Source organism: Pinus tabuliformis, chromosome J (assembly GCF_031772625.1).
Source record: "Pinus tabuliformis cultivar Carrire ecotype Pingquan chromosome J, CPIR1, whole genome shotgun sequence".
NCBI classification, from domain to species: Eukaryota; Viridiplantae; Streptophyta; class Pinopsida; order Pinales; family Pinaceae; genus Pinus; species Pinus tabuliformis.
The window spans coordinates 1,629,963,979-1,630,036,067 of record NC_142295.1 but is presented as its reverse complement, the minus strand read 5'-3'; the positions used below and the strand labels follow the sequence as shown (position 1 = coordinate 1,630,036,067).

The 72,089-nt window shown below is 40.3% G+C and overlaps 2 pseudogenes; both read right to left on the bottom strand.

Annotated features, from left to right (window-relative positions):
• Positions 1-32,765: 32,765 nt before the first annotated feature.
• Positions 32,766-33,509, bottom strand: LOC149233740 (G-type lectin S-receptor-like serine/threonine-protein kinase At2g19130 pseudogene; annotated as a pseudogene).
• A 31,904-nt stretch (positions 33,510-65,413) lies between these two features.
• Positions 65,414-65,956, bottom strand: LOC149233739 (G-type lectin S-receptor-like serine/threonine-protein kinase SD2-2 pseudogene; annotated as a pseudogene).
• Positions 65,957-72,089: the final 6,133 nt, after the last annotated feature.

The window sequence follows — 72,089 nt, the reverse complement described above, 5'->3', positions numbered from 1 at the left end:
ATTATCCTTAATATTGTCTATTTAATTTTGAATTCTTATTATCCTAGCAGTATTATGGAAAAAAGTTGTATTCTTGTCTCCTGCTTTAAGCCATAGACTTCGAGATTTTAGTCGCCACTCCTCTTCTTCCATTCTGTTTTTCTTGTACAATTCCCAATACGCTTCTTTTCCCTACCATAAGCTCTCATGTGTTTCCTCTTGCTGCTCTTTTTCCACTTGGGTTCTCTTAATTTTTTCTGATATTGCTAGCTTCATTTTTTCTGTTTCTAATTGTTTGTTCCTTGGCCAATGTTTCAGCTCTTTCCTCAAGGCTATAAGTTTAGATTCCCAAATATAGCTTTGGGAGCCAAAAATTTGATTTTCCCATACCTCTGCAGTAATCTTTTTGACTTCTTCGTTGTCGTTCCAGGTGGAACTGAATCTGAAAGGGACTGGACCAAGGTTCCCAAACATCCCTAGTGAAAGCATCAACGATTTGTGATCTGATGCAATGTTGTGGATGCTTTTTTATTTTATCTCACTGAAGGAGGTGGCAATTTTGTCTTGAATTAGAAATCTGTCTAGCCTTTCCTTTATATTATTTTTACCAATTCTTTTGTTGCTCCATCTGTACTTCCCATTGCTAGGAGGCATGCCCATTAAATTGCATGTTTCCATGATTGATTCTACCATTTCCCTTGATGGATCAGCATGATATTTCCCCTCGAACTTCTCCTCTACATTCAATACCAAGTTGAAATCTCCTCCTAAAATTATGCCATTGTTTTGAGCCTGCAAAAGATGATTTTTTAACATGACCCAATAGGATTCCTTGTCTCTATAGTGGTTATGTGCATAAATATTTATAATGATCTCTTTTGACTTTTTGTTTTTCAATTCTGTTTTTATCCAATGCAGCTCTTTTTTTTGCTGAATCAACTCCCAATTCTCTGTTTTCCATAATGTAAATATTCCTCCTGAACCTCCAATCACTGGGATTGATGTTCCCTGATAGCTTTTTATTTTTTTGGGCCATTGCTTCCATTTCCTTTTCATTTATCTTTGTCTCGTGGATCATAAAAATATCAAGCTTCTCTGATGCTATTAAGTCTTTCATTACCTTAAATTTTGGCATACTTCCCATCCCTCTGCAGTTCCAAGAGACTATATTCATTATCACTTTGGGTTGAGGTTAGAGGGACCTTTCCCTCTGATAGGGTGAGCATTTTTCTCCTTACTTTTTTCTAAGAAAGTGTCCAATGGTTATTGGGTGCCCAATGCCATTTCCTTTGCCGCAGCTTCATCTCTGATTTCTCTGTTGGATTTTCTACCATCCCTTTTTGGGTGGTTGAGGGAGGAGAGGAGATCTTTAGAGAGGGTTCGAGTGATTATTTGGTCGAAATAGGGGGGAGGAGGGCTATGGGAGAGGATGGGAGAGGAAGGGGAGGGAATAAAGGGGAAGGGAAGGAGAGGAGGGGAGGAAGGAGGATCATGTTCCATAAGAGATCCAAAGGGGTTATATGCCAATAGACCCAAAGAGGGGGGAGGGGATAGAAGAAGGTAATAAAGATGAGGAGGGAGAGGGAATATATTTTTTATAAATAGGCAAAGAAGGAGAAGAGGAGGGGAAGAGGAAAGGAAGAATCGAAGAAGGGAGAAGGGAGATAGAAGAAGGTTGGGAAGAGGATAAATGTTAGCTAACTTTTTCTTCTTGACTTGCACCCATTTTGGTTCTTGGTTTTTTGTTTCTTCTATTTCCTATTTTTTAGCACATCTATTGGAAAAATGACAATACTCGTGACATACCTTGCATTTCAAAGGGATTTATTCATAATCCAGCTGTTGAATGTGAATCCAGCTATCAACTTTGATCTTGACTACTTCCGGTAGTCCTTTCCCCAGGTCAACTTCCACACATATTCTTGTGCATGCGTGCATGTTTTCCTTTGGCTCACTTCTGTCGATATATTTCCCAACTACGTTTCCTATTGCTTTAACAGAGTCATCTCCCCAGTAGTGCAGATGAAGATGGGGAAGCCTTACCCACACTTGCACTACATTCGGCACATCCAACTCTAGATCAAAGTCCGGAGTCCATCTATTGAGATAAAGCCCTCTTGAATCCATGAAATACGGTCCATTTCTGAAGATTAAATCTCTGTCCTCTTTTGTTTCGAAGTGAAATGTGAAATAACCTCTTCCACAAAACCTGATCGAGATTTTCCCATTATAGAGGATGCCCAGTTTCTTTCCACCCATTTGAGAACCGATTGGGGGGAAGGCAAGAGGCCAGTAAACTGTCCAACCAATCCTCTCTCAGAGAGAGATAGAGAAGTGCGATGAGGAAGGGTAGGAGGGAGGATTATTTCTGGTATTTCATCGATCTTCTTTACAAACTTGGATATTGAGGGCCTGGGTCGAGACAAACCAAGGGAGGGGATCAGAGAGGCAAAGACTTCTGCATTTTCACCCAACTGAGCTAAAGATTCAGAAATAGAGGCAGAGATCGAATCACCCACAGGAGGAGGCTCCACATGGGCCATCACGGGCTAGTAACAGTGTAGCTAGCCTCGGGAGTAGGAGGCCCCAGGAGCCGAGGGAGGAGGGCACGCTCATAATTTGAAATCGCCAAGGCAGGAGAAGCGCAGCGCTTCGACTCGCTCATTTCTCTTTGATTGTTATACATGAAGAACTTCTTTGTTTATTCTAGTTAAAAAACCAATTGCACACCAATAATATCACTTACATTAGATTAATCACAAATATAAATATATCAAACATTGGTTGAAAATAGTAATTCTATCTTAACCATCAAACATTGGTTGAAAATAGTAATTCTATCTTAACCATACAATCAACTAGTTGAGGAAATATCTCAACCAAACACTTATCTAAGAACATCTAGATCTTAACAACTCCTAAAAAATAGGAACAAACTCCTTTACTTAGAAACCATCACAACTTAGACAAGTAGGAATTATATTTTCCAAGTCCTTCTCTTAATGACTACTTGTCTCAATCTCAATCATCAAATTCTAGATGTGGTCTTGGTGTTTATAAACAGACAGAAGAATATGTCAACATCCATATAAAGGAACAACCACCCACCATAATGTATGGGTACCCAACCGCTACAACCGCTAGTCTACTAGGATGTACTTTTCATACATGGTTATGTCAACCATTATAATTGCATACCTCTCCATCATTGTTAATTCAAAATATTCTAGGCTACTAACTCTATCAAGTTGTCTCATAACCCTCGTAAAGGTGTAATTGATGAATTGGATTCCATAGTTCCACTCTCAAACTCATTCAATCACTGAACAACATTCCAAGTTGTCGCATAACCTCAACAAAAGATCACTCTCATGTAAATGAGGGATCTTTCCTTAGATCCAAAACTGTCAAACTAACTGGACAACCATCCATACTAAATTTTTACCTGGTCTTTGATCCGGATTTAAACAGGAACGCAATAAAATACAGAGATAACCATAAAGACAGATATGCAGCGGAAATAATACCTCAATTCTGTAGGAATTTACAGGGTAAGTTCCACAGAAAGAATACCAAAAGGACACCGCTCACAACCAGATCTCAAATCAATACACCAGTATTTTTGACGTGGTTAAAACCCTCAGAGTGCAAGGAGGGAAACAGTCCACGACCTGTCCCAACGTGGGTACTACAGGCAATTTATTAATCAAAGAATGAAAATTTACATAAGCTTCTCTCATGCACGGATTACCCGAACAATGACCCTCCATGCGCTTTAAATAGAACTCATGGACCAATCGGGTGTCAAGCCACGGATCAAGTGTCGGTAATACCGAGGTGAGAGTGAACCGTCGGATCACTACATATCGTGACCGTCGGATTGTAAGTTACAAAATGTACAACGGTAAAGAAACACACTTTACCTAACTCTAACCTAACTCTATACTAGACCAAGTTGAACTTAACTATATCCTATGTGTCGGAATATCCTAACATCCCCCCTTAAGAACAACTTGGGATAGGATTGAAGGATTTACAAATATGACACAATAGGAGAAGGAAGGAGGCACTAGAGCCTATCCCCCCTTAGTGACAACTTCCTGAACTCCAAGCATATATCGAAGTTTAGTGAACTTCGCCTCTGTGAGAGCCTTTGTGAAGATGTCTGCAACCTGATCATCTGTTGGACAATATTGCACTTCAAGAACATGGTCATGAATGAGCTTTCTGATGAAGTGCATGTGTAGTTCAATGTGTTTGCTGCGCTGATGCTGGACTGGATCTTTGCATAGCTGAATGGCACTTTGATTATCACACCAAAGTGTGGTTGGATGCTGCTGCTCAAAGCCAAACTCTGATAGGATCTGACGAAGCCACAAGGCTTCCTTACTAGCTTCCACGGCACCACGATACTCTGCTTCTGCTGACGAAAGAGAAATGGCAGCCTGTTTCTTACAAGCCCATGTAATAGGTCCTGAACCAAGAGTGAAGACATAACCGGCAGTAGACTTCCGATCATCAGGGTCACCAGCCCAATCAGAATCAGTGAAACCAACTAACAGAGGAGCTGCTTTGGCACTGTAATGAATCCCAAACTGTACTGTACCTCGAACATAACGAAGTATTCTTTTAGCTGCTTTCCAATGACTTTCACGGGGGTTTTGCATAAAACGAGCAACAAGGCCAACAGCAAAGGAAAGATCAGGACGAGTATGGGTTAAATACAAGAGTTTTCCGACAAGTTGACGGTATAAGGTAGCATCAACTTCAGGAGAAGTACAAGAGACTGAAAGTTTGACTCCAGACTGAAAGGGAGAAGGGGCTGGCTTACAGTCTTCCATGTGAAAATGACGAAGAATATCACAAGCATACTTGGACTGGGAAAGGAAAATACCCTCTTGGGATTGCAAGACTTGAAGACCGAGAAAATAGTGTAAGTGTCCTAAGTCTGTCATTTCAAATTTCTTTTTAAGGCTGGACTTCACATGGTTTATAAGGTTGGGATCACTACCAGTAAGAATAAGATCATCAACATAAAGAACAAGGATGATAAGAGAGTTGCCCACTTTCTTGGTGTAGACAGTATTGTCAGAATGACACCTAGAAAAGCCAGATTCTAAAAGAAAGCTATCCATTTTGGCATACCAAGCCCGAGGAGCTTGCTTGAGGCCATAAAGGGATTTCTTAAGTCGACAAACAAGGCTGGAGTCTGTTTGTATGAAGCCAATGGGTTGTTCCATATAGATTTCTTCCTGCAAGTCCCCATGCAAGAAGGCAGATTTAACATCCATCTGATGGACTTCCCATTTTAAAGAGGCAGCAAGGGAAAGAACAAGGCGGATAGAGTTCATTTTGGCAACAGGGGAGAAGGTTTCAGTGTAGTCAATGCCTTCAACCTGTGAAAAGCCCTTAGCAACGAGACGAGCTTTATGTTTATCAACTTTCCCATCTGGTCCATACTTGGTTCTGTAAACCCATTTACATCTAACAAGTTTGCGTCCCTTTGGTAGAGGAACAAGATCCCATGTATCATTTGTCATCAATGAATGATATTCTTCATTCATAGCTGCTTCCCAATGTGGATGGCCTGAAGCTTCTGCAAAAGTGTCAGGATCATGATTTACTGGAGCTTGAGCCAGTAAAGAAGAGGCTCTTTCAAACTGAGAACGTGTACGTCGCTGATCTGTAGGATCACCGGCAAGATCACCTGCTGCATCCCGAGTAGCACGGACCCATCTTGGAAGTTGAGGATCCTGAGAAGGTGGGGGAGGATTATCATCCTCGCTTTCATCATCTGAAGAAGAAATGTTTTCAAAAGTAGAAGAGATAGGAAGAGGTGGCACATCCGCCGGACTAGGCTCGCAGGCCGATTTATTTTCATCAAATTTTACATCTCTTCTAATGATAACATTTTTGGACTTAAATGGAATAAGTCTATAACCTTTTACATCTTCAGAATATCCAACAAAAGTACATTTCTCACTCTTAGGTTCTAAAGCTTTATGCTTTTCATCTGGAATATGGGCCCATGCTTCACTTCCAAACACACGAAAGTGACTTACATCTGGTTTAATGGAACTCCAAGCTTCTTCTGGAGTGATATTCTCTAGAACCTTAGTAGGAGTGCGATTGATTATATAATTTGCACAATTAATTGCTTCGGCCCAAAAACTAAGACTGAGTCCTTTAGATTGCAGCATACAATTAGCCATTTCCTTTAAGGTGCGATTTTTCCTTTCAGCTACACCATTTTGTTGTGGAGTGTATGGAACAGTATGTTGCATTTGAATTCCATTTTCGGTGCAAAAGTTGATGAATGTGTTTTTAACATATTCTCCACCATTATCAGTTCTTAGCTTAAGAATTTGATGTCCAGATTGTTTTTCAACAAAGGCTTTGAAGGCCAAAAAAGTGTTAAATACTTCGCTCTTGAGTTTTAAGAAGTATACCCAAGTGCGTCTGGAGAAATCATCAATGAAAGTTAAGAAGTACTTGCAGCCAGAGAATGAAGCAACAGGAAGAGGACCACATAAATCACTGTGCACAAGCTGTAAAGGGGCTGAGGCGTGCCAAGAGGCACGTTTGTCAAAACTGTCCCGATGATGTTTTCCGAGTACACATCCGGAACAAACACCATCTCTGCAAGATACCATAGGAAGACCTGTCACCATATTTTCTTTACATAGATGCTGAAGGGAGCGATAGTTTAAGTGACCAAATCGCTCATGCCAAAGTTTGCTCACTTCATCATTATGAGCAACAAATACTGAGGGAAGATTGGATGACCCAAAGTTGTGAAACTTATACAACCTTTTGGAATCATCAGCAAGACCAGTAGCTAGAATCTGTTTAGGATCTTTTAGATCCTTGATTACAACATCATGAGGTGAAAATTCAACAATTTTACCTTCACCTGAATGAGTTATCTGATAGACAGATAGAAGGTTGCAGGATAAGGTTGGAACACATAATACATCATTAAACTGACCATTGTCTAGATGAACAGTTCCAGTCCCTACAACATTAAGAGATCTATCATCACCAATATATATATTTTTGGTGTTACAATCATTTAAAGAAGAAAACATGGCTTGGTTTTTGGCCATGTGACAAGAGGCTCCAGAATCAATGAGCCACTCATGAGAATGAGAAGAAGAAGAAGATACATTTAATGCATAACCAGACTGAGATGATTGACAATGACATGCAGAAAGTGCCATTCCGGAAGTTGAAGTTGAAGTAGGCTCCACATGGATGTTATGTTTCTTCATTGCGGCTTCCAAGGCTTCCATCTTCTTAAAGCATTTAGATTCTAAGTGGCCATCTCGATTACAAAAGTTACAATGTCTATCAGTCTTCTTCCATTTGTTTTTATTGGTCTTATCATTTTGCTGAAATGATCTTTCATTTTGAGGCTGAGATGGTTTAGGACCATTCTTTTGAGGATATGACTTCTTAGGATTCTTTGAATTTGGTTGCTGCTGGGCGGCTAACGCTTTCGTGGAAGAGTTTCCAAGATTAAGAAGACCAAGGTGTAAGAGTTTTTCTTGTTCTCTTATTAAGGAATCACAAAAGGAGTCAAAGGAAGGGGCCTTGTAGTCTTGTCCTTGACAAATGAAAGCTTCCCTTGTAGAATGGAAAGTGGAAACAAATACAGAGTAGGCTGGTCCCAACTTAGTAAGGATGGAATAAATAAGGTTACCATCTTCTTTCTTAACTTTAACACCTTCCAAGAGATATCTAAGGGTCTTGAATTTGGACAAGAAATCTTCAATGCAAGAAAAATTATTAGGATCCAAAGTAAGCAGCTCATTTTCAAGTTGATGGGCTCTAATTTCATTTTTAATTCCAAAAACTTTAGCAAGTTTTTCTAATGCTTCATGAGGAGTCTCAAGTTCTGCAATGTGGAATCTAAGATCAGGAGAAACAGACATCCCTATCAAACCACGTGCTTGATCTTGTCTATTTTCCCATTTTGCCGCCTTGTCTTCATCTTTTGGTTTCTTCTCTTGGTCTGTGGCTATTCTGTAGAGACCTTTACTTCTAAGTAAATCTCCCATGTAGGCTACCCATTGGAAGTAGTTAGTGCTGTCAAGAATGACTTGGCATGGACTTTCCATTTTAAAAAAAACTGAAGCTGAAGATGCTGAAAGTAAGTGTTCCAATGGATAGATCTCGAAAAAATAGGCGGTTTTAAAAAAAACGGCTCTGAAAAAGGCTTCCGGATGAAGAAGTTATGGCTTTTTGAAAAAAAAAATGTTGACGTTGCCGGCAAAGTGCGCGAATGTGCGGGAATGAAAAAATCCGCCCCCACAAAATGGAGACTTGAACCCAAGACCTCTACTCTCTTAAAATAGCTTTGAACCAATTGATCTATACAAAAAATTTGAGAGAGAGAGAGAGAGGGGGGGGGGGGGGGCCTTGGTTTGCGTGCTTGCCTTGAGAAAGCTCTTTTTCCCTACAAAACACAAAACCCAACACGAATATGCAAAGAAAAACGAACCTTACGGCTCGAAGTTAGCTTTAGCCAAAAAACTAGAAATTTTAAAAAAAATCTCAAAGTTAGCTTTAGCCGAAAAACTAAATATTTTTCTCAATGTTTCTGATTTTCCGAGATCACACTAAGGTGCAGGGAAAAGAGCATACGCATGAGAAAAATCCTTCCTTTCTGTTTCTGATTTGCCCAGATCGCACAGAGTCGCAGGGCAAAGAGCATACGCAGAAATGAAAGGTATAGATCCGGTTAAAAAAAGGCTAAATAAACTGAGACCGAAATAAGCAGAGAGAAAATAACAGTAAACTGCAAAAAAAACATTGTATACCTCCCGATCTGAAAAATGACGCAGCTAGGGCTACCGGAAACCTTTTCGCGTGAAACGAAAGGGGTTCCTCACTGGAACAGATGCTCCGAACGCAACAGAGCAGTCCTCTCGGCCCGAAAGCAGTCAGAAACAGCAGATCTAGGAAACGACAGCCGCATGCAGTTCTACCGGCTTCAGATTTGGATCACCAACGGACGCGGCCCTCAAATAGCTCTGATACCATGTAGGAATTTACAGGGTAAGTTCCACAGAAAGAATACCAAAAGGACACCGCTCACAACCAGATCTCAAATCAATACACCAGTATTTTTGACGTGGTTAAAACCCTCAGAGTGCAAGGAGGGAAACAGTCCACGGCCTGTCCCAACGTGGGTACTACAGGCAATTTATTAATCAAAGAATGAAAATTTACATAAGCTTCTCTCATGCACGGATTACCCGAACAATGACCCTCCATGCGCTTTAAATAGAACTCATGGACCAATCGGGTGTCAAGCCACGGATCAAGTGTCGGTAATACCGAGGTGAGAGTGAACCGTCGGATCACTACATATCGTGACCGTCGGATTGTAAGTTACAAAATGTACAACGGTAAAGAAACACACTTTACCTAACTCTAACCTAACTCTATACTAGACCAAGTTGAACTTAACTATATCCTATGTGTCGGAATATCCTAACAAATTCATTACTGTAAAATACTGAAATATGCTTACAAATAGAAATGGAAATAAACCAGCTAGGGCGATGGTAGTTTATCTCTGAGAAGAGATGTGGTGGCTACATGCCTCTGAACTGTCTTACAATGAGGCTCGAAGGCCTATTTATTGTTGAGAAACAATGGAAAACCCTTCACATTCCAAAACCTAACCCTAGAAGATGAAACGCCAAATTGTGGGCCCCGTTTTTGGGTAAGTTGGTACATCAACTTCCCGGGGTCGCGAATTGGTCGTACTATCTCCATTTGACGTGCATGATAGCCCGTTGGAAAGATCTCTCCGAGGACTACGATGGAAAAGACGATTTTTATCAGAAGGCGGTGGATTTCCCAAAAAACGTCGTTTAGGGCCTCAAAACGGCTCCGGAAGTTTAGGACCTGAAAAACTGCTAAAAATAATAAACTGTGCTATAATTAAAGAAACTGAAAAAAAAACTGTAAGAAGCACTAGAGAGGATCCAAGTGGAATTAGTGGGTGGCCACCAATATCCACTTGGATCAATCTTACTTCCTCTTTTATAAATCACTTCGACCATAAACCAATTTTTTTGACTTGCTTCACATTGTAAAGTACAAACCATAATTAAAAACTTATTTGACACCTAAATAAAATACTAAAATACTGAGAATATTTTAATTGTTACACAAACAAAATCTTGCCATTAACCAATTTTTTACGCAAACAAAATCTTACCATTAACCAATTTTTTTGACTTGCTTCACATTGTAAAGTACACACCATAATTAAAAACTTATTTGACACGTAAATAAAATACTAAAATACTGAGAATATTTTAATTTTTACACAAACAAAACCTTAATAGTTATTGAAAAAAACTACTTTTGGTGCATCCCTACCATTCTCATAAATTCTCCAACACAACGTTCGTAGTTCTGTACATATGACCTGTAAAGAGGATCCACATTTCCAGCATGGAATGTAACCGTAACTCATGGTGGAGGCTTTGTGCACCATGGCAAGCAAGAATCTCTCTAAAGTCAAATTTTCTTGTCTCCGCAAGTCAACACACTCTAAGCATCAATGCCACGCATAACTCTTCTATAAATTCTCCAGGCAACATCACCAGGGTAGAATTCTCCCTATAATATTTCCACAGTTGTACTTCGTTTTATGTATTAGGTATACCACCAAACAACTTTGATCCTGTATAATACTCAACACGTTATAAAACACGGAACCGACAGTGACCACTGGATCTTAAACTCCAGAAACCTGAGGTCCCAATTTTTGCCGCAAACTCTGATCTTCACAACACCCGATCTCATGAGCCTTAGTGCCCACATATGGCACTAATGATAGCCAATACAAAAATAATGATAGAAAGCTTCGTTGCTTTCAGGGATCACGACAACGTTGTTGGCTCATTCAAAACTATTGTCAACAAAACATTCCTCTCGGATCCCAACAGCCACACTACATTCGATAATTTAAGCTCCTCAAACGACTGCAAATCCAAATAGTTGACATCGACATTAATGGTGTTTCCACCAAGTGGTTGAACATATCTATTTTTGTTGACTTGAGCTGGCTCTAACAGTGGCTATCATCGTAAAATTTTAACTGTTGTACTTGCTGGATTTTCCAAACGTTCTTCCAATGCGCAGGTGCAATGAGGCATGCCCAACTTTCTGCACCTTCTACGCACTTCGCAGTGGATAGATCTGTATGACACATCACGCAGCAAAGCCTTCTCGTCTTTTGACTTTAAATTGATCCACAACATGCGGTTCTCCACACTAACCGCTTCGATCTAGTGGCATAACACCTGCTATGTAGCCCCTGTCCAAAGTCTATATCAGATCTATATTAGATCTCACACCCTCTCTCAAACATTGATCTATCACAAAACATGAAATCTATTCTATGGATAGACAAATACAACTGCAAAAACTATTATGCCTTCATATCCCTAGCCCTCCCATGCGGGAGTGAAGCCCAAAACGGCTCTGATACCAAGTTAAAAAACCAATTGCACACCAATAACCTCACTTATATTAGATTATCACAACTATAAATACATCAAATATTGGTTGAAGATAGTAATTCTATCTTAACTATACAATCAACTAGTTGAAAAAATATCTCAACCAAACACTTATCTAAGAACATTTACATCTTAACAACTCCTAAACAATAAGAACAAACTCCTTTACTTAGAAACCATCCCAATTAGGCAACTCCTTTACTTAGAAACCATCCCAATTAGGCAAGTAGGAAATATATTTTCCAAATATTCTTACGCAATGAATTATATAATACTCTGACAGTGAATTATATAAAACTCTTATAGTGGTTGGCCTAGGCTTTCATCTTAGCACAAATGCAAGTTATTACATTACCATAATAACCTATTTGAAGTGACTTCTGAAACAAATACCAGGCATTTAAAGCACACAATAATTTGACATCTTTCTAAGCTCAAAAATCAAGAGCCCTTGTTCTTGATTGGCACAAGTAAATAGATAATACTTCAATTATGGTGTATCTCTCACCTTTATCCATGCTTTTAGAGCATCAATTTACTCTATTCATTTAGTGTGGCTCTCATTATTTAATGGCATTGAATCTATTATAGGGTTGTTACTATGATTTTTTTGGAATTTTAGATGTCATGAATGGGATTTTTGGACTGTCCTAAATGTGAAAACGAATGTTAGGTGCATGGAAAATGTTATTACACAGCATGCTCATTACTACTATCTATTTTGTGGAAACAATGACCTAAAAGTCAAATTATCAAAGTTCAATCATAGTTAGTGAATCCTTGGATAGAGTGTTTTGTTTCTTGATAATCTATATCAATATGCGATTTCCATACAATTATGGATTCTGCTATTGTCTTCTTTAACCATAATGTAATTGTTACTATCGTATTGTAGTCTCGCAATTATTCTACTAAAGATAGCCATGGTTGAAAGAACTATCCATAAAGAGTATTTTATTGAAGCTACTATTTTGGGATGATTGGTGGTTGTGTCATTTCCCTTGCAATGATGATTTTGCTGTACAAGCCATTTTGCTATCAAGATTCTTTCTTGTTGAACTGAGAGCTACTTATAATTTGAAAACCCCACAAGCACAAGTTGTGGAGAAGAATCTTCGAGGATACACTGCAAGAAGTGAAAAGTATAAGAAATTGAAATATACACAATTAAGTTGCAAAAATAAGGTGTTGCAAACAAAAAGTTTGTAAAATCAACCAAATATTTAGAAAGGTCAAGTGGTAGATATAGAAGTTAAGGTCACTCACAGTAGCATTTGGTAAATAATTTTTGGGTCCTATGAAACAAGGCCCTACAAATTGAAGTTCCTTCTTCTTAGTGTTGGTTTTTGGAAATGTCATTGGTGACATGTGTTGCCACAATGTTGTGAAACATAGGTATTTATAATAATGATTGAAGGAGATCTTGTGGTGTAAAGATCAATAACATCTTGATTAACATCTCTCTGGTTTTTTTGTTCTTGGGTTTCTTGTGGAAAGAATGAGATCTGTGCTCATGATGTGATCGACTAGTGGTTACTATTCTTTGAGTTCATTTTTCAAAACGGGTAAAGATTGCAAGAAATCCCTTGGAGGAAGGTAGTTGATAAACTTCGTTATGAGGTTCTTAAATGATGGGGTTATAGAGCACACAATAGAGATCTTAAACACACTAAATTGAGAGACAACACCAAAGATCTTAAAAAAAAGAAGACATTACTCAATGGAGAACAAAAATCACACTTTTATTACAAGCAGGATTGGCCTTGGCCTTGCTTGGATTGCACAAGCAGAAGCAAGATTACAAATTTATAGATGGGAGAAGAGTTCGATATTTCTCCTCATGTGAAATTCATGGTTGCGCAATGAAGCCAGAAAGTTAGTCACGGTGGGTGGAAGTCGGTGTGTTAGGTTCGGCATCGACACTATTATCAAAGAGTCAACATCGACGTCTTCATTACGACTTCACGTTTAACATTCTCCTACTTGAAGCCGAATGGATAATCCTGAATCAAGTCACATCGAGTCCTACCATGCCTCTACATAACTCATGTTTATTTCTTGGTAGAATCTTAGTGAGCATATTAGCGGGGTTCTTATCTGTATGGATCTTTTGCAACGATAATTGTCCTTCCTCCAACACATGATGGATCTAATGGTACCTTAAGTCAATTGATTTTTTTTTGAGTGAAATGATAGGTTTTTCACCAAGTGAATGTCACTCTGACTATCACAATATAGAACATACTTTTATTGCTTTATTCCTATCTCTCCTAGGAATCGTTGCATCCACAACATTTCTTTACAAGATTTTGTTGCATCTATGTACTCTGCCTCTATTGTAGAGAGAGCTATTATTCTTTGTAGCCTTGAAACCCAAGATACTACTGCTCCTGCAAATGTATACAAATAATCTGCAGTGGACTTTATGGTTTCCATATCTCCAACCATATTTTCATCTGTAAATCCTTCAAGCACACTCTCATTATGAACAAAACATAAAAAATAATGACTAGTACCCTTGAGATACCACAAAATCAATTTTAGTGCTTGCTAATGTTGTTTTCCTAGATTGGCAAGCAACCTGCTCACTACTCCGATTGAATATGAAATGTTTGGTAGTGTGCATACCATGGCATACATCAAGCTACCAATTGTTGAAGCATAAGGAATATTGCTCATTTCTTCCTTCTCCTTGTCATCACTAGGACATAAATCAATACTTAGCTTGAAGTGGGTTGCAAGGGGTGTACCAAATGGCTTGGCATCCTTCATATTAAACCTGTCAAACACCTTATTGATATATTTTTCTTGTGACAACCACAACGTTTTGTTTTTCCTGTCACGCATAATCCTCATGCCCAATATTTGTTGTGCTGGTCCCAAATCATTCATTGCAAATTTGTTGCCCAAATATTTCTTCAACCTATTGATCATATTCTTATCATGCCCAAAAATCAACATGTCATCCACATATAACAATAATATGATATACTTTCCTTTATCATACCTCTTGATTTAGACACAATGGTCAATTTCCAACCTGTGAAAACCATGTTCCAACATGAATGAATCAAATTTATTATACCATTGTCGAGGTGCCTGTTTAAACCCATAGAGGCTCTTTCTTCAACCTGCAAACTACGTCTTCCTTTCCTCTTTCTATGAAGCCTTTTGGCTACTCCATATAAATTCCTTCCTATAATTCACCTTGAAGTAAAGAAGTTTGTACATCTAACTATTCACGTTCTAAGTCTAAAGAAGCAACAAGACCAAGAATGACTTTGATGGATGTCATTTTGATAACAAGTGAGAAAATCTCAGTGAAGTCAAAACCTTATTTTTGGGGAAATCCTTTCACCACCAGCCTTGATTTATACCTCTCCTTCTTTTCATCAACTGCATGCTTAATCCTATATAGCCATTTGTTTTGTAGAGCCTTTCTACCTTTTGGGAGCTTTACCAACCCCCAAGTTTTATTTTCCAGTAAAGAGTTCATTTCTTCCTCGAAGGCAGGGGGGGTTTCGATAGGCAAGGGAGGTTGGTGTCTTCGTGCACTACGGGGTTTCAATAGGCAAGGGAGGAAGCTTGATGGTTTTAGAAGAAAAGTACACATTTTAGGGAAGCTAGATGAGGCTAGGTTTCTCGAGAAAATGGCTAAGTGTGAGATGAGTGAAACATATGTGAACATTGATAGGACTTGACTGTGATCACACACAGACACTTAATGACACAATGTAGATCATCCAGAATGCATAAGACATACTTTGCTTGATGCAGCAAGCTTCGTGACAAGTGTGCATGAAGTGAGAGTGAAACATGTCAATGTGATGAAAACCACTCATGCACACGTGCTTTCCCCTGAAGCAAAACAACATTCCCTTTGTATGACAAACAACAACCCCTATGCCCAAAGATGACATGTACCTCATAAAGATGAGAACACATAAAACTCTTAATATCAAGGAGGGGAGATTGAAATCATCATCCTACCAACAAGTGACCAAGGATGATCAATTGCAGGATCCAAGGTAGGCTTCAAAATTCGCATGCGAGCCAAAATTTTGGAGGGTGTTGTAGCCACTACAACACTTGGCAACACACAAGTAGAACTCTAGCTCTTTGTATGGACCTTTTTTCATGAAAATCAAGTCTAACCCTTCAGGAAGTATTGTTCAATTCTTTGATCATCGTGGTTTCCACACTAACTTGGTTGAAAGATGTAGTCCCTGCCATTCTCTTGATCGGTCAGCACATGTTCCAAGCCAAGTTAACTTAGTTGTTTTGATTGGGGATGAGGGGTATATGTATGCACAAGAAATATAATTGTCAAAGTTTAAGTTTCATCTCTTGTGTTGCTTCGCTGCCAGCATGCCTGGATAGTACCCCGACAGAGTCACACAGGAATACAAGCATCGCTCTATTGCCTTTCTCTTCTTTCACCTTATTCATTTTTCATTATTAGTATTATTATTATTATTATTGTTTTTTTTATTATTATTGTTATTATTATTTTCAAAAAACTATGTGTAGGAACTTATTTATTTCAGAGGTGGAAGAGGGATCCCGACTTATTGAGAGAAAAAGAGGTTTTTCCTTCAAAGAAGTATGTTATATATACCTCTGACATACTTGTTAAGGTTTTCCCCCTCACCTTACTCTACTTGACTGAGCATACAAGGGTTAACCCAAAAGAACCGATTAGAGTAGGTGGTACTAGTTAACAGTGCAAGCGTTGTGTTTTCACCAAGACTCACTCTGAACATAACGTATTTTCCATCAAGGCATCATCGACTGAAGACAATGAGCTCTTCATAAAGAGAGAGGACAACATATAACCAAGTGTTGATATTTTTCCAAGTCCTCTTAGATTTGACCAGCTTGTCTCGAGAGCCAAACACAGTTTCACGAGAGGCTAAGCTATGGGTACAAGTAAGAAAAGAAAGCAAAAAGCAGAACTAAAGCGGAAGAAAAACAAGTAAGCAAAGAAATAAATCAAGAAAACCAAACCAAGTAAGCAAACAAACAAACATGCAAACCAGAAAGCAAAGCAAAACAAGAAGCAACGACTACTCCTACTCCTACGCTAAACAGTGCATGGGCCTACTCATGTGAAGTGACATTTCCAATGCAGCCACCGGCACATTGGTTGGCCCATGTTAGTGAAGGCATGGTTAACAAGAAATATATGCATGTAAACCAACGAACAAGAAAGATAGATCAGCAAATACCAACACGCTCTGAGTTCTAAACATCCACATAATAGAAAAGAGTGAATGCACAAAACAAACATTCTGTAGACATACCATGGTATTTTGACGCACTGCGTGCAAATGGTAAACATACACACTCTTTGGACTGTGACATACGAGCGAACATGAGAAAGACCAACAAATTATGCTTTGCTAAAGCACTCGTTGTGTAAGATTCCTCCAAAGCTTGAGCGATGGGATCATGTGATTCGAGTGGAGGAAGCAAAATTTGGGTGTTTGGTTGATCTTCAATGTGAAGAAGAAAGTGATGAGGAGCCTTGGGTGTTTCGAAAATTTTTTGATCATAAGAAGAACAAAGCTCAGGACAATGAGGGCCTGACATAACCATCAGCCCAAGCTGAAGTGCCTCGACACCTTGTGGGGTTTCCACTCCGTCAATAAGTAGATCATCGGAGACCAGTGGCATAGACAAATTAACGACGAGTGAATCAACATCGTGATCAAATGAAGAAGTAAAAATATCACGACATCCATGATCATAAAATTCGGGATGTTCGTTGGCATCCTCATGATTTGATGAATCGTGCAAAGGGGTAGATGAGAAGAAAGGATGTTCACCCTCTATGTTTTAAGAAATGATAGATGACATATAGGACGGATCTTCAAAGGAATATGTGTCATCTTCGCAATGTAATGACAAACTAAGACCCGATGTTTCCTGTGAATGATCAGAAGTAGAAACATCGGAAACAAGTTTTCACAGGGGAAATCAACAGTGGTAGAATTACAAGGGATGTCAGGATAGAGTGGATGAGGCGCAGATGGAAGGGAGTCATCCTTCACCACAGGTTCTTCTTTAGATCCCCACACATACTTATCATGAATGATAGCACAAGTTGGTTGCACAACACCAACTCTGTCGACAAATTGATTCGTGTTCACAGCTTTGAGTCACCCCGCCACCTCGCGGGTGGGCGAGTTGCCGGGGTGGTGCAGGGGGGGGGGTTTGTACAACTCCCCCCCGCATCACCCTGGCGGCCTGCCCGCTCGCGAGGTGGCGGGGCAATTCCGAGAGTTGCCCTACCACCTCGGTGGCCAGCCCACCCCACGGGCGGGCGGTCCACTGGGGTGGTGCGGGGGCTTCTGCAGCCCCCCCCCTTGGCAGCCCGTCTACCAGGCGGGCTAGCCATTGAGGTGGCGCGGGGGGGGGGGGGGCTTCTGTAGCACCCCCTCGTGCTAACCCAACAGCCCGTCCGCTCGCGGGGTGGCAGGGCGACTCTTGAATCGCCGCGCCACCCCGTGGGCGGGCAGGCCACTGGGGTGGCGCAGGGGGTTCTATGTAGCCCCCCCCGCCACCCCGACAGCTCGCCTGCCCGCGGGGTGACTCAAGCATCCCCGCCACCTCACAGGCGGGCGGGCCACCGGGGTGGCGCGGGGGAGGCTGCCACAACACTCCCCCCCTCCACCACACGGGCGGCCTGCCACCCCGCGGGCAGGCGGCCTTTCCATCCCCATCGCCCCTAACCTACAGGCCCGTTTGGCCACCATGAGATTTACCGGGCCCACCATGCCCACAATGGACATAGTGGGTAAATTTGGGCCGCAAAAAATTTTAATTAAAAAAAAAATTAAACTTCATTAAACTTATCTAATATTAAAATTTGCTAGGAAAAAAAATTAACTAACCTTTCAATTACGAGAATTCTCCGTTGAATATGTTGTTGATAGCAATATAGCTGCTCCATAAATTCACTCCAAGTTTTTCACTGAACCTCGGAAAACCTTGATGTGATGTGAGTAATAGTGATAATGAAATTTATTATATAGGTAAAATTATGGAGATGTTTTACCGTACAGTTAATGTGGGATTAATTTGTTTTAAAAAAAATTTAACATGTTAATTTTTTTATGGCGATATGGGAAACTATGATAAAGTGAATATTATGGAATTGTTTTACAGCGCGGTGAATGTGGGATTAATTTGTTTTAGAAAGTAGTATAAAAATTTAAAAAAACATTCAATTGTTTAGTAAATATTATATAGTTTAACTATTAAAATAATTTAGGTAAAAGTTTTAGTTTACAATTTTAAATTTAAAGATTTATTTCATAAAAAAATTTAGTTAACATTTTTCAATAAATTGTAGAATAAAATAATGAAGGGAAATACATGAAACAAAATTTTTGGAGGGAAATATTTTGGCGAAACTTTTTGAAGGGAAATTTTCTTGAGGGAAAATTTCATTCTCTAAGCTATATGATATCTTTAGGAGAGTCTGCATTTGTATCATTCAACCTCTTCTATTTGAAAGGGATGGATTCTCTTGATAGTGAAGTTTCACTTTGTAAAGCATCAACATCTTCATCGTGTAACAACTCTAGTCATATTGATGAATATAACGGAAATTCTTCCACTATGAATAGAAAGTCAATTCTTCCACTTAATCCTAATCCTAAGGACTATGAGAGCAGCATTGATGAAAGAGGGGATGAAGAATTTCAAATAAATAAAGAGTCACGGATTCCACTTAGTCCTAATCCCAAGGATTATGAGAGCAACACTGATGAGGAGCATGATGAAGAATTTCAAAAGAATGGAGTGTCACGATGTCCAATTAGTCCTACTCCTATGGACTATGAGAGCAGTAGTGATGAAGAGCATGATGACGAATTTCATTGAGTATGGAGTGTCACGGTGTCCAATTATTCCAAATCATATGGAGTATGAGAGCAGCAGTGATGAAGAGCATGATCACGAATTTCAAAAGAATGGAGTGTCACGGTGTCCAATTATTCCTAATCCTATGGACTATAAGAGCAGCAGTGATGAAGAGCATGATGACGAATTTCAAAAGAATGGAGTGTCACAGTATCCACTTAGCCCTAATCCTATGGACTATGAGAGAAACAGTGATGAAGAGCATGATGACGAATTTCAAAAGAATGCAGTGTCACGGTGTCCTCTTAGCCCTAATCCTATGGACTATGAGAGCAGCGGTGATGAAGAGCATGATGACAAATTTCAAAAGAATGGAGTGTCACGGTGTACTTTTAGCCCTAATCTTATGGACTATGAGAGCAGCGGTGATGAAGAGCATGATGACGAATTTCAAAAGAATGGAGTGTCACAATGTCCTCTTAGCCCTAATCCTATGGACTATGAGAGCAGCAGTGATGAAGAGCATGATGACGAATTTCAAAAGAATGGAGTGTCACGGTGTCCTCCTAATCCTAATCCTGTGGACTATGAGAGCAGCAGCGATGAAGAGCATGATGACAAATTTCAAAATAATGGAGTGTCACGGTGTCCACTTAGTCCTAATCCTATGGACTATGAGAGCAGCAGTGATGAAGAGCATGATGATGAATTTCAAAAGAATGGAGTGTCACGGTGTCCACTTAGTCCTAATTCTAAGGACTATGAGAGCAGCAATGATGAAGAGCATGATGATGAATTTCAAAAGAATGGAGTGTCACGGTGTCCTCTTAGTCCTAATCCTATGGACTATGAGAGCAACAATGATGAAGAGCATGATGACGAATTTAAAAAGAGTGGAGTGTCATGGTGTCCTCTTAGTCATAATCCTATGCATTATGAGACCAGCAATGATGAAGAATTTCAACTTAATAGAGTGTCACAATATCCACTTAGTCCTAATCCTGTGGACTATGAAAACAACAGTGATGAACAACATGCTGAAGAATTTCAAAAGAATGAAGTGTCATGGTTTCCACTTAGTTCTAATCCTATGGACTATGAGAGCAGCAATGATGAAGAGCGTGATGAAAAATTTCAAAAGAATGGAGTGTCACGGTGTCCTCTTAGTCCTAATCCAATGGACTATGAGAGTAGCAGTGATGAAGAGCATGATGACAAATTTCAAAAGAATGGAGTGTCACGGTGTCCACTTAATCCTAATCCTATGGACTATGAGAGCAGTAGTGATGAAGAGCATGATGAAAAATTTCAAAAGAATGGAGTGTCACAGTGTCCTCTTAGTCCCAATCCTATGGACTATGAGAGTAGTAGTGATGAAGGACAGGATGAAGCACTTAGTCCTAATCCTAATGGCTATAAAGGTAGCAGTGACAAAGGACAGGATGTAGCATTTTCAGTAAGTAAACAGTCACATTTTCGACGTAGTCCTAATTCTATGGACTATGAGAGCAGCACTGACAATGCACATGAGGAAGAATATCCAATAAACATCGAGTCAAATTTTCCATTTAGTCCCAATTCTAAGGACTATGACAATAGCACTGAAGAAGGGGAAGATGAAGAATATCCTCCAAGTCAGTATTTGAAAAGCACAGCTGATCATAGTGTAGACAACATTCCTCTTAATGATGATGAAATTGCTTATATAATTGATGATACAATGATGGAGATGTTGCCAAGAAATATTGTATCGAGGAGTACGAGCAGACATTTTCATATCGACGCAAGATGTTCTAGTTATACAAGGAGTAGAGAAGAATATCTGATGAGAAGAAGTTCTATCAATGCTCTCATTTCAAGTGAATGTTGTCAAAAAGATTGCTTGAAACATATGGATTTCAAATTTGCATTAGAGAGAAGGAAGAGATATTTGTCAATGAATAAAAGCATGCAAAATTCATATTTAGTTGGGTGCATGCAATCTACATTGTGAGGTTATGATTATCATATTGGGTCTTTATTTATCTGTAGAAAGGCTTTCAAAATGTTTCATTCGATGGGGAATTTTCGTCTCTCGAGAATTCAAGAAAATTTGGAAAAGGATCCCACATTTTATTCAGAAGTATGTCATAAACGATAGTTTGGGCCATTATCAAATATTGCAATGTCATGGATGAAATATTTCTTTCAAAGCATGGAGAGTGTATGCCAAACAGAGAGACTACATATTCCAAATAATTTTTCAAGACGAGAAATCTACAACTTGTACAAAGAATATGTAGAAGGTGCTGAGGGACATGGCCGGTTTATTACATATCAATATTTTGTGAAGGTATGGAAGAAAGAATTCAACAATGTTTGTATTCCTAAGAAGACAAGGATGGGGATTTGCAGTACATGTGCTTCTCTTAAATAAAAAAGGGACAAATGTGAAGGGTCAGAAAGAGGTAAGCATTCCTAACTTTAACTTTTAAAACTGTATAGTCATCAACTATGAAAACATATTTCTTAATGGCTTTCTTTTATGTTGTGTAGATTCAATTGTCAAAGAACTTCAGGAGCATCGTGAACAACAAACAAGTGAAAGGAAAAAGTTGTACAAGCATCAAAAGAAGTGTTATGATAATCCAAATAAATATTTGGGTTTGATAATTGATGGTATGGACCAGAAGAAAACACTTTTACCACATTTTGGTTGCACACCAAAAAATTTACAGGAGGAAAATTTTATTCAGTATCACTTGGTCGGTTGTATGGTCTTCAATGGGAAAATGTTGCCAAGGGTGTACTTCACAGCTCCAAATATTCATAATGATGCAAATATGACAATAACCATAATTCACGATGCGCTTTCTCATTGGTCTGGTAATCTTCCTGAAGTTTTGTATCTACAATTGGACAACACTTGCCGTGAAAACAAAAAACAGGTTGTTTTTGGATATCTAAACATGCTTGTTGAATTGAGAATTTTTTAGAAGGTAAAGGTTGGTTTCCTTCTTGTTGGGCACACTCATGACCATATTGATCAAATGTTCAGTTGTTTTTCAGTCACATTGAGGAGGAAGGAAGTTGGGAGCTTGCCATCATTAATTGAATGCATTAAGAAATCATACATTCCAGAGCCTACTTTTGATGTGTTGGAAGAAACAGTTGACATGTGAAGGTTTATTCTAGGATCGCATGGTGAGGAGAAATGCATTGAACAACTTAATGACATTAGCTTCCAACATCAATTTCATATCAAAAAAATTGATGGGAAAACACTAATATGGGGCAAGAAGCATTCAACTACTATAGAATGGGCATTGTCATCAGGTTTGGAATTTTTGAAGTTCATTCCAGATCATCCAATATTTGCATCAAAAATATCGTTATTACAATCAATTGGTGAAGTTCATAATGCACGAAGACAGAATAGAGATATAAATTATTTTGATTGCCTAGAAGAAATTAAAAAATGTAATAGATATACATATGAGTACTTTGACATCGCTGATTCAGTTTGGTGGGAGTCATTTTTCAATAATCAAAGTGATATCATTTCAACAACAACAAATGAAGATATATCTTTGAAAAATCCATTTATTTGGCCACAAAATGTGTCGAATGAACATGAGGAAATAAACATTTTTGAACAGCAACAATCTCAAGGTATTATTAATTCTTCACAGGCAGAGGAAAGAGAGATGTATATTGGTTCCATAAGATCTCGTGCACAACATGAGGCCATGGAAGACCTTTACAGGGGTTCAGTACAGGATATTAAGGAGGGTTGCATGATCGCAGTGCTAGCAGATGGAGATCCCAATGGCTGTCCATTCTGGGTTGCTAAAGTTATAAAGGTCTTTACAAAAAATGAGGATGTTATAAGTGTTGAAGTAAATTGGTATGCCACAAATACACACCCATTCAATGGTGTGTATAAGCCAGAGATTGTAGTTGACAAAAAAAATGGCGGAAAGAGAAAAAGAAAGGGTACAAATATAAATCACCTCCGCACAAACATCTTAAAATTGGAAGATGTTGACATACTTGTTTATGACTTCAATTTAACAAAGAGAGGAACTCTTTGGTTCAAGACAATAGAGATTCTGAAAAGGTTGTTACCAGAAGGAACAGTGTTGAGATGGGAGTCTGCTGAAACTAGTCGAAGATCTAGAAGAATTTTGAAACCTGAAATGGTGGACATGCATGTGGACTCAGATGGGGCACTAGTTGATGAGAGAGAAGAATATGGAACATTTTCGTCAGCATCCAATCATTCATCTGAGGATGTGAATTTTGATGGTGTGCAAGAAAATATTAGTGATTTTGAATAATTGTCTAAGACAATTTATATAACTGATGTTTGCATCGTATCTTGAAATAAAATTTTTGATTTCCATATGGTGTTAAATCAGAAGTTATGATTCATTTTTATGTTGTTGGATTATATGTCTTAATTATAATAATTTTTATTGTTTAGAATATCTACAATGAAACATTAAATTAGAGATATAATGTATGTTTCATTCAATATACAAATAATGAAATTTGAATTCATTTAGTCATGTAATTTGTTCATAATGTCATGGTTTTTTAATTTTATGGTTGAAAAAATTCCAATTTCTTTTTTATCTAGCATGTTATGGTTGAAAACATGTTGAGTTTATACATAGGAAATAAAAATGTTATTCTACCAAAAACATTAGTGTGTTTTTTTTCCTCATAAACAACTTTTTTTGGCACATAAAAATTCGGTTTTACTAGCATTTTTTAAAAATGTTGAAAATTGACCCTAAAAAAAAATCATCGTTCCAGTATCAACACTTTTTCGTTTTCAAGGTGTTTTTTGCATGAAAATTTCGTTTTCACTGTCATTTTTAAAACATGTTCAAAATTGACCCTTAAAAATAACCATCATTCCAGTATACACACTTTTCATTTTTAGCACTGTTTTTGACGTTTTTTCGGAGTTTTTTTGCCAGAGTTCCCATTTTGAGTTTATAGTTCCCGTTTCAAATTTTACATTGTTGGAAACTGAAAAACTGAAAGCAACAATGGTGGGGGTCTAAGTGGAATAGGCGGGTGACCACCAATATCCACCTGGATCATTCCCCCCCCAGGAAGAAATGGTCCCCATTGCATTAAGTTCCTCCATGAGATGAGGAAACTTCTGCTGAATTTGGTCCCTGGTGAGCCACTTTCCTTGGTGAAGGAGTTGGCCAGCTTTGACAACTCGATATAGTTGGATCCTTTGCTGTTGGGTGTTCTTGATCTGTGTGTCCATGATTCGATCAGTTGTGGCTTGCTCCATGCAATCTAGATTTAACTCTGAAGGTGTGAGTTGTTCTGCAATGTCTGATGTGTACAACAATGGTGGGAGGTATGGTTGAAGGCGGTCCACATTGAACACTGGGTGCAGGCCAAGGAATGGGAGAATTCTAAGCTCAAATGAATTGTCACCTATAGCCTTGGTAATGGTGTAAGGACCATATCGGAGTGGTTTGAGTTTCCGATAGGCTCCAGTAAGGCATTCCTTCTGCAAATGCAACCAGATTTTGTTGCCCACCTGAAACTTGTGTGGCACCCGATGTTGATCATGTCACTGCTTGTACTTGGAATTTGATTTCTCCAGAATGTCATGGACCTGCTGGTGGATATGTTGGATGTGCTCAATGAAGCCGTTTGCCTTATCGGCTTCTGACTAGACATGACTCAAATCTACCTAAGTAGCTGCAAATGGTATGGCCACATCAATGGGACATAGTGGCTGGAATCCCAAGCCCACCTGAAAAGGGTTGTGGCCAGTCGAGCTGTGGAGAGCCCGCTTATAGCTGTGTTGGATATAGGGAAGGCTCTCATCCCATGTGCGTGGATGCTTTGAGTTGTACATGCGTAGAATATGTACGATCATCCTGTTTACGACCTCTGTCTAGCCATCGATTTGGGGATGGAAAGTTGTGGACTTAGTGAGCTTGGTGTTCAGCATCGGCCAAAGACTGGACCAAAATGTATTGAGGAACCTGCTATCCCGATCTGAGATGATAGACTGTGGGATCCCAAAATGTACCCACACCCGTTCAAAGAAGAGTTTAGCAGTGACATCTTCTGTGATATTATTCTTGTAGGTCGCTAGAATGGCCATCTTTAAGAATCTGTTGACGACCACAAAAACACAGTCATTGCCATGCTTAGTAGAAGGAAGGCCCGACATGTAATCCATGGAGATGGATTCCCAAGGTGGACTAGGGGTAGGAAGCAGAGTATAGAGGCCTTGCTTCTTGATGATCATTTTGGAAATGGTGTAGGTAGTGCAGGATCTGATGTACTTCCCGACATCCTGTCAAAGATTCGGCTAGTAGAAATACTTATGTAGTACTACCATTGTTTTCTCGACCTCGAAATTCCCAGCAGCCCAGCTGTAGTGCGCTTCCCAAATCATCTTGGCTCGCTCACTTGAAGGAACACAAAGGTGTCCCAAATGGCATAGCAGGACATCATGGAGGTGAAAATCTGGAACTTGCTGACCCTCCAAGAGCATCTAGTATGTGTGGCCGAACTCTGGGTCGCTTTTGTAGAGAAGTGGCCAATCAAAAGTCTCGTGCCCACAAGAGTTGAGCACGATGGTTAATGCCATGATCGGTGGTTGGCTGAGGTAGTCTGCAACATTATTGGTGCTACCCTTCTTATATTTGATATTCAAATGGAACTTCCCTTGCATCTGTATGAACTGCAGGGGTCAGTGGTCTGTGTGGATGACTATTTCCTTCCCCAAAATGTAACGCTTCTATTGTCAGTAGGCCTGCACAATGGAATACATCTCTTTGTCATAAGTGGGATACTTCTAGACTATGTCTGAAAGTGTCTCACTATGATATGCCATTGGATGCCCCTGTTGAGTAAGGACTGCCCCAATAGCATAGTCAGAGGCATCTGTCTCGATCTCAAATGGTTGTTGCAAGTCTGGTAAAGTGAGCACTGGTGCAGAGCAGAGGCAATGTTTCAACTCTGCGAATGCCTTCTGTTGAGATTCATACCAAAAGAATTTTTCTTTCACTCCTCCCTTGGTGACTTGACTCAAGGGCCAAGTGATATGAGAGAATCCCAACACGAAACTGCGGTGGAAATTGGCAAGACCCAGAAAGCTATGGAACTCTGTCAGAGTGGTTGGGGCTGGCCAATCTCGAATGACTTGGATCTTGGATGGATCCACATGCACCCCTCGTTAATCAATAATGTATCATAGATACTGAACTTGGGTCATGCCAAAAGCACATTTCTCCAAATTGGCACACAACTTTTGTTGCCACAGTGTTTGAAGAACCTGTCGGATGTAGTGGAGGTGCTCTTCCCAACTCTGGCTAAAGATCAGGATGTCATCCAAGTATACCACTACACATGAGTTGGTGAATGACAACAAGATGTCATCCATTAGCATCATGAAGGTTGTAGGACGATTCGTCAACCTAAAAGGCATAACCAACCATTCGAAGGCCCTCCTTCACTTTGAAGGCAACCTTCCACACATCGGAGGGTTCGATTGGCACCTCATGACAATTGGACTTCAAGTCGATCTTATTGAAATATTTCCCCCCCTTCAGTTGGTCCAGAAGGTCATCAATCCATGGGTTTGGGTACCTATTCTGGACAATGATCTCATTCAGTGCGCGGTAGTCAATATAGAGTCTCCAAGTCCCATCCTTCTTCTGTACCAACATGATTGGGCTCCCACAAGGCAATGAACTCGGACAGATGTGACCTTTTTGCAGCAGCTCTTGAATCTACCTCTTGATTTCGTCATTCTCTAGAATGGAGTGTCGATAGATTGGTCCATTAGGCAACGACGCAACTGGGGTCAGATCGATGGAGTACTTGACCTGATAGTGCAGAGGCACCCATGTGGGGGAGGTGAAGATGTCCTCATACTCCTCCACGACCTTGTTATAGAGGAGCCCTGTCTAGAGGTCGTGACCACCGTCTTCTTCTTTCCCTGAGGGCGTTTCACGAGGGAAACAAATTTCCTGGTTTTGGAAATGAGCTTACTGCATTGTTTTGTAGTAACCAAAGAGATGGCAGTAGGCAGTGGCACCTCTGGTATCCTGTACAACTTATTTCCCAAAGTAATAATAATAACACGAGGCCTTGACTCATACACAGCATGTCACTTCCATAAGTATGGTTGGCCTAATAATACATTACAAACATCAAGGGGAGCAACGTCACATAATACCTCATCCGTGAAGGGCTTGATGTTGTATGGAAGGCGGAACTGTTGGCTCACGCGAAGATCCTGTCCTTGGTGAAGCCACCCGATGGTGTATGGTTGTGGATGTGCTGTGGTTGGTAAGCCCAATCACTTCACGACCTCTGTCGAAATGAGGTTCTTTTGGCTCTCACTATCGACAATGAACTGTAGTAGGGAACCCTTTACCCACATCTGGGAGTGGAAGAGGCGCTCCTCCTCCTCTGGATCTTCAGGTTCCTCCTTCTAGATCTTCATGGTGGTAACGGTGGCGTTGGGCTCCACATTGATAATCTACTTCCCTTTTTCATTCCCCTTGTCAGGTTGTGACTCAAGTCGGAACATGCATTTGATTTTGAAGCCTTTAGCTTGGCCACTAGTGATTGCTTGGCCTGACACTCACTTGTGTTGTGAGTGGAGCTCTTATGGAACTCACACCACTTTCTCGTGTCCTTCTTTGGCTTCACGACATTTTTCTTTGCTTGCGGATTTGGTGGGTTGTCCTGGGCTGCCCTGCCTTGGCTTTTTCCTTTGTTCTGTAGTTTGGGGGCAACTTTCCCTTGCTTCAGATTCGTAGATCCAAAGTCTCGCATCTTCTGTTTAAAATTTTTCTTGATCTTGACTGGATATGGTATGCCGTGCCGAGCGAGGAGATGTCCAGGAATTCCATCTCATCTTGGATGTACCTGTGTAGGCATTTGAGGTACTTGAGAACCAAATGCTTCTCAGAATCCTTGATACCCAACTTCATGCGAAGGGTATGAAAAACATTGGTAAGCTTCGACACATATTGGTCCCTTGCCTATTGTAGCGTTGTCCATTTTATGTATTTATCCTCATAGCTCCTGACAGGGTAGTACTTCTCCTTGATGGCATCTCGGAATGAGTTCCAAGTGGGTGTAGCTGAAAACAGTGAGTTCGTACTTTCATCCTTCTACTCATAGTAGGTTTCCCACCAGTCCTTGACATGGGGAGCTGCTTTGAGAAGTGCAAAAGTAATATTTTCCCGGCTGGAAAAATCATGAACGGAAAATATCCTTTAGTATTTTTAACCATTTATCAACAGTGTCTGCATCTATCTAACCCTCAAATATGGGAATGTCAAAGTTAACTTGTACCTTAAAGGGTGTGGCGCTTCTAGAGTAGATGTCGGAAGTAGATGCATCGCCCCTGGGTAGTTGTTGAAGGATCTAGGCAAAGTTGTCCATCATCATGTTCCTTTCTTGCTTGAGGGCTTCCTCGAGCAAGATTTTGATAGGATATTTTGCCCCTTCATCTTTATTTTCATCTACCATGGGAGGTCGTCGGGATTTGTGAGGCTGGTCTTGCAAAGGTTCGACCAGTTTAAGCCCTAACTCCATATATCCTGACCTCGTTGGGGACATGCAAAGAAAAATAGAGAAAGAGCAGACCACTCTGATACCACTAATCCAAATTTAAACAGGAACACAACAAATTATAGATATAACCATAAATACAAATATGCAGTAGAAATAGCACTTCATTTCATTAATATCAAATACTGAAATATGATTACAAACAGAATGGAAATAAGACTAGCTCGGGCGATGGTAGCTTATCTCTGAGGAGAGATGTGGTAGCTACATGCCTTTGAACTGTGTTACAATGAGGCTTGAAGGCCTATTTATTATTGAGAAATAATGGAAAACCCTAAACATCCAAAAACCTAACCCTAAGAGATGAAGCGCCAAACTATGGGCCTTGTTTGGGTAAACCGATACATCAATTTCCCGGGGTCGTAACTTTGGCATACGATCTTCGTTTGACGCACACAATACCTCGTTAGAAAGATCTATCCGAGGACTACAACTTTTGAGTGAGAAAAATTATTGAGTGTTGCATGTTTATCCCAGTTTTCCCAAAAAACGTCGTTTAGGGCCTCAAAATGGCTCCAGAAGATCAGGACCCGAAAAACTGCCAAAAATAGTAAATTGTGCTACAAATAAGGAAACTGAAAAACAGAAAGAAATAATGGTGGGGGTCCAAGTGGAATAGGAAGGTGGCCACCAGTATCCACCTGGATCAAGCGGGCATGCTTAGCATCTTTTGTGCAATTTTTTGGAGGAGTGAGGCTGAGGGTCACTGCCTAGTCAAACTCTTTGGTTGACCAACTTGATGCTTGGTTGACGCTTGGAGGCAATGAAAATTGAGATGGCTTGCTGAGAAAATTTTGTGTTATTCTAGGTGATATTCAATCGGTCGACTTCAGAATTGCGCAATGCAGACTGGCTGGGAGGCAGCCTCAAGCTCGGCGCAATTCTGGGCAATAGTACATGATCACTCAGAGCTAAAACTATGCAGTGCAGCTCAGTGAGGGTCCGACTGTTGGAGGGTGGTCCAATAGAAAAAGTTTCAAAAAAATGACTAAGTGTGTGAATGAGTGACTTCCTACATGCGTGACATTGCGAACACACACTTAACATAACTTGACGACAAGACACCTCGAACCATCAAGACAACATACATTCAGTGTCACTGACCGACAAGTGTGAGCGACCAGCGCGACACTTGTGATAGATCGTTGAACGACCATGACGACACTTGCACGACAATTCTTACAACATCGTGTGTGTTTGTGACAAATGTTTACATAATGAACACAACTCAAACACAACCTTCAACATCAGAAGAACGAGGTCGCAAGCATGACATAACAATCAACATGTTGAAGACGATAGTTGGTCAAACAAGTGAAAAGGCAGCAAGACATGTAGAAGAAACATATAAAATGACCTTTTGTGTTTGCGCACATGCATGTTACTCAAGAAAAGATGATATGACAATGACAAGTAGTCCTACAAACTCAACTAAGAGGTGTACTTCGAAAGGTTTTCTTTACTTACCATACTTACCCTCAAGATGATCATGCATCTGACGGAGTTTTCATGCAGTCTTGATATTTTCCATTACTTGGTTCGTTGGTCTTTCTCCTCAACTCCTTGGAAGCGATTTCAGCATGTCACCTTTTCCTATGGTCACTGAGAGGTAGATCTGCGCAATTTCAGCAGACAATGACTATTGTCGGAGTGAGGCCCTGGGAGGCCTGTCTGCGCAGTTTCTACATGCAAGACAGACAGGGAAACTTAGACAACATTAAGCAGTTTTGAGGCACATGACACTGCTGTGGGATGGGGGTCCTGGGAGGACACCCTTGCACAATTTATGAGTGCAGTGCAGCTGAATTGCTCTGCACATTTCTGGAGAGCAGTGCTGGCTGCCTGATTTCTCTACGCATTTTTGGAGAGGAGTGTTGGCTAGGGTCTCTGCAGGCTGCAAAGTTTCAACAGGAAAGGGTGGTTGGTGTCTTTATGGGTTGTGGGGTTTCAGCAAGCAAGGGAGGTTGGTGTCTCTGTGCATTGTAGGGTTTCAGTAGGAAAGGGAGGAAGATTTATGGTTGCATAAGCAAAGCGCAAAGTTCAGGGAAGCTGGATGAGGCTAGGTTGCTCGAAAAAATGGCTAAGTGTGAGATCAATGAAACATATGTGAACATTTATAGAACTTGACTATGATTGCACACAGACACTTAATGACACAACGTAAACCATCCAGAATTCATAAGACATACTTTGCTTGATGCAACAACCTTCATGACAAGAGTGCGTGAAGTGAGAGTGAAACATGTCTATGTAATGACAACCACCCATGCCCACGTGCTTTCTCTTGAAGCAAAACAACAATCCATTTGCATGACAAACAACAATCCCTATGCCCAAAGATGACACATGCTACACAAAGATGAGAACACGAACAACTCTTAAGATCAGTGAGGGGAGCTTGAAATTATCATCTTACTAACAAGTGCCCAAGGATGATCAATTGCAAGATCGAAGGTAGGCTCCGAAATTCGCATGCGAGCCAAAATTTTGGAGGGTGCTGTAGCCGTTACAACACCATCTTAATGGCCCACACATCATAATCCTTCCATGTAAACAGTGGAAAATCAGGTTAGAAATTCGAGAAAACCATCTTTATTCAAAAAAATACACTTCAAATAATAAAATCCTCTTTTACTAAAATTTTTTATAAACTATTTCAAAAAAACCTTTATAATAAAAATCTTTCTTAGAAAAAAACTTTAAAACTTTAGACTTTCAAAAAAGCATTTTTAAAAAATCTTACAAAGCCTTTTAACAAAATAAACCTTTATATAATTTTTTTTTATAAAAAAACTTTCATAAACTTATAAATGCCTTTTATAAAGATTATTTTCAAATCTTTTATAAAGTCACTAGAAATTCTTATTCTGTAAAAAAAATAACTTTGAAAAAGACATCACGTGCCTGTTTTTTTAAAAGGTTTTAATATAAAGTAATGTGGCTCACATGAACTTGACTTCGGTCAACCACAATTAATGCACATGGTTCCACGGTTATTAATGGCTTGAGCATTGCCGACCACATAAGTTTTTCGCACTTCCTACCACATAAATTTTGCACGGTTTTTACTGAACTTTGCGCTTTCTTTAACAATTTGACAAATTTACAACTCAAATTTATAAAAAAATTGTTAGCCTTTTTCTTTGGCCTTCTTCTTAGTGGCTCTGCCGGCACTACGGATCTTATAATCCTTCCTTAGCTCTGATACCAATTTGTTGGAAAGGCAGAGGAGGCAAAACAACAATTTCACACTAAACATGCCAGAGCGCTACTATTGATCACACAAAAACTTGATTCTTACAATGGACTCGGTGAATGGTAACCTTTTTGACATGCAACCACACTTTTAATTCGAGTGACTTAACTCACTTGACTCAAAGCTTCAACACTCAACACTCTTAATTGACTCTTTAATTTTAGCCAACTCTTCATATTTTAACATCTCCGTGGCTCTTTGTAATACCAATTCGCTGGAAAAACAGAGGAGCCAAAACACAAATTCCACACACAAAACACTGGCTCTTTTATTGATCACAGAAAACTTGATAATTACAATGAACCTAGTGAGATATATTTATATTTTTCCAACTAGCGACGCACCTAAAATTAACTTATTCATCTATCACTTAACTCCACAGGTTCGACACTAAATTAACTTATTCACTAATTTTAGCCAAGTCTCACACTCAAGTAATTAACTTATTTTAACAGGGAGACCCAGTTCGTGTAAAAAATATTATCGAGTAGACGCTATATTGGAGTGGACGGATCACCAATGTCATTGCGTGCACATGGTGAAATAGTTTTATCCCAGAAGAAAATGACTAGATTGTCATCACATGTATCGAGAGAGTGGGGAATTGGGGGAAGAGGGGGTATGTTTACAATGCCTTCCAAAATCTGCAATACTTTAGTCATGGACAGCCTGGTGTCTTCGTCGTCCTGAATGCACCATCCTGCCACTATGGCAGCCCTCTCCACTTGTTCCACGTGATCATTGTTCAACAATTCCTTGTCCAGCACCTCCATGGCATTTCCTCTGCTGATGTGAGTTGTAGCCCAAGCTAGAATGAACAATTCAGAGGATTCAGAGACCTTGTCCATGTTTCTTTGCCCTGCAATTATTTCAAGCAATGTTATGCCGAAGTTGTAGATGTTGGCCTTCACAGTGATCGACAGACGTGAGAGCCACTCAAGGGTCAAGTACCCTCTCGTTCGTCTCATGGTCGTCAAAACCTTACTACACTCTCTGCCCAGGAGCTTCGTCGTTCCAAAATCGGCCACCTTCGGGCAGAAATTGGAGTCCAGAAGGATGTTTTCGGGCTTGATGTCGCAGTGAATAATGCGGTCCTTGCACTTCTCGTGCAGGTAAATAATTCCCCGGGCAATTCCCACCGCGATGCTGAAGCGCGTTTTCCAGTTCAACAACTTGTGTTGTTCATCATTTCTCGGGGATTTCTTGAAAAGGAAGGAGCTAAGGCAGCCATTAGGCATGTATTCGTACACCAACAGTCTTTGGGAGCCCTCTTTGCAAAACTCGACCAGCCTAACCAAATTCACATCTTGGGCAACTCTGATGGTACTCACCTCCATGTAAAATTGCTTCTCTCCTTGGCTTACACTCTCCAACTTCTTAGTTGCCACTGTTGAAATTGTAATTTCAACTGCAGTAATAATTGAACAGTAGCGGCATATTTTACTTCTGCAAAACAGTTAGCTCTTTCCCTGCGATGCGATCAGATCGCAGATCGCAAATCGCAGTACCCTTGTGCTAAGCCCTCCGCCTTTCTGGGATGCGATCTTGCGATGCGATCGCAAATCGCAGATCGCAAGTTTCACCTTACGCGCGTTATGCTCCTGTCTCTTGCAATGCGATATGTTTTAGCGATGCGATATTATCGCACATCGCTGATCGCTCATCTCTCAACTTGTCTCAGCCTCCCGATAGCCTTCTGCGATGCGATCCAATTGAAGTCAACGGTTGAGTACAGGCCTGCAGCATGAATTTTACGTGAAGTGAAAGTTACATTTTTGACCGCCAGTAAATGTCAGTAAAACAGTAAATGCAATTTACTGTGGGTTGGTAAGTTTTTGGTAAAGATTTTAAATTTCATTATCTTCTATCAGCGGGAGTATGGGCACAAGAAAAGGTTGGTAAAACCATTTAATTTTATTGTTTTTTATTTTACAGCAGCATGGCAAGTGAAAACGGATGTAAGTTTTTTTTGTTGTCATATATATGTAACGTTTTTTTTTACTAAGAGTATTGTAATGCACAGCAGTGCGAAGTAAAAAAAATAGAACGCAGCAGCGTGAGAAAAATTGATGTGTAATTTCCACACAGCAGTGTGTTGATCTCTTTAGCAGAGACAGAAGTTTTTTTTTGTAATGCAGTGTAAATCCTTTTAAAAGGAGGGACAGAGTAATTTTTGTGTTGAACTCAAATGTTCCTGTGTAATCCCTCTGAGAGAGGAAGAAGTCTGTAACAACAGTTATTTTATTGATGAATGCAAAGTTTGTTTTCATGTGTGAAACTCTGTCTGCTCAGAATTTTTTTAAGCTTCCCTGTGCTAAGATCCTGTGTGTGAAAAACAGAGCATTGTTCTCTGTTCTGTGATTTTGTTTTTGGAATTTTACCAGAAAAATTCCCAACAGTGGTATCAGAGCTTGTCCAGGCTCTTTGAAGGTGTCAAAGAAGCTGAAGGAAGGTTTCTTGTTGCAGCAGCTTCTCCAGCAAACTGAAGACTCAGACAAAAGAATCCAAGGTATTTCTCAAGTTTTTTTTTGTGTTGCTGTTGAAGACAGTCTGTTATTTTAAATACACAGTGAAGTATTTGAAGCATAGCTGAGAGTGCTAGGAATGGCCAGCACCAACACCAGCATGGGTATGTTTAATACCCAACTCCCACCGTTTAATGGGAAAAACTATGACTACTAGGCAATAACCATGAGAGCCCTATTTGCCTCACAAGATTTATGGGAACTTGTTGAATATGGCTTTGAAGAACCAGCAAATGAAGATGAGTTTAATGGTTTGACTCAGGCAGAGAAAGAGTTGTTGAAGAGCAATAGGAAGAAGGATTCAAAAACCCTTATGTTTTTGTATCAAGCAGTGGACCAGAGTGTGTTTCCAAGGATAGCAGCAACCAAGACATCCAAGGAAGCATGGCAAACTCTCAAGACAACCTATCAAGGCATGGAGAGAGTGAAGACAGCAAAACTACAATTGCTGAGGAAAGATTTTGAGAATCTGAACATGAAGGAGTCAGACAATATTGACTCATTCTTCACACATGTAATTGGTCTGGTCACACAGATAAGGACTCATGGAGAGACTCTTGAAGAAAGGAGGATTGTGGAGAAAATATTGAGAGTCTTACCCTCAAGATTCCATGTGATTGTCGTCACCATAGAAGAGACAAAGGATCTCTCAAACTTTTCAGTTGAAGAACTTCATGCATCACTGATCACACATGAGCAGAGGTTAAGTAGAAATGAAAAATCATCTCTAGAGCAAGCCTTCAAGACCCAGATGTCCTTTGGAAAAGGAAGAGGTCAAGGCAGAGGAAACAAGAGAGGAAGAGGCAGAAGCCAGAACAAAGGAGGAAGGAACAGTCCAGCAAATGCTCAAGGAAGAGGCAGCAATCCAAATCAGAACCAAGTTCAAGGTAGCACCCAACAAAGTGGACAACATCATGCTCAAGGACAAAGGTATGAAAAATCCAATGTCCAATGTTATTATTGTAAAAAATATTGGCATTATGCCAGTGAATGTAAGAAGAAACAACATGATGTGAGTAATAGATCTAATGCAAATATTACTAGAGAAAATATCAGCCAAGATAATGCATTGTTAGCTTGTAATATGGTTGAAACAAATAGTGAAGATATATGGTTTCTAGATTCCGGTTATAGTAACCATATGACAGGAAATTTAGCCTTGTTTTCGGCTTTAGATCAAAGTGTGAAGTCACAAGTCACACTTGGGACTGATAGTAAAATTTCTGTTATGGGAAAAGGGGAAGTTAAAATATTTACAAAGAAAGGAGAAAGGAAAACCATAGCAGATGTCTACTATGTCCCTGGAATGAAGTGTAACCTCTTAAGTATAGGATAGCTTGTTCAAAAAGGTTACAATGTTTTCTTTGAAAATGATGTATGCACCATCATGGACAGAGCACCCAGCAAAAGATGCATTGCTGAAGTAAAGATGACGAGGAACAGAATGTTCCCTCTTAGAATAAGAGCAGATTTGAAAAACAAAGAAGAAATTGCAGCAGTTACCCAAGAGGCTTTCCAAAGCCAACCAAAGGATGAAAATTGGTTGTGGCACTTGAGATTTGGACATCTCAATTTTGGAGGTCTTAACTTGCTGAGCAAAAAAGGAATGGTAAGAGGATTACCATTGATAGAGAAACCAGACAACCTTTGTGAAGGCTGCATATTGGGGAAACAACATAGAGAAAGTTTTCCATCAGGGAAAAGCATCAGGGCAAAAGCACCCTTAGAAATTGTCCACTCAGATTTATGTGGACCAATGCAAACCCCATCTTTAGCAGGCAGCCAATATTTTCTAACATTTATTGATGATTTTACAAGAAAAACTTGGGTTTATTTCTTGAAGAATAAAAGTGAAGTGTTTGAAAAATTCCGAAATTTCAAAGCACTTGTGGAAAATCAAAGTGGGATGCGCATCAAAGTTCTGAGAACAGAAAGAGGAGGTGAGTATATCTCCAAAGAATTTTTATGTTTTTGTAGATAAAATGGAATACATAAGCAGTTTACAGCGAGGTACACCCCACAACAAAATGGAGTTGCTGAAAGGAAGAACAGGACCATTATGGATATGGCGAGGAGCATGTTGAAGGCAAAGCATTTGCCAAATGATTATTGGGCTGAAGCCATAAATTGTGTAGTATATATCTTGAATAGGTGTCCTACAAAAGTTGTGATGAACAAAGTGCCAGAAGAAGCATGGAGTGGGAGAAAGCAGGGAGTCACCCACATGAAAGTTTTTGGATGTGTGGCCTATGCACACATTCCTGATCAGCTAAGGAAGAAGTTGGACAGCAAAGGGGAGAAATGTATTTTCATTGGATACAGTGAGGAATCCAAAGCTTACAGGTTGTATATCCCATCTACCAAGAAATTCTTTGTGAGTAGAGATGTTCAATTTATTGAGGAGGAAGCTTGGAATGGAAGCATAGAGAAAACAATGAATGTTAAAAACTGTTTGTCTCATGATGAAGATGATGAGGAGATCGCTGAAATACATCCCCAAACAGCAGCGCCAACACAAGGACAACAAGGAACACCTTTGAGGATAAATGAGAGTGCTTCTCCAAGCACACCACAAGGAGGAAATTCAAGTGCATCTTCAAGCACTTGCACACCGAATGAACGAGGTAAGAAGTTTAGAAACTTAAGTGACATTTATGATGAAGGAATGAATTCCTTATTTGCCTTGTATTGTCATGTTGATGATCCTATTCATTTCGAAGAGGCAATTAAAGATAAGAAATGGATAGAAGCTATGGATGAGGAAATGAATGCCATAGAAAGAAACAAGACATGGGATTTGGTTGAGCTACCAAAAGGTAAAGAAGTCATTGGAGTTAAATGGGTCTATAAGACCAAATGCAATGCTGAAGGCAAAATTGAAAGACACAAGGCAAGGCTGGTTGTCAAGGGATACAAGCAGCAGTATGGGAGAGACTATGAGGAAACTTTCGCACCGGTTGCAAGAATGGAAACCGTGAGAGCAGTGCTATCCATAGTAGCACAAAACAAGTGGAAAGTGTACCAGATGGATGTGAAGTCGGCATTCCTAAATGGAGTGTTAAAGGAGGAGGTTTACATTGAACAACCACTAGGCTATGAGAAGAAAGGCCAAAAACACAAAGTTTGCAGATTGAAGAAAGCTCTTTATGGGCTGAAGCAAGCGCCAAGAGCGTGGTACAGTAGAATAGATTCCTATCTACTGGAAAATGAATTTGACAATTGTGAGGGAGAACTCACCATCTACATCAAAGAAAAGGATGGAAAGATTTTAATTGTTGTCTTGTATGTTGATGATGTAATTTTTACAGGTAATGATGACTACCTCATTGAAAACTTCAAATCAGTCATGAAAGAGGAATTTGAGATGACTGACATGGGTTTGCTGAGATACTTCTTAGGAATAGAAGTAGATCAAAATGAAAATGGAATTTTCATCTCTCAAGCAAGATATGTAAATGAAGTGTTGGGCAGGTTTAATATGCAAGAGTGCAAAGCAACAATCACTCCAATGGTAATGGGATTAAAACTCAGCAAAGAGGACAACAGCAAGGATTTTGATCCTAGCTTGTATAAGAGCATAGTTTGCAGCCTTATGTATTTAACTGCAACTAGGCCTGACATAATGTTTGCTGTTAGTTTGATTTCCAGATTAATGGAGAGCCCAAAAGAGGCACACTGGCAGGCAGCAAAAAGAATTCTGAGGTATATCAAAGGTACAAAAAGATTTGGCATTTTGTATACTTTTTCAGAAAGTTCAGATTTAGTTGGCTATACTGATAGCGATTGGGCTGGAAGTGGAGATGATCGGAAAATCACATCTGGTTATGTCTTTCACATGGGTTCAGGAGAAATTTCATGGGCTTCCAAGAAACAACCCATTGTGGCGTTGTCTACAGCAGAAGCAGAGTACGTGGCAGCTACAGCAGCAGCGTGTCAAGCGGTTTGGATGAGGAGACTGTTAAGAAGTCTATGCCAAGAGCAGGCAACAGCAACGGTGATTTTTTGTGACAATAGCTCAGCTATTGCGTTGTCCAAGAATTCTGTGTTTCACAAGCGAACGAAACACATTGATACAAGGTTTCACTACATCAGAGAATTGGTGAACAACGGAGAAATTGTTTTACAACATTGCAGCACTCAAGAACAGGTTGCAGACATTTTGACCAAGCCTTTGGGACAGAAAAATTTTGAGTTTTTAAGAAAAAGTCTGGGTATGATTGATAACCCAGCAGTTGAAATTAAAGGGGAGTGTTGAAATTGTAATTTCAACTGCAGTAATAATTGAACAGCAGCGGCATATTTTACTTCTGCAAAATAGTTAGTTCTTTCCCTGCGATGCAATCAGATCGCAGATCGCAAATCGCAGTACCCTTGTGCTAAGCCCTCCGCCTTTCTGGGATGCGATCTTGCGATGCGATTGCAAATCGCAGATCGCAAGTTTCGCCTTACGCGCGTTATCCTCCTGTCTCTTGCAATGCGATATGTTTTAGCGATGCGATATTATCGCACATCGTTGATCGCTCATCTCTCAACTTGTCTCAGTCTCCTGATAGCATTTTGCGATGTGATCCAATTGAAGTCAACGGTTGAGTACAGGCCTGCAGCATGAATTTTACGTGAAGTGAAAGTTACATTTTTGACCGCCAGTAAATGTCAGTAAAATAGTAAATTCAATTTACTGTGGGTTGGTAAGTTTTTGGTAAAGATTTTAAATTTCATTATCTTCTATCAGCGGGAGTATGGGCACAAGAAAAGGTTGGTAAAACCATTTAATTTTATTGTTTTTTTTATTTTACAGCAGCATGGCAAGTGAAAACGGATGTAAGTTTTTTTTTATTGTCATATATATGTAACATTTTTTTTGACTAAGAGTATTGTAATGCACATCAGTGCGAAGTAAAAAAAATAGAACGCAGCAGCGTGAGAAAGATTAATGTGTAATTTCCACACAACAGTGCGTTGATCTCTTTAGCAGAGACAGAAGTTTTTTTTTTTTTAATGCAGTGTAAATCCTTTTAAAAGGAGGGACAGAGTAATTTTTGTGTTGAACTCAAATGTTCCTGTGTAATCCCTTTGAGAGAGGAAGAAGTCTGTAACAGCAGTTATTTTGTTGATGAATGCAAAGTTTGTTTTCATGTGTGAAACTCTATCTGCTCAGAATTTTTTTTAAGTTTCCCTGTGCTAAGATCCTATGTCTGAAACACAGAGCATTGTTCTCTGTTCTGTGATTTTGTTTTTGGAATTTTACTAGAAAAATTCCCAACAGTAGAGAGCCATCCGCTAAACTCCCTTTGAAGACAGCATCGAAACCCCCACCTCCAAGAAGCTCAGAAAATTTCTTCGTTGCATTCTGCAGTGCTCTGTAAGTGAATAAATTTAGCCCGACGGGGACGTATTCTGTGGAAGACAAAATTGATCGCTTGCAACACCAGATAAACAACAACACAAACGCCAAAATAGCAACTAGCCCGACCACGACACCACCCACCATGCCTGTGAGATTCGGCTTCTTGTTGGAATTGAAGGAGTGAGGTACATCAGAGGAATCTAACCTTAGAAACAGAGAGATCCCGTTGGACGTATCGTACAGATTTAGTAATTCACCGAACCACATTACACACCTATGCGAACTGTTGTTAACGTAAGTGTATGCGGTGCATGAGCAATTGTCGAGATAAGTTGCCTGGCACTGCTTTTGGCCTTTGTATTCAACCTCGTGAGAGGGCACATATGTGCCACTTATTTTTACAAACCTGTCGGTGTTGCTTTGATTTGCTACATCATGACATCGTAATGGTGTCTTCTAAACGCAGCTGCCTGGCCACTGGTAAGATTTCCAGTCTCTGTTGTCTCTTGGTACAAAGCCCGACACGCAGTTGCAAGACTGAACATTGTCATTATTGCATGATCCATAAACCCCACATATGGCATAAACATCACATTGAGTGACGGGTTGTTGCCAGACCATCATCCATTCTTTATTTTCCAGCAACGTGTCCGCTCGAATTTTTCCTGACTTATTATCCACAAAGACACAGATTCCCGCCTGCAGTAGAGTTGAAGTAAAATACATGGGCGAACCATTTCTGAAATATGTAAAACCATACCCGTTTTCGGCGGCTTCAAGATTAGTGCTGAAATATTGGCCGTTCCAAGGACCGCTATGCCAATATGTGGTGTCATTATTCCACATCAGCACGAACTGGATGACTTCATTTGGATCCATCCGCAGGGTGAAAGGTCCAGGACTCGGGTCCCAAGGGTTCCTCCATGCCAACAGCCTCTGGCTGTTACTAACCTTCATCCTTGGAAATCATGTATTTTGTGGATAGTCGAAGCTCTGCCAAATGATTTGAGTGTTATTCTTGGCACTCACAACAACCAAGTTACCAAAATCCGTTATCACAGCAGAAGAAGGTTTATTCCCGTTTCCCTTAGAAGTCCAAATGGTGGATCTTCCATAAGACAAAAGGAGACTCTCATCCTCTGTGAGATTCAGAACACTGGACGAATTCTCCAGCGGTTGCTGCACATTGGCCACCCAAGGGATTGTCTGCTCTGAAGCCTGGGCAAACCATATTCCTACATACCATTTTTCAACATTGTTGTGGTTAAGTTTGAAAAATCGCAATTTGAACTCCTAGTCTGATTACCAGTGAGAGAAGAGCCCAACACTATTATGTTGGAAGCTTCATTTTTCGCATGGCCAGGTTTTATATGAAGAAGTGGCAACACAAGTAGGAGAAAAAACAAGACAGAATCTGTGGGAATTGCTCTCTCATATTTTTTTCACTGATCCCCATTCTAAAATCAATAATCATTGAGATACCCTGCTACCACACCATAGTCTCAACCCCTTATAATGTGTTCATGAGTCCAATCCGACCTTTGAATGTTGTATCGTCAACCTAAACGAGTCCATACGATATACCCCATGATAATGTTTTCAATTATTGCGATCGTGACCTCTACCGACCCTATCCACATATCACCATACCCATTATATTACATTAAAAAAATTACGTGGTGGTGGGTGCGCCACCGCCGGTGGACTCGACCCACACCCCCACCTAACGACAACGACCACATTTAAAACAATGGAGTTTTGGATCCTGTAAGGATTGAACCCGCTTGACCCACGTGGGCTGACCCGCACCAGGCGGCCCCATGTGGCGTATGCCAAGCTCAAACAATGCCCAACCGCATAACAAGACACACCTCCCATTTCAATCATTTCACATGGTTATGATTATGTAAAATATTACAAATGGTTCTTCAAAACAAACCATGTGGCGTATGCCAAGCTCAAACAATGCCCAACCGAATAACAAAACACGCCTCCCATTTCAATCATTTCACACGGTTATGATTATGTAAAATATTACAAATGGTTCTTCAAAACAAACTGTGAGCCAATTTTGGCATGGGCGGGATTTGATCCCCCAACCCCATCCTTTTCATTTCCCAGTATTACCAATGCATCAACAACCTTTACCTCGGTAAACTCTGCCACCCATTTATATTTAAACCTTCAAATTTATTTGCACGGGGAAGAACGGAGGTGGAACAGGGAACAGAGAGTGAAACAGAGGCCGAGAATGGAGTTCCATACAACAGAATCATGATTTGCGGTTTTGAGGTGTAACCATGATTTGCACGTTTTTCGAGGCAAAATATTCTTTGATCCCTAAAGATTCTCCAGGGAAGTAAAAATTCATTTTATCAGAATGTAATCAAGTTTACAGTCACTTTTCTGAGATTTTCACAGGAAACGTAATGGTGGAGTTGGATTTAGATTTTGAGCAGCATATTTTTAGATTCCCAGTGGAGGAGAATCTTCAAGAATCTTGAGGGAATCTTCTAGATTCCTTGGAGGCTGAATTTTCCCAGATTCAGAATGCAACCAACTTTATACTCATTCTTCTTAGAATTTTGCAAGGATCTCAATGGCGAGATCAGTTTGCTGATTTGAGCAGCAGATCTTCAGATGACCTGGAGGAGGGAATCTTTGAGGAATCTAGGGGGAACCTAAAAGATTCCTATAGCCCTAGATTTTCACTTTATCAGAATTCAGAAATTTGACAGTCGATTTTACACTATTCAATGCCATGAATTTGATGGTGTAATCAGATTTTCCTTTTGATCATTCCATTTTTCGGCCACTTTTCAAAGTGGAGTGCAGGTGTGAGCATTCAATGTGTGAGCAGTCATTTCCATGATATTTGATGCCACGAGATTGATGGTACAACCATAACCAACGATTTATCATCCTCTTATTCAGATGGCTCCTTGATGTGAGGTATATGCAATGTGATCATGTACTTCTTTGTCTCTTTGCTTGAGATGCATTGTGTTGTATAGATCCCTGTTTTATGTTTGATGTAGGATCTTGTTTTGCTCTTGATGTGAGATGTACTTATTGTCATGTTTTGATTGAGATCCCTTTGTCGCCATGTTGATGGGATACTCATGTGTTTTCACATATGTTTGAATTGAGATCCCTTTGATGCCATGTTGGCGGGATGCTCATTATTATCATACGTGAAATTATGTCATGCTGATAGGAGTCCTTTTGTGAATGAGAGTTCCTGCAGTGGAAAATCTTGTGGAGCCACCCTTGCGTGAGGGAATATTCCTTACATGATAGAGAAAACACATTCATGTACATCATCACTCTTTCCATCACTTAATGCAACGACCAACACCATCTTGACACCAGGCTCGGAGACGTAGTCCCTCCTTGACGAACTTCATTATCAACATCTTTTGTTTTATGTTACTGATTCTTGTCATGTTCCTTATTCTTTACAACATGCATATATGTTCCTTTATGCTCTTTTAAATGCAATTCTAATAACGTCACAAAAGTAAAAGATCTTGGTTAAATCCAGGAGTTGAGTCAATTCAAATCAACAGAGCTGGGAGGTTAGCCTATTAGACATCCCTGCACAGTTTTTGAGTTGAGCGTGATGTTGGAAAGTTGGGAGACTGCTCATGAAAATTGTGCATTTTTCAGGAGGAGCAGCAGGTCGGCTGACTGGCTAGAAAAAATTCGCAATTTTTTAGGGCAGTGCAGTGAGAGGAAACGAGTGTCTATCTGGCATGTCTATGCAATTTCTTCAGTCAGCGGAAGTAGGCATACTTGGCAGCTTCTGCACAATTTTTTGGAGGAGTGAGGTTAGGGGTCACTACCTGGTCAAACTCTTTGGTTGACCAGTTGGAGGCTTGGTTGATTCTTGCAGGCATCGCAGATTGAAATGGCTTGCTGAGAAACTTTTGCGCTATTTTTGGTGACAGTCAACCAGGTCGACTTTAGGATTACGCAATGGAGACTACTTGGGAGGTAGCCTCAAGCTGTGCGCAATTATGTGCAGCAGTACATGATCACTGAGAGCTGAGACTACGTAGTGTAGCTCAGCGAGGGTCTAACTGTTGGAGGGTGGTCCTGTCGAAAGAGTTTCAAAAAAATGACTAAGTGTGTGAATGAGTGACTTCGTACATGCGTGACCTTGCAAACACACACTTAACATGACTTGATGACAAGACACCTCAACCCATCAAGACAACAAACACTCAGTGTGACTGACCGACAGGTGCGAGCGACAAGCATGAAACTTGTGATAGATCATTGAACGACCACAACGACACTTGCATGACAATGCTTACAACATCGTGTGTCAGTGCGACAGATGTTTACATAATGAACACAACTCAAACAAAACCTTCAACATTAGCAAAACGAGGTCGCAAGCATGACATAACAATCAACATGTCGAAGATGATAGTTGGTCAAACAAATGAAAAGGAAGCAAGACATGTAGAAGAAACACATAAAATGACTTTTCGTGTTTGCGCACATGCATGTTACTGAGGACAGGATGATATGACAATGGAAAGTAGTCTTGCAAACTCAACTAAGAGGTGTAGTTCGAAAGGTGTTCTTTACTTACCATACTTACCCTCAAGATGATCATGCATCTAACGGAGTTTGCATGTGGTCTTGATCTTTTCCATTACTTGGTTCATTGGTATTTCTCCTCAACTCCTTGGAAGCGATTTCAGCATGTCACCTTTTCCTGTAGTCACTGAGAGGTAGATCTGTGCAATTTCAGTGGACAGTGAGTGTTGTCAAAATGAGGCCCTGGGAGGCCTGTCTGTGCAGTTTCTCCATGCAAGACAGATAGGGAAACTTAAACAACATAATGCAGTTTTGAGGCACAGGACACTGTTGTGGGATGGGGATCTTGGGAGGACTCCCTTGCACAATTTATGAGTGCAGTGCAGCTGGATTGCTCTGGGCATTTTTGGAGAGCAGTGTTGTCTGCCTAACTTCTCTACGCATTTTTGGAGAGCAGTGTTGGCTAGGGTCTCTACGGGCTGTGGGGTTTCAGTAGGCAAGGGAGGTTGTTGTCTGTGCAGGTTGTGGGGTTTCATCAGGTAAGGGAGGTTCATGTCTCTATGCACTGCAGGGTTTCAGCAGGCAAGGGAGGAAGCTTGATGATTGCAGAAGAAAAGCGCACAGTTTAGGGAAGTTGGATGAGGCTAGGTTGCTCGGGAAAATGGCCAAGTGTGAGATCAATGAAACATATGTGACCATTGATAGAATTTGACTGTGATCACACACAAACACTTAATGACACAATGTAGACCATCCAGAATGCATAATAAATACAGTGCTTGATGTAACAACCTTTGTGACAAGAGTGCATGAAGTGAGAGTGAAACATGTCTATGTAATGACAACCACCCATGTGCATGTGCTTTCCCTTGAAGCAAAAAAACATTCCCTTTGGATGACAAACAACAACCCCTATGCCCAAAGATGACACATGGTGCATAAATATGAGAACATGGACAACTCTTAAGATCAAGGAGGGGAGCTTGGAATCATCATCTTACCAACAAGTGACCAAGGATGATCAATTGCAAGATCCAAGGTAGGCTCCGAAATTTGCATGCGAGCCAAAATTTTGGAGGGTGTTGTAGCCAATACAACACCATCTTAATGGCCCACACATCATAATCCTTCCCTATAAATGGTGGAAACTTGGGCTTGAAATTTGAAAAAACCATCTTTCTTCAAAAAAATACACTTCAAATGATAAAATCCTCTTTTACTGAAAACCTTTATAAACCATTTTAAAAGAAAACCTTTATAATAAGACTCTTTCTTAAGAAAACACTTTAAAACGTTAGACTTTCAAAAAACCATTTTTAAAAAATCTTACAAAGCCTTTAAAAAAATAAACCTTATGTATTCAAGCTTCTATGATCCATAATGAATTAAGTAAAGTCTTTCAGTAGAAATCACATAAGAGAATATTTTTGGCCAACGCGTTTCAAACCAACAAGTGTGGTTCATCATTAGGACCAAATGAAGAGGCAAACCATGGCACATTGCTCTCTATTTAAGCCTTTACCATGGTCTGCCTCTTCATCTGGTCCTGATGATGAACCACACTTGTTGGTTCGAAATGCGTCGGCCAAAAAAATTCTCTTATGTGATTTCTACCGAAAGACTTTGCTTAAAATAAACATTTATATAATTTTTTATATAAAAATACTTTATATAAAGAAACTTTCATAAACTTATAAACGCCTTTTATAAAGATTATTTTCAAATCTTTTATAAAGTCACTTGGAATTCTTATTTCGGCAAAAAAAAACTTTGAAAAGAACGTCACCTGCCCGTTTTTGTAAAAGGTTTTAATATAAAGTAATGCAACTCAAATGAACTTGACTTCGGTCAACCACAATTAATGCACATGGTTCCATGGTTATTAACGGTTTGAGCACTACTGACCACATAAGTTTTGTACACTTCCGAACATATCAATTTTGCATGGTTTCTACATTAACAAACTGTGAAATTTGCGCTCTCTTTAATTTGACAAATTTTTCAACGCAAATTTAAAAAAAAAAAATTGCAACGCAAGTCAATGTGCTTGTTTTTTGAGTGAAATGATAGGCTTTTCGCCAAGTGAATGTCACTCTAACTATCACAATATAGAACATACTTTTCTTGCTTTATTCCTATCTCTCCTAGGAATCATTGCATCCACAACATTTGTTTACAACCTTTTGTTGCATCTATGTACTTTGCCTCCATTGTAGAGAGAGCTATTATTCTTTATAGCCTTGAAACCTAAGATACTACTGCTCCTTCAAATGTATACAAATAACATGTAGTGGACTTTATGGTGTCCATATATCCAACCATATTTTCATTTGTAAATACTTCAAGAACACTCTCATTATGAACAAAACATAAAAAATAATGACTAGTACCCTTGAGATACTTCAAAATCCATTTTAGTGCTTGCCAATGTTGTTTTCCGAGATTGGCAAGCAACCTGATCACTACTCCACTAAATATGAAATGTTTGGTAGTGTGCATACCATGGCATACATCAAGCTACCAATTGCTGAAGCATAAGGAATATTGCTCATTTCTTCCTTCTCCTTGTCATCACTAGGACATAAATCAATACTTAGCTTGAAGTGGGTTGCGAGGGGTGTACCAAATGGCTTGGCATCCTTCATATTAAACATGTCAAACACCTTCTTGATATATTTTTCTAGTGACAACCACAACGTTTTGTTTTTCTTGTCACGCATAATCGTCATGCCCAATATTTGCTGAGATGTTCCGAAATCATTCATTGCAAATTTGTTGCCCAAATATTTCTTCAACCTATTGATTATATTCTTATCATGCCCAACAATCAACATGTCATCCACATATAACAATAATATGATATACTTCCCTTGATCATACCTCTTGATTTAGACACAATGGTCGCTTCCAACTTGTGAAAACCATTGTCGACGTGCTTGTTTAAACCCATAGAGGCTCTTCTTCAACTTGCAAACTACGTCTTCCTTGCCTCTTTCTATGAAGCCTTTTGGCTACTCCATATAAATTCCTTCCTATAATTCACCATGAAGGAAAGCAGTTTTTACATCTAACTGTTCACATTCTAAGTCTAAAGAAGAAACAATACCAAGAATTACTTTGATGGATGTCATTTTGACAACAAGTGAGAAAATCTCAGTGAAGTCAATACCTTAATTTCGGGCAAATCCTTTCACCACCAACCTTGATTTATACCTCTCCTTCTTTTCACCACCTTCATGCTTAATCCTATATAGCCATTTGTTTTGTAAAGCCTTTCTACCTTTTGGGAGCTTTACCAACCCCCAAGTTTTATTTTCCAGTAAAGAGTTCATTTCTTCCTCCAAGGCAAGGGGGGTTTCAACAGGCAAGGGAGGTTGGTGTCTTTGTGAACTGTGGGGTTTCCGCAGGCAAGGGAGGAATCTTGATGGTTGCAAAAGCAAATCACACAGTTTAGGGAAGCTGGATGAGGCTAGGTTGCTCAAGAAAATGGCTAAGTGTGTTATGAGTGAAACATATGTGAACATTGATAGGACTTGATTGTGATCACACATAAACACTTAATGACACAACGTAGATCATCCAAAATGCATAATACATACTTTGCTTGATGCAGTAACCTCTGCGACAAGAGTGCATGAAGTGAGAGTGAAACATGTCTATGTGATGACAACCACTCATGCACACGTGCTTTCCCTTGAAGCAAAACAACATTTCCTTTGCATGAAAAACAACAACCCCTATGCCCAAAGATGACACAAGCCCCATAAAGATGAGAACACAAAAAACTCTTAATATCAAGGAGGGGAGATTGAAATCATCATCCTACCAACAAGTGACCAAGTATGATCGATTGCATGATCCAAGGTAGGCTCTGAAATTCCCATGCGAGCCAAAATGTTGGAGGGTTTTGTAGCCGCTACAACACTTGGTGACACACAAGTAGAACTCCAGCTCTTCGTATGGACCTTGTTTCATGAAAAGCAAGTCTAACCCTTCCAAAAGTATTGTTCAAATATTTGGTCATCATGGTTTCCACACTAACTTGGTTGAAAGATGTAATCCCTACCATCATCTTGATCGGTCATCACACATTCCAAGCCAAGTTAACTTAGTTGTTTTGATTAGGGATGAGGGGTATATGTATGCACAACCAATATAACTATCAGAGTTTAAGTTTCATTTCTTATGTTGCTCCATTGCCAACAGGCTTAGACAATACCCCTACAAAGTCACATAGGAATACAAGCATCGCTCTATTTCCTTTCTCTTCTTTCTCCTTATTCATTTTTCATTATTATTATTATTATTTTCAAAAAACTATGCGTAGGAAATTATTTATTTCAGAGGCGGAAGAGGGACCCCAACTTATTGAGAGAAAAAGAGGTTTTTCCTTCAGAGAAGTATGTTATGTATACTTCTAACATACTTGTTAAGTTTTTCCCCCTCGCCTTACTTTACTTGACTGAGCATACAAGGGTTGACCCAGAAGCACTGATTAGAGTAGGCGGTACTTGTTAACAATGCAAGCATTGTATTTTCACCAAGACTCACTCTGAACAAAACATATTTTCGATCAAGGCATCATCGATTGAAGACAAGGAGCTCTTCATAAAGAGAGAGGACAATAGATAACCAAGTGTTGATAGTTTTACAAGTCCTCTTAGATTTGACCAACTTGTCTCGAGAGCCAAACACGGTTTCACGAGAGGCTAACATACGGGTACAAGTAAGCAAAGAAAGAAAAAAGAAAAAAGCAGAACTAAATCAGAAGAAAAAAAATTAAGAAAATAAAACAAGCAAGAAAACCAAACCATGTACGAAAACAAACAAACATGCAAACCAAAAAGCAAAGAAAAACAAGAAGCAATGACTACTCCTACTCCTATGCTAAACAATGCATGGGCCTACTCACATGAAGTGATATTTCCAATGCATCCACCTGTGCATTTGCTAGCCCATGTTGGTGAACGCATGGTTAACAAGAAAGATATGCATGTAAACCAACAAATAAGAAAGATAGATCAACAAATACCAACATGCTCTGAGTTCTAAAAAATCCACATAATAGAAAAGAGTGAATGCACAAAACAAACATTCTACAGACATACCATGGTGTTGTGACGCACTGTGTGCAAACATTAAACATACACACTCTTTGGACTGTGACATACGAGTGAACATGAGAAAGACAAGCAACTTATGCTTTTCTAAAGCACTTGTTGTGTAAGATTACTCCAAATCTTGAGTGATGGGATCATGTGATTCGAGTGGAGGAAGCAAAATTTGGGTGTTTGGTTGATCTTCAGTGCGAACCAGAGAGTGATGAGGAGCCTTGGGTGTTTCACAAATTTTCTGATTGGAAGAAGAACTAAGCTCAGGACAACGAGGGCCTGACATAACCATTAGCCCAAGCTGAAGTGCCTCGACAGCCTGCGGGCTTTCCACTCCATTAATAGGTAGATCATTGGAGACCAGTGGCCTAGACAGATTAATAATGAGTGAATCAACATCATGAACAAATGAAGAAGTACAAAGATCACGACAGCCACGATCATAAAATTTGGGATTTTCGTTGGAATCCTCATGATTTGATGAATCGTGCAGAGGGGTAGATGAGAAGAAAGGATGTTCACCCTTTGTGTTTTAAGAAATGATAGAAGACATATAGGACTGACCTTCAGAGGAATATGTGTCCTCTCCACAATGTAATGACAAACTGACATCTGATGTGTCCAGTGAACGATCGGAAGTAGAAACATCGAAAACAAGTTTTCACAAGGGAAATCAATAGTGGCAGAATTACAAGGGATGTCAGAATAGATTGGATGAGGTGCGGATGGAAGGGAATCATCCTTCACCACGTGTTCCTCTTTAGATTCCCACACACACTTATCATGAATGATAAGACAGGTTGGCTACACAACACCAACTTTGTCAACAACTTGATCCGCGTTCACAACACGTGTGGAGTCCAGAACGGAAGAACACAATACAATACAATTCGGAGGATCAGTAGAATGCATGGACAAAGTTTGAGGTAACAAGTCCACATGACAACCAACAGGCTTGCAAGCCAAATATGTGCAGATATCAAGAGTAGGTGGGGTAGGAGGATGTGACAGTTCAATAGATGTGCACACACCTTCTACCACCTCGCACTATAGAGCTAGAGCTATTTGATGAGAAGAGGATGAACATTCACTTGTGACAGCGACCTCGTCCATCTTCGATTTGGCAGCTCTAACACCAAGGTGTGCTGGGAGGGGTTCGAATGATTCCAAGAATTGTGGATTTTCGGAGATGTAAAGAAGATAGTTAAATCTTCCATGGAGGAATTCCCAATCAATTTAATCTTTAGGAAATTGGTATGCAAGATTACAAAAGCGGATGTGAAATTTCTCAATGGATTCATCAGGTGCTTTCTATAATTTCATAATTTCTTTATTGAGTTCTTTACGGTCAAAATGATTGAAAGCATGGTCAATATTTGCGACCAGATGAGGAAGAGAGTGAATAGATTTTTCAGGCAGCGTGGCACTCCAATGTAGTGGGTGCACTCGAAGTGTGTATGCAAATAGCGTGCAAGTCATGTAGTCTTCAAAGATTTCATGCCTTTCACAGGAGCCTACAATGCCAACCATGTGTTTAACCAAGGCTACTTGGCATCCACCATCGTATGTTTTATGTGACAAGTTATTCCAGAGCTCTTCCGACATTTCAAAGTCGTTTCTAGAAGACATACACTCTAGAAGAGAAATTTTGTGTTTAGTAATGATAAGTATCCAGAGATTCAAAACTGATTGTGAGGAATCAACTTGTCATATGGCCCTCCTTTTAGTGCCAGAAATGTCGATGGTGCTGGACCCACCAACATTTAGCGGATCTCCTCGGTATGAAGTCCCAACTAGACCTCACACTGTTTGTTGTAGGAGTCCCAATTCGGTACAATGGCCCGGTTTCCATTATCATAAATATTTTCCTTAGCTCTTGCTTGTCAGCACATCAGAGTGGTTTACTCTGACTTCGAACAATGAGGTTCGCGTGCCTGGTGAGTGCTTAGTGCCGCTTGTGTTAGAGTTCTTTCACTATAGAGGGAGAGGGTGGAAGTGAGTCTCAGGTTGAAAGGGAATATTTTCAACTTTGTTAGAGGCACACAACACAACAGAACATGCACAACTGTTGATGGAGTAATCCACACGAATGCGACAATAAAAAATACAAGGTGAACAGATAGCACATACAACACCCAATGGAATAGTCCACACGAGTGTGATGGGCGTTATAACAAGTTTAGAAGAACGAATATGTCGAGTGTCCAACGAGATATCCCATACGAGTGAGACAACATTAGCAACTGATACAACACATTTCCAATAACATATGTACTAAAACAACTGAAATAGTTCAACTGTCTTAATACATGTTAAAACAACATGCATTACAAGTGTCCAAAGAATAGTCTTACAAACGAATACAATACATGTGTGAAAATGTGATGGCCTATTAACAGGCTTCTAAATTAAGTGAAAGTTCCAAGACACATCCGTACACCATTACATCACTAACCCTGATAGTGGGGTGTTGGAGCCACTACTCACTCCTCAAAGAAAATATTACAGACTCTCAAGGCTATGTGGGAGGAGCCAAGGTGAAAATTCCTTTGCATGTACAAATGAGGGGTATTTATAGCCAAGGGTAAAACTGGCCCTTGTGACTGTTTGACTTCCCTCATGATTGTTTGACTTACATGACTCTTCATATTTACATGTGGGTCTCTTGGACATCCACGTTACATTACATTGATTACAACAGTATGGCCCACAGTAGTGATGTGGCCGAGATGACTCATGACATGAATTGACACGACCGAGTTGGTGTGTTCATGCTGGTGGTGGTGTGCATGTCAAGCTGCAGTGCTACTGAGTGATGGATGGTTTCTTGGTGTATCATAAATTCACCTCCACATGGAAAAGTGTGCAGAGTGCCCGATGGTATTGGTGTTCACTTAATGTTGCACGTGCATGTCTCTCCTTCGCTCATACTTTGGAATGATCCATATATTTGTCCATTTGCGAACAAGTCTCCTTGCATGCGCTCCTTGTTCATCATGTTCGTCATCGCGCCATGTCTCATCCATGTACCTGTATCTACAATCAATTATGATGAGATGACATCAAATCCATAAATCTCTTAGTCTACCATGATGCATTGTCTTTCTCTTTCAGATGTAGGTGACCAAGAGAGAGGAAAAGGCTTTGAAACTGTGCGGAGCACATTTTAGGTTGGGATGCGGGCTCCAGGCACTGTCCATGAAAATTACGCAGAGGTCACTAGGAGGATGAGATGGGTGATTCGGATAAGCAGTGACTGTCTATGAGATTTGGCTTGGTTGGAGGGAAGATCGGCACAATTTTTTCAGGGAGACAGTACAGGCAGCAGAGGGAGACTAGTAGTAAAATTGCGCAATTTCTCCGAGGAGTTGGCAGTAGGCTGCTAACAAAAACTACGCAGAGCTGGGAGGCTGGCCTGCTAGACTTCCCTGCGTAGTTTCTGAGTTGAGCGGGATGCTAGAAAGATGGGAGACTTCTCATGAAAACTGTGTAGTTTTTAGGAGGAGCAACAGGCCAGCTAATAGGGTCACTGGCTGGAAAAACTGCACAATTTTTTAGGGCAGTGCAGTGACAGGCAACAGGTTTATGTTTGGAATGTCTGTGTAGTTTCTTCAGTCATCAGAACTGGCCATGCTTGGAAGCTTTTGCACAATGTTTTGAAAGAGTGAGGCCCGGGGTCACTACCCGGTCAAACTCTCAGGTTAATCAACTAGAGGATTGGTTGATGCTTGCAGGCAATGCAGATTGAGATGGCTTGCTGAGAAAATTTTGTGTTGTTTTTAGTGACAGTCAGCCAGGTCGAATCCAGGATTGCGCAATGCATATTGCTTGAGAAGTAGCCTCAAGCTCTTCGCAATTTTGGGTAGCAGTACATGATCACTAAGAACTGAGACTACGTAGTGTAGCTCAGCGAGGATCTGACTGTTGGAAGGTAGTCCGGTCGACAGAGTTTCAGAAAAATGACTAAGTGTGTAAACGCGTGACTTCGTACATGTGTGACCTTGCGAACACACACTTAACATGAATTCATGACAAGACACCTCGAACCATCAAGACAACATACACTCAGTGTGACTGACCGATGGGTGTGAGTGACAAGTGCGACACTTGTGATAGATCATTGAATGACCGCGATGACACTTGTGTGAAAGTGCTTACAACATTGTGTGTGAGTGTGATAGATGTTTACATAGCGAGCACAACTCAAACAAAACCTTCGACATCACCAGAACGAGGTCGCAAGCATGACATAGAAATCAACATGTCCAAGATGCTAGTTAGTCAAACAAGTGAAAAGGAAGTAAGACATGTAGAAGAAACACATAAAATGACTTTTCGTGTTTGTGCACTTGCATGTTACTGAGGACAAGATGATATGACAATGACAAGAATTCCTGCAAAATCAACTAGGATGTGTACATCGAAATGTGCTCTTTACTTACCATACTTACCCTCAAGATGATCATGCATCTGACGAAGTTTGCATGCGGTCCTGATATTTTCCATTACTTGGTTCCTTGGTCCTTCTCCTCAACTCCTTAAAAGCGATTTTAGAATAATACCTTTTCCTGTATCCATTGAGAGGCAGGTCTGTGCAATTTCAGTGGATAGTGACTACTGCCAGAATCACGCCCTGGGAGGTCCGTCATTGTAGTTTCCACATGCAGGACAGGCAAGGAAACTTGGACAACATTGCACAATTTTGAGGCACAAGAAATTGCAGTGGGAAGGGGGTCCTGGGAGGACACCCCTGCATAATTTCTAAGTCCAGTGTAGTTGGACTTCTCCGCACATTTCTAGAGAGAAGTGCTAGCTTCCTGACTGCTCTATGCATTTTTGGAGAGGAGTGTTGGCTGGGGTCTCTGCGGGCTGTGGGGTTTCAAAAGGCAAGAGAGGTTGGTGTCTCTGCGGGCTGTGGGGTTTCAACAGGCAAGGGAGGTTGGTGTCTTTGTGCACTGTGTGGTTTCAGCAGGAAAGGGAGGAAGCTTGATGGTTGCAGAAGCAAAGCAAATAGTTTAGGGAATCTGGATGAGGCTAGGTTGCTCGAGAAAACGGCTAAGTGTGAGATGAGTGAAACATATGTGAACATTGATAGGACTTGATTGTGATTGCACACAGACACTTAATGACACAACGTAGACCATCCAGAATGCATAAGACACACTTTTCTTGATGCAGCAACCTTCGTGACAAGAGTGCATGAAGTGAGAGGGAACATGTCTATGTGATGACAACCACTCATGCGTATGTGCTTTCCATTGAAGCGAAACAACATTCCCTTTGCATGACAAAAAACAACCCTTATGCCCAAAGATGACACATGCCACATAAAGATGAGAACATGGAAAAATCTTAATATCAAGGAGGGGAGCTTGAAATCATCATCCTACTAACAAGTGACCAAGGATGATCGATTGCAGGATCCAAGGTAGGCTCCGAAACTCGCATGCAAGCCAAAATTTTGGAGGGTGTTGTAGTTGTTACAACACTTGGCGACACACAAGTAGAACTCCAACTCTTTGTATGGGCCTTGTTTCATGAAAAGTGAGTCTAACCCTTCTGGAAGTATTGTTCAATTCTTTGATCATCGTGGTTTCCACACTAACTTGGTTGAAAGATGTAGTCCCTACCATTCTCTTGATCGGTCAGCAAACGTTCCAAGCCAAGTTAACTTAGTTGTTTCGATTGGGGATGAGGGGTATATGGATGCACAAGCAATATAACTGTCAGAGTTTAAATTTCATCTCTTGTGTTGCTCCGTTGCCACCAGGCCTAGACAGTACCCCGAAAGAGTCACACAGGAATACAAGCATCACTCTGCTGCCTTTCTCTTCTTTCACCTTATTCATTTTTCATTATTGTTATTTTTATTTTTATTATTATTATTTAAAAAAAACTGTGCGGAGGCACTTATTTATTTCAGAGGCGGAAGAGGGATCCTGACTTATTGAGAGAAAAAGAGGTTTTTCCTTCAGAGAAGTATGTTATGTATACCTCTGACATACTTGTTAAGGTTTTCCCCCTCACCTTACTCTACTTGACTGAGCATACAAGGGTTAACCCAAAAGAACATATTAGAGTAGGCGGTACTAGTTAATAGTGCAAGCATTGTATTTTCACCAAGACTCACTCTGAACATAATGCATTTTCCATCAAGGAATCATCAACAGAAGACAATGAGCTCTTCATAAAGAGAGAGGACAATAGATAACCAAGTGTTGATAGTCTTACAAGTCCTCTTAGATTTGACCAGTTTGTCTCGAGAGAAAAACATGGTTTCACGAGAGGCTAACCTATAGTTACAAGTAAGAAAAGTAAGAAAAAAGCAAAAAGCAGAACTAAAGTAGAAGAAAAAAAAGTAAGAAAAGCAAGCAGGCAAGAAAACCAAACCAAGTAAGAAACTACTCCTACTCCTACGCTAAACAATGCATTGGCCTACTCACGTGAAGTGATATTTCCAATGCAACCACCGTCCCATTGGCTAGCCCATGTTGGTGAAGGCATGGTTAACAAGAAAGTTATGCTTGTAAACCAAAAAACAAGAAAAATATATCAACAAAGACCAACACGCTCCAAGTTCTAAAACATCCACATAATAGAAAAGAGTGAATGCACAAAACAAAAATTTTGCAAATGTACCATGGTGTTGTGACACACTGCATGCAAACGGTAAACATACACACTCTTTGGACTATGACATACGAGTGGACATGAGAAATACCAAAAAATTATGCTTTATAGAATTTAGGCTTCTGTGATCCATATCAATTTTGAGAAGAATCTTTGGCGAAAATCACATAGAGATAATTTTGTCGACGCGTTTCGAACCAACCAGTGTGGTTCATTGTCAGGACAAGTTGAACCACACTGGTTGGTTCGAAACGTGTCGACAAAATTATCTCTATGTGATTTTCGCCGAATATTCTTCTCAAAATTATGCTTTGCTAAAGCGCTCGTTGTGTAAGATTCCTCCAAAGCTTGAGTGATGGGATCATGTGATTTGAGTGAAGGAAGAAAAATTTGGGTGTTTGGTTGATATTTAGTGTGAAGCAGAGAGTGATAAGGAGCCTTGGGTGTTTTGAAAATTTTCTGATCGGAAGAAGAACTAAGATCAGGACAGCGAGGGCCTGACATAACCATCAGCGCAAGCTGAAGTGCCTTGACAGCCTACGAGGTTTCCACTCTGTCAATAGGCAGATCATCAAATACCAATGGCCTAGACAGATTAACAACGAGTGAATCAACAGTGTGATGAAATGAAGAAGTAAAAATTTCATGACAGCCATGATCATAAAATTTGGGATGTTCGTTGGCATCCTCATGATTTGATGAATCATGCAAAGGGGTAGATGAGAAGAAAGGATGTTTACCCTTCATGTTTTCAGAAATGATAGATGACAGATAGGATGGATCTTCAGAGAAAGATGTGTCCTCTCTGCAATATAATGACAAACTAACATCTAATGTGTCCTGTGAATGATCAGAAGTAGAAACATCTGGAAACAAGTTTTCACAAGGGAAATCAATAGTGGCAGAATTACAAGGGATGTCAGGATAGATCGGATGAGGCGTGGATGGAAAGGAGTCATACTTCACCATAGGTTCTTCTTGAGATTCCCACACACACTCATCATGAATGATAGCATAGGTTGGCTGCACAACACCAACTTTGTCGACAACTTGATCCGCATTCGCAACACATGTGGAGTCTAGAACGGAAGAACACAATATAATACAATCCGCAGGATCAGTGGAACATGGGGATAGAGGTTGAGGTAACAAGTTCACATGACAACCGATAGGCTTGCAAGCCAAATCTGTGCAGATATCAAGAGCAAGTTGGGTAGGAGGATGTGACAGTTCAATAGATGTGCACGCACATTCTACCACCTCACACTACGGAGCTAGAGCTATTTGATGAGAAGAGGACAAACATTCACTTGTGACAGTGACCTCGTCTATCTTAGATTTGGTAGCTCTAACACCAAGGTGTTTTGGGATGGGTTCGAATGATTCCATGAATTGCGAATTTTCAGAGATGTAAATAAGATAGTTAAATCTTCCATAGACGAATTGCAAATCAATTTCATCTTCATGAAATCGGTATGCAAGACTACAAAAGCATGTGTGAAATTTCTCAATGGATTCATCAGGTGCTTTCCATAATTTCAAAATTTCTTTATTGAGTGCTTTATGGTCAAAACGATTGAAAGCGCGGTCTATATTTGTGACCAGATGAGGAAGAGAGTGAATAGATTTTTCGGGCAGCGTGGCACACCAATGTAGTGGGTTCCCTCGAAGCATGTATGAAAATATGCACAGGTCATGTAGTCTTCAAAGATTTCATGCCTTTCATATGAGCCTACAATGCCAACTGCGTGTCTAACTAAGGCTACTTGGCCTCCACCATTGTATGTTTTACATGTGTTGTACTTATTTCCCGTAGGTAGTCTTTGGCTGCAAAAACTACACCAGGAAACCAACTCAACCAATGTTTAGGTTCAAGCTGGCCCTTGAACCAGAGGGAGCTCCCTTAGTTGTTACGAGGCTTTGTTTAAAATTGTTCATGTGTCACTGAACAACAACCTTTGAAGCACAATGGCCATATTTATGGTTTTAATTGGGGGTGGTTGGTAATCAATGACAATCTCTATCCATGATTAAAGGCCTCTCTCACAGGGTCCCTTCAAAATGTGTCAGCTTCCAACTTGACCGAATGACTTAGCTTTTCAAGGATTATGATAGAATAATGTAAGGAGATTCCTAATAATTAAGTAGTCACACAGATTTCTTAACAATTATGGAAATTTGGATGTGTGTAGAAGATTTATACAACCCAACAAAACACATTGTAGAGTATTCAAGAAGGCCAAACTGAAACCAATTCTGAGAAGAGCTATTTCAGATAGATAGTCCAATAAGCTAATCTCTTTTGATGGCTATCAGAAGGCATAAAGCAAAAACTAGTCAAAGAGGAGTTATCTTGGACAAACAGTCTAATAAGATAATCTCTTTCTAAAGGTTATGATTTTTTAGGGGATTTAAGAATAGATTGATACTCAATCTACACTTACCCAGACCTTCCTATAAATGCTTTGAACATGTGTAGAAATAACATATGAAACACTAGAAAGACATACTAGAAAACACAAAATTCTGTCAAATTGGAGCCAAAAGGATTTCATTAAAAATCCTATAATAGAAGCTATTACAAAATGAAGAGCCTTGTCATCAAAATCCCACACATATTACTTCAATTGATGAAGTATTTATACAATTTCCTCACAAAATATCTTGATAAAAATATCAAGAGCTATTACAAATATCTGAAAACTGTATTACAAAAATAGAACACAAATAACTATAACTAAAACTATTTGAAGAGTTCTTGTACTATCCTTGAGGAGTTCTATTGAGAAAGAAGAAAAATTCGAATTTGATTGCAGCTCATATTTGATGAGGTGGCCTCCAAGTCACTAATTGTCTTTGAGCTTTTTCCTCCCGAATTTATAAAATCTAGAGTCCAGTAATACCTTTGAATATCTCAATATGTGTTATTTGTGTGAAAACTGAGAGAGGTTTGTGTAGTCTAGTATCTTAGGAACAAAAACCTCCTCCAATTTCCCAAGATTCATCTATGATTATCCACAATAGTTTCTGCAAAAAGGTGGCTTAAACAGGACATTGCATAGTCGGAAAAATAGGCTAAACATGATGAGAGTGTATCTCCCAACCCTTAAAACTTGTATGAAAAGTGAGATATCTTTTGTATTTTAGAATATTATGAACAAAAACCTCTTCCAGTTTCCAAATATGCCTATTTTTATAGTCACAATATCCTCTGCAAAAAGGTAACTAAAACATGAAATTTCTAGAAAACATGCCTTCAAAGATGCATTTGCATCTCCCAAACCATAATAGTTGTTACAAAAATGAGAGAGGTTTTTGTACATGAGGATGTTATCAACAAAAACCTCTTTCATTGTTGGAAAATTCGTTCTCAGATGCTTGTAAACCATGTTTGAATTTACTTTATTACATCATTTAATCATGTTTAAATGCATGATTAACTAAATCAACTAGCTAATGAAACTTAAATTTACATTTTGAGGCGCATTTACTCTTTCAGACCCATTTATTATTTCTAAACTACTAAAACCTATTATATTATTAAATTTAAATTATCAAAACTAAATATGTTACAACAATGTGACAAGTTATTCCAGAGCTCTTCCCAGATTTCAAAGTCGTTTCCATAAGACATACACTCTAGAAGAGAAATTTTGTGTTTAGTCATGATAAGTATGCATAGATTCGAAAAAACTTGCGAGGACTCACCTTTTCATCTGGTCCTCCTTCTAGCACCAGAAATGTTTACGATGTTGGACCCACCAACATTTAGGGGAACTCTCGATGTGAATTTCCAACTAGACCTCACACTATTTGGTGTAGGATTCCCATCTGATACGATGGACCAGTTGCCATTATCTTAAATATTTACCTTAGCTCTTACTGGTCAGCACGTGAGAGTGGTTTACTTTGTCTTTGAACAATGAGGTTTGCATGCCTAGTGAGTGCTTAGTGCCGCTTATGTCAGAGTTCTTTCACTGCAGAGACAGAGGCTAGAAGTGAGTCTTAGGTTGAAAGGGAATAGTCCCAACTCTACTAGAGACACACAACACAACAGGACATGCGCAATTTCTGATGGAGTATTCCACACAGATGTGGCAGTCACAAACACAAGGTAAACATATAGCACGTACAACACCCAGCGAAATAGTCCACACGAGTGCGACAGGCGTTATAACAAGTTTACAAGAATTAATATGTCAAGTGTCTGACGGGATAGCCCACACAGGCAAGACATTGTTAGCAACTGATACAACACATTTCCAATAGCATATGCACTAAAACAACCAAAATAGTTCAACTGTCTTAATACATGTTAAAACAACATGCATTACAAGCGTCCAAAGAATAGTCTTACAAATGAATGCAATACATGTGTGAAAACGTGATGGCATGTTAACAAGATTTTGAATTAAGCATAAGTCCAAGACACGTCCGTACACCATTACATCACTAACCCCGATAGCGAGGCGTTGGAGCCATTGCTTGCTCCTCAAAGAAAATATTATAGACTCTCAAGGCTATGTGGGAGGAGCCAAGGTGAAAAGTCCTATGCATGTACAAATGAGGGGTATTTATAGCTAAGGGTAAAACTAGCCCTTGTGACTGTTCAACTTCCCTCATGATTGTTTGACTTACATGACTTTTTAGATTTACATGTGGGTCTCTTGGACTTGCACGTTACATTACATTTATTACTACAGTATGGCCCACAGTAGTAATGTGGCCAAGATGACTCATGACATGACTCAACACGACAGAGCTGGTGTGTTCATGCTACTGGAGGTGTGCATGTCGAGCTTTAGTGCTGCTGAGTGATGGATGTGTTCTTGGTGTATCATAACTTCACCTTCGCATGCAAAGGTGTGCAGAGTCTTCAATGGTCTTGGTTTTCACTTAATGTTGCACGTGCATGTCTCTCCTTCACTTGTACTTTGGCATGCTCCATGTGTTTTTCCGTTCATGAACAAGTCTCCTTGCATGCACTCCTTGTTCATCTCGTTCGTCGTCGCACCATCTCTCATCCATGTACCTGTATCTACAATCACTCATTACGAGATGACATCAAATCCATAATTCTCCTAGTCTACCATGATGCATTGTCTTTCACTTTTAGATGCAGGTGACCGAGAGAGAGGATAAGGCTCTGAAACTGCATGGAGCACATTTCAGGTCGGGATGTGGGCACTATCCATGAAAATTGTGCAGAGGTCACTAGGAGGCTTAGATGGGAAATCTGGATCAGCAGTGTCTGTCTGCTAAATCTAGCTTGGTTGGAGGGCAGATCTGCGCAATTTTTCAGGGAGACAGTGTAGGCATCAGAAGGGAGACTGGCAGTAAAAACTGCATAATTTCTCCAGGGAGCTCGCAGTGGGCTGTGGGAAGATGCTAGCAAAAACTACGTAGAGATGGAAGGCTAGCCTACTGGACATCCTTGTGTAGTTTCTAAGTTGAGCGGGATGTTGGGCAGTTGGGAGACTGCTCGTGAAAATTGCACAGTTTTTAGAGCAATAGGCCAGTTCACAGGGTGACTGGCTGGAAAAAAATTGCAATTTTTTAGGGTAGTATAGTGAGAGGCAATGGGTGTTTGTCTGGCATGTATGCGCAATTTCTTCAGTCAGCGGAAGCAGGCATTCTTGGCAGCTTCTGCGCAATTTTTTGGAGGAGTGAGGCCGGGGGTCACTGCCTGGTCAAACTCTTCGGTTGACCAGCTGGAGGATTGGTTGATGCTTGCAGGCAGCGCATATTGAGATGGCTTGCTAAGAAACTTCTCCTCTATTCTGAGTGGCAGTCAACTGAGTCGACTTTAGGATTGCACAATGCAGACTGCCTGGGAGGCAGCCTCAAGCTCTGCGCAATTCTGAGCAGTAGTACATGATCATTGAGAACTGAGACTATGTAGTGCAGCTCAACAAGGCTCCGAGTATTGGAGGGTGGTTTGGTCGACAGAGTTTCAGAAAAATGACTAAGTGTGTACATGCGTGACCTTGCAAACACACACTTAACATGACTTGAAGACAAGACACCTCGAACCATCAAGACAACATACAGTTAGTGTGACTAACCGACAGGTGCGAGTGACAAGCGCGGCACTTGTAATAGATCTTTGAACGACCACGATGACACTTGCACGACAGTACTTACAACATTGTGTGTGAATGTGACAGATGTTTACATAATGAACACAACTCAAACAAAACCTTCAACATCACCATAACGAGGTCGCAAGCATGACATACCAATCAACATGTCAAAGACGACAGTTGGTCAAACAAGTGAAAAGGAAGTAAGACATGTAGAATAAACACATAAAATGACTTTTCGTGTTTGCGCATATGCATGTTACTGAGGACAGAATGATATGACAATGACAAGAAGTCCTGCAAACTCAACTAAGAGGTGTACTTCGAAAGGTGTTCTTTACTTACCATACTTACCCTCAAGATGATCATGCATCTGACAGAGTTTGCATGTGGTCCTGATCTTTTCCATTACTTGGTTTGTTGGTCTTTCTCCTCAACTCCTTGGAACCAATTTCAGCATGTCACCTTTTCCTGTTGTCACTGAGAGGTAGATCTGCATAATTTCAGCGGACAATGACTGCTGCCAGAATGAGGCCCTGGGAGGCCTGTCTATGCAGTTTCTGCATGTAAGAAAAATAGGGCAACTTAGACAACAATGCGCAGTTTTGAGGCACATGACACTGCTGTGGGATGGGGGTCCTGGGAGGAAACCCCTACACAATTTATGAGTGCAATGTAGCTGGACTGCTCTGCATGTTTCTAGAGAGCAGTGATGGCTGCCTGACTGCTTTGCGCATTTTTGGAGAGCAGTGCTGGCTAGGGTTTCTGTGGGTTGTTGGGTTTCAGCAGGCAAGGAAGGTTGGTGTCTTTTCGGCCTATGGGGTTTCAGTAGGCAAGGGAGGTTGGTGTCTCTCCACACTACAGGGTTTCAACAGGCAAGGGAGGAAGCTTGATGGTTGCAGAAGCAAAGCGCGCAGTTCAGGGAAGCTAGGTGAAGCTAGGTTGCTCGGGAAAATGGCTAAGTGTGAGATTAGTGAAACATATGCGAACATTGATAGGACTTGACTGTGATTGCACATAGACACTTAATGACACAACGTAGACCATCCAGAATGCATAAGACATACTTTTCTTGATGCAACAACCTTCGTGACAAGAGTGCATGAAGTGAGAGTGAAACATGTCTATGTAATGACAACCACCCATGCACATGTGCTTTCCCTTGAAGCAAAACAACATTCCTTTTGCATGACAAACAAGAACCCCTATGCCCAAAGATGACACATGCTGCATAAAGATGAGAACACAGAAAACTCTTAAGATCAAGGAGGGGAGCTTGAAATCATCATCTTACCAACAAGTGACCAAGGATTATCAATTGCAAGATTCAAGGTAAGCTCCAAAATTCACATGCAATCCAAAATTTTGGAGTGTTGTAGCTGCTACAACACAATCTTAATCCCCCACACATCATAATCCTTCCATGTAAATAGTGGAAACTCGACTAGAAATTTGAGAAAAAGATCTTTCTTCAAAAAATACACTTCAAATAATAAAACCCTCTTCTACTAAAAACCTTTATAAACCATTAAAAAAAAAAACCTTTATAATAAGACTCTTTCTTAAAAAAAACACTTTCAAACTTTAGACTTTCAAAAAACCATTTTTAAAAAATCTTAAAAAGCCTTTTAACAAAATAAACCTTTATATAATTTTTTATATAAAAAAACTTTCATAAACTTATAAATTCCTTTTATAAAGATTATTTTCAAATCTTTTATAAAGTCACTCAAAATTCTTATTTCGGCGAAAAAACAACTTTGAAAAAGATGTCACCTACCTGTTTTTGTAAAAGGTCTTAATATAAAGTAATGCGGCTCACATGAAGTTTGACTTTGGTCAACCACAATCAATGCACATGGTTCCACAGTTATTAACGGCTTGAGCACTACTGACCACATAAGTTTTGTGCACTTTCGACCACATAAATTTTGCGCCCTGATTAACAATTTAATAATTTGACAAATTTGCAATGTAAATTTATAAAAAAAATTGTTAACTTTTTTTCTTTTGGCTCTCTTCTCACTAGCTCTGTAGGCACTACGGATTTTGTAATCTTTCTTTAGCTCCGATACCATTTGTTGGAAACACATAGGAGGTAAAACACAAATTTCACCCAAAATAGAGGAGTTGCAGTGCTACTATTGATCACACAAAAATTTCATTCTTACAATGAACTCGATGAATGGTATTTAAACCTTTTCGACTGGCGACTCACTTAAAATATCTTGACATGCAACCACATTCTTAATCCACTGACTTAACTCACTTGACTCAATGCTTCAACACTTAACACTCAACACTCTTAATTGACTCTTTAATTTTAGCCAACACATCATGCCCAAGTAATTAGCTTATTTTAACATTTATGTGGCTCTTTGTAATACCAATTTGTTGGAAACGCAAGGAGCCAAAACACAAATTCCACACACAAAACACACGAGCTGCTATGACTCTTCTATTGATTACACAAAACTTGATGATTACAATGAGCCCTAAGAGATATTTATATGTTTCCAACTAGCGCCGGGCCTAAAATACCTTGACATGCAACCACACACTAAATTCGTCTATCACTTAACTCCACAGGTTCGACACTAAGTTTAGTTACTCACTAGCCAAGTCTCACACTCAAGTAATTAACCTATTTTAACAGGGAGACACCTGTTCCTGTAAAAATTATTACCGAGTAGATGCTATATTGGAGTGAAGGGATCGCCAGTGTCGTTTTGCGCACATGGTGAAGTAGTTTTTCCCAGAAGAAAATGACTAGATTGTCATCACATGCATTGAGAGAGTGGGGAAATGGGGGAAGAGGGGGTACGTTTACAATGCCTTCCAAAATTTGCAATACTTTAGTCATGGATGGCCTGGGTCTTCGTCATCCTGAATGCATCATCCTGCCACTATGGTAGCCCTCTCCACTTGTTCTGCGTCTGCATCGTTCAACAATTCCTTGTCCAACGCGTCTATGGCGTTTCCTCTACTAACGTGAGTTGCAGCCCAAGCTGGAAAGAACAGTTCAAAGGATTCAGAGAACTTGTCCATGTTTCTTTGACCTACAATTATTTCAGGCAATGTTATGCCGAAGCTGTAGACGTCGGCCTTCACAGTGATCGGCAGACTTGAGAGCCACTCGAGGGCCAAGTACCCTCTTGTTGCTCTCATGGTCATCAAGACCTTACTACATTCTCTGCCCAGGAGCTTTGCCATTCCAAAAGCGGCCACCTTCGGGTAGAAATTGGAGTCCAGAAGGATGTTTTCGGGCTTGATGTCGCAGTGAATAATGTGGTCCTTGCACTTCTCATGCAGGTAAACAATTCCCCTGGCAGTTCTCACCGAGATGCTGAAGCGCGTTTTCCAGTTCAACAACTTGTGTTGTTCATCATTTCTCGAGGATTTCTTGAAAAGGAAGGACTTGAGGCAGCCATTAGGCATGTATTTGTACACCAACAGCCTTTGGGAGCCCTCTTTGCAAAACTATAGCAGCCTAACCAAATTCACATGCTGGGCAACTCCGATGGTACTCACCTCCATGTAAAATTGTTTCTCTCCTTGGCTTACACTCTCCAAGTTTTTAACTGCCACAAGAGAGCCATTCGCTAAAGTTCCTTTGAAGACGGTTCTGAAACCCCCACCTCCCAGGCGCTCAGAAAATTTCTTCGTTGCATTCTGCAGCGATTTGTAAGTGAATAAAGTTAGCTCAACGGGGACGTATTCTGTGGAATACAGAATCGATCGCTTGCAACACTAGATAAACAACAACACAAACACCAAAATAACAACCAGCCCTCCCACGACGCCACCCACCATGCTTGGGAGATTTGCCTTCTTGTTGGAATTGAAGGAGTGAGGTAGATCAGAAGTGTCTAACCTCAGAAACAGAGACATCCCATTGGAAGTATCATACAGATTTAGTAATTCGCCAAACCACATTGCACACCTCTACAAACTGCCGTTAATGTAAGTGTATGTGGTGCATGAGAAATTGTCGAGACAAGTTGCTTGGCACCGCTTTTGGCCTTTGTATTCAACCCCGTGAGACGGCACATATGTGCCACTTATTTCTACAAACCTGTCTGTGCTGCTTTGGTTTGTCGCATCACAACATCATAATGGTGTCTTCCAAACACAACCCCCTGACCACTGGAAAGATTTCCAATCTGTGCTGTCTCTTGGTACAAAGCCCAACACGCAGTTGCAAGACTGAACATTGTCATTATTGCACGATCCATAAGACCCACATATGGCATAAACCTCGCATTGAGTGACGGGCCGTTGTCATGCCCCCAAGCCGGCAATAGTCTTTCAACAACTCTTAGCGAGGTGCAGCACCACCGAACACTTTCTTTCCACCAATACTTATGTACGTGGACTACGCCTAACCACTTACTCCTACTTAGTTTGTGTTTCGCAACCAAGTATTATTAATGTTATCCTTTATACCAATGAACACCCATACACATTCATTAACATCAGCAATTATAAATGAAGAACACAATTGCACAGTATAAAGGGAGGAGCAACTCCTTGAACAATGAGTCTACCGAATAATATATTATACAATCTTTTACAACAGTTACAAAGCTTTACAAGTATACTCGGAAACCCCAAGTTTCATACTTAGCCAAATTTACAATCTTCAACAAACTCAGTTGCCCAGCTCATCGATGCCTCTGCACGGTTGCCGCATGACTCACCAACCCTTCGTTCACCTCGTCGCACGATCGTGTTGTTTGCCCAACTTGGGCGTGCCTCCAAGCCACCACACACGGGCACCTCCACCCGAGACAAACCTCCGTTCACAATCTCAACACTTCACCAAGTCACTGTGCATGCTTTCATGATGGGTGGTGTTACAGACATTTTTGTGCCTTACAGCTTTGAGCATGAAATGTCCATAATCCAAGGGATCCAAAGTCCCTAAAAGTGTTGTTCCTTCCCCTAAAGGAACAAGGTCAACCAATGACAGCTTCTCCCAGAAGTTCTCCACCAAAAACTACTCAGAATCAGTCAAATCAGGATCAATTCAAGTGCTCCACTAGCTGCCTGTGTTGCAAAGCACCCCAGTACACTAGCTAGGTGCGTTGCAATGCACCTAAATGCACTACCAGGGTGTGCTGAGCGAGAAATGCCAAATGGCAGTGTCATTCCGCGAGGTGTACAGACAATGGAAGCTTCCAGAATCTTCCTCAATGACACTTGCCTCACTGAGTTCGACCAAGGATGAGTAAGAGGCTCTCAGCCTCCAAGTGGAAGCAAGAACTAACAGAGAGAAGCCACAAGTCAAAACATAAGCTGACTCATCCTCTCTGCTTACATCTATATATGGATCCCTCATCCCAAAGATCCAGGGGGCTGGAATTTTGTACTTTGCAGAGAATTGCTGTTGGTTTGAGATTGAGATTAGTGCATTGGGTGATTTATGCTTTGTTGGAGGTGAGGAAGGGATTCCTTTGCTGGGAGGTAGATGCTGGATCGGGACTCACTTGGTTGTATCTCCTCTTGGACTTTCTTTTCATATCAATAAAACTATTTGAGTTTCTCCTATATGCTTGTATATCAATGATGCTTTGTTATATTTGCATGTTTAGTTTAAATCTGATCCTAAACTAGTTATGAATGTAAATCTACGTCTTTTGTGTAGTTTTCCTCTCTTGTGATCTTGCAGGAACTTGGTGAAGCTGGACCAGTAAGGGAGCAGGCAGCGGGAAGCGAACAAAGGAGAGAGCGATTGGATCAACAAACTAGCGAAAGACACAAGTTAGTTACATCCTTCCTCTTCGTTTACATTTCATAAAGAAGAATACGAGAATAGTTTTCCTTGTTTGTTGCTAAGGCACTGTCACACCTTAGAGTGGGATAGGGGCATTCTGAATGGATACTTTTCCCAACAAAAAATTGGCGACTCCGCTGGGGAGCGTATCTAGTTAGTTTATTTGTGTTTCTATTGTTGTTCTTCTCATAAACTTAGGAGTGGCGAATCGAACTGCATTTGCCATCTACAAATGCAAAGTAGAGATCTGCTACTCTAGTCCATTCACTGGTCCTGTTTATGATCTGAACAGCTGATCCACAAATGCTGTAATTTCCCTTTGTGATAGCTCTTAGTCCTCCTTTAAATCATCCCTCTAATTGTACCTTATTGATAGCTTTTATCCGGCCAAAAACCATAGATTAAACTGCAAACTGTGACCGAGAACCCAGAGAAAATTCTCGTTTCTGCTTCAGCGCAGGCTCTGTGAAGAGGTTCTTCATTTCAACGCAGGTCCCGATAGGGCTACCTGCGCTGCAATTCAATTTCTCTGTGCAACAGGTGCGCTGATCAGCCTTTTCCCTGTGCAGCTGTGGTTCTTTGCTTCATTTTGTTCAGTTTTATCTCTGATTTTTGCAGCCTGTTATCAGTGTGTGTACCTATCTGAAAACCCCTTTTCTTTTCCTTAATTCCGCCTCAGTTGTATAAAAGAAACTATATTTGTTTTTGTGTATTTGTTACATCATTTGCAGTTTCCCATTACAAAAGTAAACTAGTCATACTGTCGCCCTTAGATCTAGACCTGTCGTAAGTGTCATTTTGATCTTAGGAGTAAGTTTGTTTGCTGTTGACAGCTGATTACGCTTTTACTTTTGTCTTTTGGTTTGAATTTGTGAATTTCTAGTGTCGAAACAAGTGTTTAATTCAAAATCATAAAGTGTCGTAATCGTCTTTTTGATTTCAAAAAGAAGCTTGTTTGTGTTTTCACTTGAAATCGAATTCAAATTTGTACAACAACTTTCTTTTTAGGCATCAATATTAAGAAAGTGAAAACAAATACATGCACAAGTGCATTTGCATTTTGACAGTTTGTATGGTTTGATTTAGGAAAAGTGCATTTACAGTGTGCTCTATGCTCTTTGAGAAAATATTGTGTCTTTCTTTTCCCCTTGTAGCTAGGATTTTCATTGTTGAAAAGAGATAAAAGCTTGCTTATCATCTTTAGATTGCATTTAGGAATTATATCTACATCTCGTGGTGATCCAAAAAGGAAAACTTCTAAGAAATATCAACCTAAAATAAATTGAATGAACTTAACAACGCTTTGTAACTTAACGCACAACATAGAGGTCTAGGCTAGAGACGTGTTCCGGCGTCGTAAAGCCTGGTAACTGTTGTCCTCACTGTTGGTTGGGTGATTCCTCCACTGTGAGACGATAAGTGCCAGTACGGATTGTGCTCCCACGTACCGTCGAGTATATATTGGGAGACCCCTATAGGCATAAAACCTTTATCCATAGGAAGCCGTGTCGGCCGCCCTACTGATCACAATGCACTGAACACAGCATTCGGGAAGATTGACCGCCCGTACCCTAAAAAGTATTCTGCGGTTTTGCGATTGGTTTGGCACACCCTCTACCTAGATCTCCAGAGCAGTCCCTTTCGTTCCTTTTCAGATCCTTAACAGAAAAGGTCCATCAAAGCACTTGTCACTTCGGGCTCATTAAAAATCGAAGGAGACTAGAGTCATCTTTTGCTTTTTCTCGACTCTTTAAAATTGAAAAAGCAAGTTGTGTCCAAGCGTCGTTAAAATTTATTTTAAACGGAATATTCATACCCTTTTTCCTGCGTTGATCTTTAGGTTGAGAAAATGGAGCCTACCAACCAAGGAATTCCCCTTGGTGTAAATCCTAGTCCCTTCTCCTCTTGGGGAGACGTTGGTGCGCCCCATATGGCCACATTGTCGCTTCCAGGACTGACAATTGGCTTGCCGGTCTGGCTCTTCTCAACCAATGTTGTTCAGAACACTGCTATTCCTGAACAGTCGAATCAGCAGTTAGACGAGTCCAGAATTTCCCACCAACCTTCTACTTCCTCTAATTATTCCTCTCTTCCTTCCTCTTTGCGTGACGGGACTGGTAAAGCTAAAAACCAAGTTCCTAAGGAGAAAAAGGAAAAGAAGAAGAAAGAGAAAAAGAAGAAGGAGCCAAAGGCAAATAAGGGAAAACAAGTGTCGTCTAATGAAAATCCACACACAGCACCGACCAGGCCTAAATCGCCATGTGTCATTTGTAGAGGAGAGCACTTTCACAGAGATTGTCCTTGCATCCCTCGGATACTAGGGGACTGGTCTCCTCGTTTGCACAATCCGGTGTCGTCAACCTCTGATAGCCATGTTGAAAGCACACCGTCAACTAGCGAAAGTGAAGTCCCAAGACAAAAAGGGAGGGCTAGACCTCCCTGTAGACTGTGCGAAGGCAACCATGCCCTCCACCGTTGTCCCTTCTTAGACGAAGCTAAAGGAGTTTTGGATGATCGTCCGGTTTCACCGTTATGACTTCCTCCTGGATATAAAAAACTCTTGCAGAGTCCTTCGTTAGTTGAGAATCTAGCTGGCCCGCTCAAGTGGTCAGCTGAAGCGTCTATCATTGAAGATAAACCAACTGAATCCATAGCAGACGAAAGTCAAAAGGTCGAGGCGGCAGTTTACCCGGTTTTGCCTTCAGAGGAATTATCTTGGAATGATATAGTCACCGAAGAGGATAAGGATGACACCATCCAAATTCTCTTCATCAACACAGACTCAGACGAACACGGGGGCAATCCACCCATTCCTTTATCGCAGGAAGGAAGTTCATCAGAGTCATACCCGGCCGTCTACTCGGTCCCACCTCCAAGCAACCTAGTTGTATCCTTCGACTAGAACCAACTAGGCAGACCCCGTTTGCCAGCAAGCATACCATTCCGAATTATCGTTCAAATATATAGAATGGTCATGGTTGGTACCATCATTGATGAGGGGGCGTCTGTGAGTATCCTTTCCTCTATTGCTTGGAAAGCGCTTGGTTCGCCATCGCTTTTGCCTGAGATGAGAAATCTGACAGGCTTCGATAAAGGAACCAGTCGACCTTTAGGGATCCTCCCCAATGTGCCCATAACATTGAAAGGGACGACCGTTCAAATGAACTTGATGGTCGTTCAAGGACCCTTGGATTATAACCTACTCCTTGGACGAGACTATATATATTGCATGGGAGCCATCGTCTCCTCACTCTTTAGAGTAATGTGTTTTCCGCATGAAGGAAGAGTGGTCAAGCTTGTGGACCAGCTTTCGTTTCCCGGATCACGCATCGCAAATAGTCATATACCATCCCTAAATGGTCTCTTCACGCAAGAAATGTCTCAAGTCCCAGTCTGTCCTCCCGATGAGCGCGAGTAATCCGGGAGGATATGACTGAAACCCAGGGGGCATGCGTCCTGGTCTGCTTCGGCAGGAAAACTTCGGGTATAGAGTAGGTTTCCGTGGGAGAATATGACTAGTCTGTACCCCATCCGTGATTGGAAGAGGGGTTATTCTAGAATAAGATTCTCTTGTCAAAGTTATGTGAATCGGCGGGCGTCGTCATTCACCTTTGTTTATCTCGGTAGACATCGCCGAAGAAGTGTTTTGTTTGCTGCGCAAATGAGACAATCTTTGGTAACCTGAAAGAGGTAGGCCTTTCCTCGTAGAACAAATGTTTTATCTGCAAATTGAGGGGTAACCTTAAAATCATACTTTATACCTAGGGGCATGCAAACCTTTTGGAGTGCAAGCAA